The sequence below is a fragment of the Bos taurus genome, chromosome 18, assembly GCF_002263795.3.
Source record: "Bos taurus isolate L1 Dominette 01449 registration number 42190680 breed Hereford chromosome 18, ARS-UCD2.0, whole genome shotgun sequence".
Taxonomy (NCBI): Eukaryota; Metazoa; Chordata; class Mammalia; order Artiodactyla; family Bovidae; genus Bos; species Bos taurus.
The window spans coordinates 61,433,703-61,500,815 of NC_037345.1; the positions used below are offsets into that span (position 1 = coordinate 61,433,703).

Consider the following 67,113-nt stretch of genomic DNA (forward strand, 5'->3'; position numbering starts at 1 on the left):
ATACAACAATCCAAAACCTATGGGACACTGTAAAAGCAGTGCTAAGGGGAAGCTTCATAGCAGTACAGGCTTACCTCAGGAAACAAGGAAACAGTCAAATAAATAACCTAACTCTACACCTAAATCAACTAGAAAAGGAAGAAATGAAAAATCCCAGGGTTAGTAGAAGGAAAGAAATCTTAAAAATTAGGGCAGAAAGAAATGAAAAAAGAAACAAAAGAGACCATAGCAAAAATCAACAAAGCTAAAAGCTGGTTCTTTGAAAAGATAAATAAAATTGACAAACCATTAGCCAGACTCATCAAGAAACAAAGGGAGAAGAATCAAATCAATAAAACTAGAAATGAAAATGGAGAAATCACAACAAACAACACAGAAATACAAAGGATCATAAGAGACTACTATCAGCAACTATATGCAAATAAAATGGACAATTTGGAAGAAATGGACAAAGTCTTAGAAAAGTATAACTTTCCAAAACTGAACCAGGAAGAAATAGAAAATCTTAACAGACCCATCACAAGCATGGAAATTGAAACTGTAATCAGAAATGTTCCAGCAAGCAAAAGCCCAAGACCAGGCAGCTTCACAGCTGAATTCTACCAAAAATTTAAAGAAGAGCTAACACCTACCGTACTCAAACTGTTCCAGAAAATTGCAGAGAAAGGTAAACTTCCAAACTCATTCTGTGAGGCCACCATTACCCTAATACCAAAAGCAGACAAAGATGCCACAAAAGAAAGAAAACTACAGGCCAATATCAATGATGAACATAGATGCAAAAATCCTTAACAAAATTCTAGCAAACAAAATCCAACAACATATTAAAAAGATCATACATCATGACCAAGTGGGCTTTATCCCAGGAAGAAAGGATTCTCTAATATCCACAAATCAATCAATGTAATACACCACTTTAACAAATTGAAAGATAAAAACCATATGATTATCTCAATAGATGCAGAGAAAGCCTTTGACATAATTCAACATCCACTTATGATTATAAAAAAAAACCCTCCGGAAAGCAGGCATAGAAGGAACATACCTCAGCATAATAAAAGCCATATATGATAAACCCACAACAAACATTATCCTCAATGGTGAAAAATTGAAAGCATTTCCCCTAGAGTCAGGAACAAGGCAAGGGTGCCCATTCTCACCACTACAATTCAACATGGTTTTTGAAGTTTTAGCCACAGCAGTCAGAGAAGAAAAAGAAATAAAAGGAATCCAGATTGGAAAAGAAAACTCTCACTGTTTGCAGATGATGTGATCCTCTACATAGAAAACCCTAAAGACTCCACCAGAAAATTACTAGAGCTAATCAGTATAGTAAAGCTGCAGGATATAAAATTAACACACAGAAATCCCTTGTATTCCTATACACTAACAATGAGAAAACAGAAAGTGAAATTAAGGAAACAATCCTGTTCACCATTGCAATGAAAAGAACAAAATACTTAGGAATAAATCTACCTAAAGAAACAAAATACCTATAAACAGAAAACTATAAGACACTGATGAAAGAAATCAAAGAGGATACAAATAGTTGGAGAAATATATCATGTTCATGGATTGGAAGAATCAATATAGTGAAAATGAGTGTACTACCTAAAGCAATCTACAGATTCAATGCAATCCCTATCAAGCTACCAACGGTATTTTTCAGAGAACTAGAACAAATAATTTCACAATTTGTATGGAAATTTAAAAACCCCAAATAGCCAAAGCAATCTTGAGATAGAAGAATGAAACTGGTGGAATCAACCTGCTTGACTTCAGACTATACTACAAAGCTACAGTCATCAAGACAGTATGGTACAGGCACAAAGACAGAAATATAGATCAATGGGACAAAATAGAAAGCCCAGAGATATATCCATGCACCTATGGACACCTTATCTTTAACAAAGGAGGCAAGAACATACAATGGAGAAAAGACAATCTCTTTAACAAGTGGTGCTGGGGAAACTGGTCAACCACTTGTAAAAGAATGAAACTAGAACACTTTCTAACACCATACACAAAACTAAACTCAAAATGGATTAAAGATCTAAATGTAAGACCAGAAACTATAAAACTCCTAGAGTAAAGCATAGGCAAAACACTCACTGACATAATCACAGCAAGATCCTCTATGACCCACCACCCAGAGTAATGGAAATAAAAGCAAAAGTAAACAAAGGGGACCTAATTAAACTGAAAAGCTTTTGCACAATGAAGGAAACTATAAGCAAGATGAAAAGACAGCCTTCAGAATGGTAGAAAGTAATAGCAAATGAAGCAACTGACAAAGAATTAATCTCAAAAATATGCAAGCAGCCCCTGCAGCTCAATTCCAGAAAAATAAATGACCCAATCAAAAAATTGGGCAAAGAACTAAACAGACATTTCTCCAAGGAAGACATACAGATGGCTAACAAACACATCAAAAGATGCTCAGCATCACTCATTATCAGAGAAATGCAAATCAAAACCACAATGAAGTACCATCTCACACTGATCAGAATGGCTGCTATCAAAAAGTCTAAAACAATGGATGCTGGAGAGGGTGCAGAGAAAGGGAACCTTCTTACACTGTTGGTGAGAATGCAAACTAGTACAGCCACTATGGGGAACAGTGTGGAAATTCCTTTAAAGACTTGAAATAGAAATGCCATATGACTCAGCAATCCCACTGCTGGGCACACACACCAAGGAAACCAGAATTGAAAGAGACACGTGTACCCCAATGTTCATTGCAGCACTGTTTATAATAGCCAGGACATGGAAGGAGCCTAGATGTCCATCAGCAGATGAATGGATAAGAAAGCTGTGGTACATATACACAATGGAATATTACTCAGCCATTAAAAAGAATACATTTGAATCAGTTCTAATGAGGTGGATGAAACTGGAGCCTATTATACAGAGTGAAGTAAGCCAGAAAGAAAAACACCAGTACAGTATACTAATGCATAAACATGGAATTTAGAAAGATGGTAACAACAACCCTGTATATGAGACAGCAAAAGAGACACTGATGTATAGAACAGTCTTTTGGACTCTGTGGGAGAGGGAGAGGGTAGGATGATTTGGGAGAATGTCATTGAAATATGTATAATATCATATATGAAACGAGTCACCAGTCCAGGTTCGATGCACGATACTGGATGCTTGGGGCTGGTGCACTGGGACGACCCAGAGGGATGGTATGGGGAGGGAGGAGGGAGGAGGGTTCAGGATGGGGGGCACATGTATACCTGTGGCAGATTCATTTTGATATATGGCAAAACCAATACAATATGGTAAAGTTAAATAAAATAAAATTTTTTCAAAATAAATTTAAAAAAGAATCAAATATAAAAAAAAAAGAAAGAGACATGTGTACCCCAGTGTTCTTGCAGCACTGTTTACAATAGCCAGGACATGGAAGCAACCTAGATGTCCATGGGCAGATGAATGGATAAGAAAGCTGTGGTATATATACACAATGGAATATTACTCAGCTGTTAAAAAGAATGTATTTGAATCTGTTCTAATGAGGTGGATGAAACTGGAGCCTATTATACAGAGTGAAGTAAGCCAGAAGGAAAAACACCAATACAGTATACTAACGCATATATATGGAATTTAGAAAGATGGTAATGATGACCCTATATGCAAGACAGCAAGGGAAACACAGATGTAAAGAACAGACTTTTGGACTCTGTGGACAAGGGCGAGAGTGGGATGATTTGAGAGAATAACATTGAAGCATGTATATTATCATATGTGAAATAGATCGCCAGTCCAGGTTCGATGCATGAGACAGGGTGCTCAGGGCTGGTGCACTGGGATGACCCTGAGGGAGGGGATGGGAAGGGAGGTGGGAAGGGGGTTCAGGATGGGGAACACATGTATACCCATGGCTGATTCATGTGAATGTATGGGAAAAACCACCACAATATTGTAAAGTAATTTGCCTCCAATTAAAATAAATAAAAAAAATTTTTAAAGGAAATATAACATTAGCTACAGTGCAGATGACCTAGTGGACATTGTAGTAAGTAAAAGAAGTGTGACAAGAAATGACAAATACGACATGACTCCACTTAAATGAAGTACCTGGAGTGGTCATGAATAGAGACAAAAAGTAGAGTGGTTTTTGACAGGATCCCATTTGTTGAATGGGTAGAGTTTCATTTTGCCAGATGAAAAAAGTCTTGGAGTTTGGTTACACAAAATGTGAATGTACTTAACATGACCAAACTGCACAGTTAAAGATGGCTGAAATGGTAAATGTAATGCAATATGTATTTTAAGATATAAGAAATTCGGACCCTCCCCTGAGGGTAACCACAGAAGACTCGGGGCTGATACCAACACGGTAGGTGCTCCCTGCCCGCCCAACCCCATCCCCACCCCAACAACCCGGGGGTGAGGGCTATCTTCTGTGCTCAGGACTCCCTGCTTTGGTTTTTAGAGATGTCTCAGCTCCAGCCCCACACAGCTTAACCTCAGCTTCATTGACTGACCCACTGCTCCAGGCTCTGCTCCAAGGATCCAGTAAGTCTTGGGTCACCCTCTTCTTTGGAAGACTGGGTGGTGAGTTCACATCCTCCCAAAGAGACCTCTGCAACTCCAGAGTGCAGGGAGGTCAGCCCGGCTCTGAGGGTAGAGAGACCAGTTTTCCAGATGAAAACAAGAGCTGGGAGCTGTTGTGTTTGTGAGAGAAGGGGTGGGGTGGAGGGTTGGATCAAGTCTGAAAGTTGGGAAACTCTTTTTAGACTGATGTTCAAATGATATGAAAGGATACCTTTAGGATGGGGGGAAGGGAGTTTGGGTTGACAAGCACACACTGCCATATTTAAAATGGAAAACCAACAAGGACCCACTGTATAGCACAGGGAACTCTGCTCAGTGTTATGGGGCAGCCTGGATGGGAGGGAAGTTTGGGAGAGAATGGATACATGTGTGACTGAGTCCCTTTGCTGTCCGTCTGGAACTATCACAACATTATTAATTGGCTATATCACAATACAAAATAAAAAGTTTAAATTGTTGTTTTAAAAAGATTACTTTTATATAGGGTTTCCATCATATGAATCACTGATTTCAGGCTCCTGTATGCTGTTGGCCCTCCAAATTTATGGGTTCCTCCTCTGTGGATATTTGAGCAACTGTACTGATTGGATTTTGGTATGTGCAGAGGACAACTGCATGGTAATTTATATTAACTCACTTTTGGGTTTTCTACACCTGGGAACCCTGTGAAGCTGGCTGTATTATTTATCATTGGCAGCAATTTCTTAAATGGTTGTGAGATACTCATGACATAAATTAACCATCTTAATTATTTTAAGTGTACAGCTGGGGAAGAAGAAGGGGAGACAGGTTGAGGAAGTAACACTGACATGTATACACTGTCATGTGAGAAATAGATAGCTAGTGTGAAGCTGCTGTATAACATGGGGAGCCCAGTCTGACACTCTGTGATGACCTAGAGGGGTGGGATAGGGGGGATGGGAGGGAAGGTCAAGAGGGAGAGGAACAGATATATAGTTATAGCCGATTTGTATTGTTGTACGGCAGAAACCAACACAACATTGTGAAGCAATTATCTTCCAATTTTAAAAAATTTTAGGTATACAGTTCAATAATGTTAAGTATACTTACATTGTCGTGCAGCCAATCTCTAGATCATTTTTCATCCTGTAAAACTAAAACTTTATCCCCATTTTATGATAACTCTCCACTTCCCCCTTCACCCCAGCCCCTGGAAAACCACCATCCTGCTTTCTGTCTCTATAATTTGATAACTCTCGGAAGTTCACAGAAGTGGAATCATGCGGTATTTGTCTTCTTGTTATTGCCTGAGGTTACTTAGCATAGTATCCTCAAGGTTCCTCCATGTTGTAGCACACATCAGAATTTCCTGTCTTTTTAAGGCTGCATAATATTCCACTACATATATAGACCACATGGTGCTTATCCATTCTTTCATGAAAGGACATTTGGGTTGCTTCCAACTTTCAGCTGTTGTGATAATACTCTTTTGAACACAAATATCTCTTTGAGATCCGATTTTCCATTCTATGGGGTACACACCCATAGGGTGAATGGATCATATGGTAAATCAATCCACTTCTAGCTTTTGGAGGAATGACCACAGCAGATGCACACTTAACATGCACAAGGATTCATCAGCAGAATGTAATCAAGAAGAAAATGAAGGTCCAGAGAAGTGAACTTCTTCAAAGGCCCAGAGGCATTGAGGAAGCCAACATTCTAATAATATTCTCCTGGGTTCTTAATCCTTGCTCTTAACCAAAATGCTGAGCTTGGACTTAAGAGTATTGGAAGAGAGAGCCCCCTGAAGGTAACTCGTGGTCACTGGGTTATCCTAGCCCTACAGAGCCATGTAGGGACATTTCAGGCCTCAAATGAGCAGGAAGCAGAGTCCTGTCATTTCTGATTCAAAATGAAGTTTTATCCCCCCTCCCTCCAAGCAGTTGGGAGACCTCTCTGGTTTGACGCTATGACTGAGCTAGTCTAGAATCTGTCCCACCTACAAATTCCATCTCACTCTGCCCCAAAGCAGAGTTCCTATTCCATGTCACTCTGCAAGCAACAAAACAGGAAGCTCTCAGGTTTCAGGATCCTTGGTGAAAAATTATGCAGAGTCTGAGCTCTTTGATTACCAAGCTCCTAAAACAGTCACTTCACATGTATCAAAAAGGGGATGAAATAATGATGATAACAATTTTCCCTGTGTTATACAGGAAAGGAGGGCAAAGATGGTATAGTTTGTGAAAACTCAGAAAAATTAATATGCTCCAGAGCTGGTTGATTTCAATTAAAAAGTCATATTCTTAACTATTCATTTATTAAACTGTTCATTTATTTATTCATGCATGCTCAGTCATGTCTGACTTTTTGTGACCCCATGGACTGCAGCCCACCAGCCTCCTCTGTCCATGGACTTTTCCAGGCAAGAATACTGGAGTGGGTTCCCATTTTGTCTCGTGCATCTCCTGCATTGGTAGGCAGAGTCTTTACCACTGAGCCACCTGGAAGCCCCTCTTATCCACTCAACTTATACCAGTTAAGCAGCTTCTGTGTGTCAACACTGCATTTGAGGCTTTTTCTTCTCAAGAAGCAGAAAGCTTATGCAGAATCTTCGGCTGGTCTAATAATTAAATTGATATGAGACAAATTAACAAATTTAATTTGCTGTGTATGAGAGCCCCATAAAAACTTGAGGCTGAAGAGAGTCAAGCAATGGAAGCTTATATGGTATCATGAGTTTAACAGAACAAGGGAAGAATCTGGAGCTCCAAAGGGGAGGAAGACAGCCCAGAGGAAGATGGAAAGAGCAAACGTTTGGGGAACAAATGTTTGCCACTCCAAGCCAGGAAGACTTTCTGAGATTAAAAAGTTCTCTCTGTTAATAGCTCTCTTCCTGGCATAGGTCCCCTAATCCAATTATTTTGAGCAGTTAAGGGAGAGGCAAGGAGCTTCTCCAGAGTCTGCTGGGTCTTAACCGCCTTCAGTTCAAAGTCTACCCACCAAAGGGGTACATTTGGGGAGAGATAATCCACTCCATCTCACTTCCCTTCAAGCAATGCTGTCAGTAATTTTGAATCATATTAAAAGATGTATTTATGTTTAAGGAACCAAAGCTCAGACACAGAGAGCTGCCCAATGTGTCCATTTACCTGCTCCCCATCACTCCATTGCTCTATAGAATTGGACTCCCAGGGTCAAGGGCAGATGTGACTTTTTTTTAGTGGAAGTAAAGTTGTTTGCATCTTGTATTAATTTCTGCTGGACAGCCAAGTGATTCAGTGATACATATATATATTCTCTTTTTCATTTTCTTTTCCATCATGGTTTATCACAGGATATTGAATAGAGTTCCTTGGGCTACACAGTAGGACCTTGTTGTTTAAGATGGACATTCTTAATAACTTAGTGTCTTGCATTCTCAGCAGATCATAGCCTCCTCAACTCCGTCTAGGATGCTGCGTCAGTATGTTCGCCAACTTGGTCAGAAGCTGCTACACAAGCAGCCACTGGATCCCATAGAGGAGTCTGAGAGTCCTGCAGCTCATCTAAACACACTGGACCTGGTGGGTTTCGGTGTGGCCAGCACCTTGGGAGCAGGTGTATACATCGTGGCTGGTGCAGTGGCCAAATACATAGCTGGACCAGCGACCATCATCTCCTTCTTGGTGGCTGCCCTGTCTTGTGTGATGTGTGGGCTCTGCTATGCAGAGTTATGGGCCAGGATACCATGTTCTGGTTCTGTGTATCTCTACAGCTATGCCACCATGGGACAACTGTGTGCCTTCATCACTGGCTGGAACCTTATCCTGTCCTTAGTTGTTGGTGAGAGGTTCTTGGGGGTGGAGAGGCATGGGGTTTAAGATCAGGAAGTGAGGAGAGAGAAGGATTGGGGTCTTCTCTCATTCACAAACATTTTGTTATCTATCTTGTTGAGGAGGAGGATACCATTGTCAGGAAAACCCCACAACTTCATTGTACTCAGGTCTATCCTGTTTCTTTAAATGATGATCCAGGAAACCAGAAGGAAAGGGAACTGTAGGGAGTGGGTGAGAGGGAAGCATGCCCCACAGGCTCATCCATTCACCATATTGAATCTTTGGTCAGCTGTTGCCTTCATGGGATTTTCCTTTACCCTGTGATTTAAAAATTTCAGCTCTCATCTCCCAGCCTCCCTGGTCCCACTTTCCTGTGTTCTTTTTCTGGCATAACATTGATCTCTTCCTAATTATACCAAATAATGACCTATTTTGTGAGTTATCTGCGTCTGCTCTTCCCATTCCAAGAAGAAAAACTCTTTCAGATTGGGTAGTTTGTCTTTTTTTTTTTAATATATCCCATGGCACATAGACAAAAATCAATTTATGTTTGTTAATGAATATTCCTTCTGCCGCTGCAGCCACTACCTGTTTGTCCAAAGCCTGGAGCATCACCTTTGACAGCTTGATTGGAAACCACATCTCTCAGGCATTAGAGGGGACTTTCCCTCCGTATATGCCCTCTTTTCTGGCCACGTATCCAGACTTTGTCGCTCTGGGCCTGTTGCTGGTAATGATTGGTGAGAAGGGGACAGAGACAGGAAGAGAAGAATTGGATGTGGAGCAGGAGCTGGGGAGGGAAAGGCTTAGGTGCAGAATTAGGGGGGTTAAGACTGGAAGGAAAGGTGACAGGAGGGGAGGACACACACTGTTGTTTTTTATCCTTGGCACCATTGACAAATTGGGTTGGATCATTCTTGGTGTGGGGGGTTGTCCTATGCATTGTAAGGTTTTTAAAAAATCAGTGTTGTGTATAGAGTAGCAAACATTCCAAGCCTTTACTCACTAGACACCAGTGATGCCCTCCCTGCCCCCAAACTCTGACACCCAGAAAGTCTCGACAGTGCCAACTGGTTGTGAGGCAAAATCACAGAGAATCATTGACTTAGACCAATAAGCTTTCTCCTCTGTATTGAGGCCAAAGATTGCTTTGTTTTTCAATTGAAAGGAAGTCCTCATAGCACAAAATTAATAATTTTATTGTTCCCTCCCAGCTTTATTTAGATATATTTGACATACAGCACTGTATAAGTTTAAGTTACACAACCTGATTATTTCACAGATATATATTATGAGATACGAAATCAACCATCTGAAAGTGTACAATTCAGTGGCACTTAGTACAATTACCATGTTGTGCAACCATCATCTCCATCTACTTTCAAACATGTTTACCTCCCCAAAAGGAAAGACTGCTCCCAGTACCCGTTGAGCAGTCATTATCCATCCACCACCTCACCACAGTCTGCAACTTCCCGCCTCTGGCAACCATTAGTCTCCTTTCTCTCTCTATGGATTTATTTATTTTGAGTGTTTCATATTCCATCTATCCCACAGGAGTAATGCTTCTGGGACCTCACGCATCACCGCTGATTATCATAGTGTTCACAGGCATCAACATTTTTGTTCCAATCTTCACGATCTTCTCTGGCTTCATTAAGGGAGACCTGCACAACTGGAAGCTCACAGAACAGGACTACAGACTGAACATATCTGGATCCAGCGATATCTATAGGTTAGGAGGTTATGACCCTTGGCCAGAGTAATGCTTGTGAAGTGGGGGAGGGGGCAGTGCTGAGCTGGGAATATGGTAGGGACTAGAGAGATCTGGGCTGATGAATCCACATGATCAGATGATGGGGGTGCTAGAGCCCAGGACTTGTGGTATGAAGGGAGGAATCCAGTAGAGATGGCTGAGCACACCCAACCCATGTTCTTCCTCATTCCTTCTCTCACCATAGCTTGGGCCCTTTCGGTTATGGAGGGTTTGTACCCTTTGGCTTTGATGGGATTCTCCGAGGAGCAGCTCTGTGCTTCTACTCATTTGTTGGTTTTGATGGCATTGTCATGAAAGGTAACATGGTTATTGTGAGTCCCATAAAGGGTTTGGGCACAGTTTCAGCTGCCCGTTGGGACAGGGGTTGGTAGATGGTTAGCCTGCTTTGGAAGATGCAAGAGGAAAGGGGATTTTTTTTCTCCTGTTTGCTTTCACTCCAGTGTGTTTTCCTGACCCAGTACTTCCACCCACCTACAGGGAGAGAAGCCCGAAATCCTCAGCGTTCCATCACTTTGAGCATGGTGATCTCCATCTTTGTTGGTTTTTTGGCGTACTCTGGTGTCTCGGCATCAATCACCCTCATGGTGCCCTACTACCAGATTCATCCTTTCAGCCCCTTACCGCAGGCTTTTCTCCACGTTGGGTGGGACCCTGCCAGATATGTCATGGCTATTGTCTTCTTGTGTGCTCTTTTATACAGGTCAGTGTCATGGTTTTCTCCCTGTTTGATGTCAAATTCTTAGGCATCTGTCCATTGGTATGAGAGATAAGAGAGCAAGACACCTTACCCCATGTAGACAAGGGAGGAGATGCCCTAGGCTATCCCTTGCCTCCAAGTCCCCACATATGTTTCCATTTTCTCTTCCAGCCTCCTGGGCACCATATTTTACATGTCTCAGTTGGTCTGTGCAATGGCCAAGGATGGGCTCCTTTTCCGGGGCCTTGCTCAGATCCATGCCCTCACAGGTACCCCTGTCATGGCCATAATGTCTTCTGTAAACCTGGCAGGTGAATAAATGAAACACACTCCTTCTCCAATCAATTTCCTTAACTTGGATTTTTCTAGTGGTTTCTCATCCCACTTTTCCACCTTATTCCTGCCCTCATTCTAGTCATTATGGTGTTACTCTTGGACCTCCGTCATATTGTGGAACTCATGTTAACTGGGATCATGCTTGCTTACACTTTGGCGACTTTTTCTGTGCTTGTCCTCAGGTAAGACTCCACTACACCTTGACTGGGAGTCTTGGACCCCTAGGGGTTGATGGGGAGGTAATCGTCTTCTGGTTTCATGCTGCCTTCTATTTCTGGTTAAGGCAGGAAAGAGATGAATAGATTGTCTGATGTTGGGTTAGTAGAGACTGCTGTTATTATTGCCTTGGTACCTCTATTCAGGTACCAACCAGACCTGAAGGAGAAAACAGGAGAGGAAACTGAGATGGAGCCTAAAGCTGAAGAAAGTCCTTTGGACTCTGTACCTGAAGGAGGAAACTCAAATGTTCTAAAGAGTCTGTGGTTCCCTACCAGCACCATCCCCACCCAGAAATCTGGCCAGATTGTCTATGGATGTGCCTTCCTGCTTGGTGAGCAGTGGGATTTCTCTTTTGTTGCATTCTGAAATTAACAGGATGGGGTGGGATTCTGTGTCTTTGAGAGTTGAGGAGTCTTATATCTATGATGGCCTTACCTGATGTGGGCAGCCTGGGGAAGAGTGTGACCTGAGCTCTGACATCTTTGTCTTCTGGGTCCAGCCTGTTGTCCTCCACCTTGACCCTTGCAGTTCTCCTGCTGACCATAATGAGCCTGGTCCTGGCCCAGTGACCCAGCCAGGTGTTCTCTGGAGACCCTGTGCTCATAACAGTAGCTGTGCTGCTGCTGCTGCTCATCACTGGGGTCACAGTCATCATCTGGAGGCAGCCCCAGAGTCCCTCTTCTCTTCACTTCAAGGTAGGTGACCTTATGTGCTCACAGTGTCCACCTTGAGTGAATGACGTCTGCATGCTTTAAGGTCTAAACATCCTTCGCTGGACAAGGAAATGAGGGGAGTTGCTAAAACCAGTGGACCTGTCCCTGATCCACATGCACTGTTTAAAAATCCAGTCTGAGTAGGAATTGAACACAGAGGCTGAGGACTGGTCTTCTTGCCCATTTGGAGTAGTACAGTCTTCCTTTCAGACTTCTTGGCTGTGTTCAGGGATGAACTGACTCTGCCCACAGGCCCCTGCTCTGCCTGTCCTCCCACTGGTCAGCACCTTCGTGAATGTTTACTTGATGATGCAGATAACCTCTGGGGCCTGGGCCCTATTTGGAGTCTGGAATGCCATTGGTAAGTTACTTTCTGGGCTAAAGAGGCCTCTTGGGTGACTGAACCTCTTACTCCATCCACAAAGTGTGTCAGATGCCATAATAGGAGGCCTTTTATGACTTAGTGACTAAACAACAACTGGACATTTGTAAGTGGAAAGAATGCCTACTTCACCTTCTCATTGCCTCCTTTCTCTACTAGGATCTATCATATACTTTGGATATGGGATCCGACACAGCCTGGCAGGGAACAATTATCAACAGCCACCAGCCTCCACCCCCCAGACTTGACAAAAACATCCCTAGTGCTGAGTCATCTTAACCACAGGAAGTAGATGCTGTGTGGAATCCCTCCATGCACTGGAGGATCTGCTGGTTCAAGGGGCACTGTGAACCTCTATGGAGTGTGAACATGGTGTGCATTGATAGCTGTGTATTCACTAACAGAAGACAAAATGACTTTAATGTTGTATAATTTAAAAATATAATACACATACATGGAAAGTCTGTGTTTCAGCAAGATTAAACTTTCTGTAAAAGAATATAAGGTACAAGACTACATATAAGAATGTAAGCAGCAAATGGAGGAAGAAATAAAATACTAATCATCCCAGAAAAAGCTCCTCCTTGTGCTTATTTCCAGCAAAAAGATAGAGATTGCCACATAGGAAGGAAACTCAGGTCCCTGTATTGTGTCATGAGTTGCACTTTATGCAGGAGGAAATAGCAACCAACTCCAGTATTCCTGCCTGGAGAATCCCATGGGTAAAGGAGCCTGGTGGGCTACAGTTCATAGGGTCTCAAAGAGTCAGACATGCCTGAGCAACTAAGGAGCAGCAGCATAATTAATATGCATAAGATATGTATATATAATATACTGATTAAAATATATGTGTTCATTGTTTATCTAAATTCAGTTTATCTGGTTGTTTTGTAACATTATTTGCTAAATCTCTCAGCCCTTGGTCTCTATGTATGTTCTCTGTACTCTAAAATCCTATGGTACAAGGACATTAGTTACATTTCCTTAGGGCTCACCCTTGTGACCTTTTTAACCTTAATTATCTCATTTTAAAATAATTTTCTTCATTTGAAATGTGAAGTGTTAGTCACTTCAGTCATTTCCAACTCTTTGTGACCTCATGTATTGTAGCCCTCCAGGCTCCTCTGTCCATGGGATTCTCCAGGCAAGAATACTGGAGTGAGTTGCCACTCCCTCCTTCAGGAGATCTTCCTGATTCAGGGATGGAATTCATGTCTTTCATGTTGCAGGCAGGTTGTTTACTCTCTGAGCCACCAGGGAAGTCCCTTCTTCATTGAAGTATTAAATTTATTTATTTTTGGCTGTATCAGGTCTTATTTGTGGTGCTCAGGCTCAGTAGTTGCCAGGTGGGCTTAGTCCAGACAAAGGATCAAACCCCCGTCCCCAAAAGTGAAAGGTAGATCTTAACCACCAAACCACCCTTCTACCACATATAGTCACATTCCAAGGTCCTAGAGATTAAGACATCAACCTATGAATTTGAAAGCAGAGTTACCTTCAGACCATGACACTTGACCCCTTTATGCTTCCTGGTACCTGAAACAATGCTTGGAACACAGTAAGTGCTCAACTATATTTGATGAGCCATATAATGAAAAATGCAGACATATCTGTAATATTTTACATGGTAAATCTTTTATTTACCAGGAATTATCAAAGGGAGACCACAGTATTTGCTTTGGAGGGGAAATATTTTGTTAAACTACTTAGAATAGAAAATGAGTCTTTAAAGCCATGTCTCATCTATCAATGCTGCATCCTAGACCATGTTGCAGGAGAAAAGAAACGCAGAGAGAAATTGGGAAGAGGACAGCGAAGAGAATGGGAGGGGAGGCAATGAGGCATTCTGTGAGATGACAACGTCTTCCCTTGATCTGGCCTCACTTTCATATGAAAATCATGAAGTGATGGATGTAGGTGGGCATCTCATGGAAACCTGTGAAGGCTTTTTGAAATGATTATTCTTGGTGTAGATTGATTAGGGAGATAAAACAATTGGCAGAAGCAGGAGACAGAGCGAATCATGGAAGTTTTACTCCACAGAAATTCATTTAAAAATGGGTGGTTCCCACAGGGCAGGGAGTCACTGTGTGGTTGTGAGCAGGGCAAGAAGGTGAGGAAGGAATTTGGGAGATGACTGAGGGTCTGCTGTCTTTCCAGGGATAGGGGTACAAAAAGGCAAAATGGCTGTCTGAGGAGGCCTTACAAATAGCTATGAAAAGAAGAGAAGCGAAAAGTAAAGGAGTAAAGGAGAGATATACCCATTTGAATGCAGAGTTCCAAAGAATAGCAAGGAGAGATAAGAAAGCCTTCCTCAACTGTCAATGCAAAGACATAGAGGAAAACAATAGAATGGGAAAGATAGAGATCTCTTCAAGAAAATTAGAGATACCAAAGGAACATTTCATGATACCGCACAGTATCTATAAAAATACTGAATCACCATGCTATCCACCTGAAACTAGTATGATATTATAAACCAACTACATTTCAATCATCAAACAACAAAGTAGACATCTATTTTCAGTGAGAAGCTGTGAAGGATTTTTAAAATGATTATTCTTGGTGTAGATCAGCTAGGAGGATAAAACAGTTGGCTGAAGCAGGGCAGGAAACAGAGCAAATCATTAACAGGTTATTCCCCTAATATTCATAAAATGGGAGGGTCCCACAGGGAGTCAGTGAGTGGTTGTGAACAAGGCAGCAAGACGAGGAAGGGGTTTGGGAGATGACTGAGGGTCTGCTGTCTTTCCAGGGACAGGGGTACAACGTGGACACCCTCCAAGCTTCACACATTTCTCTCCCCCCACCCCATGCCTCCCCACTTTACTGGCTACGTGAGCCTGGAAAAGTCACCTAACCTTCCCTCTAACCCTCTAAAGGCTTGGCAAAGAAGTGGAGAAATAAGACACAGGATGAGTCCTTACATAACCTATGTAAAATTTCAGAGGTGAGGTGTTTGACTTTGTTGATGAATTTAAATAACAATCAAGGTAATTGAAAAGAGGGACTTCCCTGGCAGTCCAGTGGTTAGGATTCCGCAATTTGAGCCGCAGAAAACTAAAAGCCCATCAGCTATGTGGTGCCGCCAAAAAAAAATAAAATTTTTTTTATTTTTTTAACGTTAAATCAAAAAGCTATTTCTGTAACATCCGGTTTTTTAATATAATAACTAGAATTATGACTGATGACAATTTACCAGGACATATCAGATTTTTAGGAATTTCATATGATTTTTAGAACATACATTAATAACATTTATCCTTCCACTATAACCTTAGAAGGTTTACCGTCACTTGTTTCACAATGACACTCATGTAATTATATGTACCAATATGCCTAATTATAATGAGTTTAATATCTTTATTTGAGATGCTTCAGGGGCTCCCTAAAAAAAATCCTCAAATTAGCTAGAGGTCAAAAAAATACTTCATTTAAAACTTTATTAGAGCCCGTAAATACTTCATCAAAGAGGATCATAGGTCTCTGTGAAACAATAATTATCCATCTACCAAAGTGACAATAAAATATTTCAAAAATAAATACAGACACTTACAACAGAGTATTACTGTTATCAAATATAGGAAACAAAACTCTATATCTGCACAAACTTACTTTTTTTTTTTTATATTGTAAAGTTTAAAAATAAAATAAAATTTACAAACTTACTTTTAATATTAAAATTCACTCGGTTAAAATTTATTCCCATCTTATCCAGTCCTGAAGCCAGAAAAGAAGTGTTTTTAAAGCTCCTTTTCCACAAACTTTCTATAATTTCCTTTCAGTTCAGTTCAGTTCAGTTGCTCAGTCGTGTCCAACCCCTTGCGATCCCATGAATCACAGCATGCCAGGCCTCCCTGTCCATCACCAACTCCCGGAGTTTACTCAAACTCATGTCCATCGAGTCGATGATGCCATCCAGCCATCTCATCCTCTGTCGTCCCCTTCTCCTCCTACCCCCAATCCCTCCCAGCATCAGAGTCTTTTCCAATGAGTCAACTCTTCGCATGAGGTGGCCAAAGTATTGGAGTTTCAGCTTTAGCGTCAGTCCTTCCAACGAACACTCAGGACTGATCTCTTTTAGGATGGACTGGTTGGATCTCCTTGCAGTCCAAGGGACTCTCAAGAGTCTTCTCCAACACCACAGTTCAAAAGCATCAATTCTTCGGTGCTCAGCTTTCTTCACAGTCCAACTTTCACATCCATACATGACCACTGGAAAAACCGTAGCCTTAACTAGATGGACCTTTGTTGGCAAAGTAATATCTCTGCTTTTCAATACACTATCTAGGTTGGTCATAACTTTCCTTCCAAGGAGTAAGCGTCTTTTAATTTCATGGCTGCAGTCACCATCTGCAGTGATTTTGGAGCCCAAAAAAATAGTCAGCCACTGTTTCCACTGTTTCCCCATCTATTTGCCATGAAATGATAGGACCTGTCTGGAACCACGTTAGGCATTATTGACAAAATGGAGGCACGGCCCCAACCCCCTCTCCTCATCTCACAGGCACGGTCCCAGGATGAAGGAGTTAGGCCTTGTGATTCTGACTTGTTCTTTCCTTTCTTCAGTTGAGTTGGCTGGAAAGAATGTTAAGGTGCTTGAGAGAAGAAAGCACAAAGCCTTCTACAGTTGTGCCCAGAAAATAATCTATAAAATAACCATTGACATTTGTTCAAGGATCTTTACAAAGAATGTCCCAGGATGAGCACGTAGGCCGCAGCTTGAGGCCATGGGAAGGATTATTATCTGAGACCTGTTTGTGAGGGGAATGTTTATGGCAAAAGAAGTTTGCTGAGTTTAGGGTTTAGGATTAATTAAGAATAGTTACTCTTGAGAAATTTGTATGCAGGTCAGGAAGCAACAGTTAGAACTGGACATGGAACAACAGACTGGTTCCAAATAGGAAAAGGAATACGTCAAGGCTGTATATTGTCACCCTGCTTATTTAACTTCTATGCAGAGTACATCATGAGAAACGCTGGGCTGGAAGAAGCACAAGCTGGAATCAAGATTGCTGGGAGAAATATCAATAACCTCAGATATGCAGATGACACCACCCTTATGGCAGAAAGTGAAGAGGAACTAAAAAGCCTCTTGATGAAAATGAAAGAGGAGAGTGAAAAAGTTGGCTTAAAACTCAACATTCAAAAAACGAAGATCATGGCATCCAGTCCCATCACTTCATGGGAAATAGATGGGGAAACAGTGGAAACAGTGTCAGACTTTATTTTTCTGGGGTCCAAAATCACTGCAGATGGTGACTGCAGCCATGAAATTAAAAGACACTTACTCCTTGGAAGAAAAGTTATGACCAACCTAGATAGCATTCAAAAGAAGAGACATTACTTTGCCAACAAAGGTCCATCTAGTCAAGGCTATGGTTTTTCCTGTGGTCATGTATGGATGTGAAAGTTGGACTGTGAAGAAGGCTGAGCGCCGAAGAATTAATGTTTTTGAACTGTGGTGTTGGAGAAGACTCTTGAGAGTCCCTTGGACTGCAAGGAGATCCAACCAGTCCATTCTGAAGGAGATCAGCCCTGGGATTTCTTTGGAAGGAATGATGCTAAAGCTGAAACTCCAGTACTTTGGCCACTGCATGCGAAGAGTTGACTCATTGGAAAAGACTCTGATGCTGGGAGGGATTGGGGGCAAGAGGAGAAGGGGATAACAGAGGATAAGATGACTGGATGGCATCACTGACTCACTGATGGACATGAGTCTCAGTGAACTCCGGGAGTTGGTGATGGACAGGGAGGCCTGGCATGCAGTGATTCATGGGGTCGCAAAGAGTCGGACACGACTGAGTGACTGAACTGAACTGAACTGAAGCCTTTTTAGGAGATAATGATCTTAAGATGCTAGGGGCAAACATCCTAGGATTTAGAAAGATAAAAAATAAACTGAGGGATGTAGCATGAGTTACAATGTAATCACAAGTTAAGTACAGTAAATCTGGGTGGGGGAAACTAAAAACCTCAAACCTCTGACCTAATGCTTTTGTCAAAGTATAAAACAGAATTTGAAGCTTGAAATAAACATGTAGTCCCATACTTTGAGTCAGAGACTACATCATCATTGCCGACACCGTCCATCTCTTCAGTTTGAATCCCTGGCTGCTGGAGCTGAAATCCGGCAAGGACCAGATGCCATGATCTTAGTTTTATCAATGTTGAGCTTTAAGCCAACTTTTTCACTCTCCACTTTCACTTTCATCAAGAGGCTTTTGAGTTCCTCTTTACTTTCTGCCATAAGGGTGGCATCATCTGCATATCTGAGGTTATTGATATTTCTCCCAGCAATCTTGATTCCAGCTTGTGCTTCTTCCAGCCCAGCATTTCTCATGATGTACTCTGCATAGAAGTTAAATAAGCAGGGTGACAATATACAGCCTTTTCCTATTTGGAACCAGTCTGTTGTTCCATGTCCAGTTCTAACTTTTGCTTCCTGACCTGCACACAGACTTCTCAGGAGGCAGGTCAGGTGGTCTGGTATTCCCACCTCTTTCAGAATTTTCCACAGTTTATTGTGATCCATACAGTCAAAGGCTTTGGCATAGTCAATAAAGCAGAAATAGATGTGTTTCTGGAACTCTCTTGCTTTTTCAATGATCCAGCAGATGTTGGCCATTTGATCTCTGGTTCCTCTGCCTTTTCTAAAACCAGCTTGAACATCTGAAGTTCACAGTTCACGTATTGCTGAAGCCTGGCTTGGGGGATTTTGAGCATTACTTTATTAATTTCCTTTACTACATTCCAATTTTGTCTCATGTTTCTCTGCTCTCTTTAATGTCACTTTAGGATAAAATTACCTTCTTCCCCCTTAACAAATGCATGTTCATTCCTTATAACTTTTAAAAATTTTCCTTGAACACAAAGACATTTTCCTTATTAATTTTGGAGCTCTCAGTTCACTTCAGTTCAGTCACTCAGTCGTGTCCGACTCTTTGCGACTGCATGAATTGCAGCATGCCAGGCTTCCCTGTCCATCACCAACTCTCGGAGTTCACTCAGACTCACGTCCATCGAGTCAGTGATGCCATCCAGCCATCTCATCCTCTGTTGTCCCATTCTCCTCCTGCCCCCAATCCCTCCCAGCATCAGAGTCTTTTCCAATGAGTCAACTCTTCACATGAGGTGGCCGAAGTACTGGAGTTTCAGCTTCAGCATCATTCCATCCAAAGAAATCCCAGAACTGATCTCCTTCAGAATGGACTGGTTGGATCTCCGTGCAGTCCAAGGGACTCTCAAGAGTCCTCTCCAACACCATAGTTCAAAAGCATCAATTCTTCGGTGCTCAGCCTTCTTCACAGTCCAACTCTCACATCCATACATGACCACAGGAACAACCATAGCCTTGACTAGTCGGACCTTTGTAGGAGCAAGTGTCTTTTAATTTCATGGCTGAAATCACCATCTGCATTGATTCTGGAGCTCAAAAAAATACAGTCAGCTACTATTTCCACTGTTTCTCCATCTATTTGCCATGAAGTGACGGGACCGGATACCATGATCTTAGTTTTCTGAAGTTGAACTTTAAGCCAACTTTTTCACTCTCTTTCACTTTCATCAAGAGGCTCTTTAGTTCTTCTTCACTTTCTGCCATAAGGGTGGTGTTATCTGCATATCTGAGATTATTTACATATTTCCCGACAATCTTGATTCCAGCCTGTGCTTCATCCAGTCCAGCATTTCCCCTGATGTACTCTGCATAAAAGTTAAATAAGCAGGGTGACAATATACAGCCTTGACAAACTCTTTTTTGTATTTGGAGTCAGTCTGTTGTTCCGTGTCCAGTTCTAACTATTGCTTCCTGACCTGCACACAGACTTCTCAGGAGGCAGGTCAGGTGGTCTGGTATTCCCACCTCTTTCAGAATTTTCCACAGTTTATTGTGATCCACACAGTCAAAGGCTTTGGCATAGTCAATAAAGCAGAAATAGATGTTTTTCTGGAACTCTCTTGCTTTTTTGATGATCCATCAGATGTTGGCAATTTGATCTCTGGTTCCTCTCCTTTTCTAAAACCAGCTTGAACATCTGGAAGTTCACGGTTCATGTATTGCTGAAGCCTGGCTTGGAGAATTTTGAGCATTACTTTACTAACATGTGAGATGAGTGCAATTGTGTGGTAGGCTGAGCATTCTTTGGCATTGCCTTTCTTTGGGATTGGAATGCAAACTGACCTTTTCCAGTCCCGTGGTCACTGCTGAGTTTTCCTAATTTGCTGGCATATTGAGTGCAGCACTTTAACAGCATCATCTTTCAGGATTTGAAATAGCTCAGCTGGAATTCCATCACCTCCACTAGCTTTGTTCATAGTGATGCTTCCTAAGGCCCACTTGATTTCACATTCCAGGATATCTGGCTCCAGGTGAGTGATCACACTATTGTGATTATCTGGGTCGTGAGGATCTTTTTTGTAGTTCTTTTGTGTATTCTTGCTACCTCTTCTTAATATCTTCTGCTTCTGTTAGGTCCATATCATTTCTCTAGAGTGGCGAATGGCCAAGAGGAAATACCCCACATCCAAAGTAAGGAGAAGCTGCTGTACTCTGCTGGAGCAGCTGTGAAGAGATACCCCATGTCCAAGGTAAGACAAACCCCAGTAAGATGGTAGACACAGAGGGGGCACACAAACTGAAACCACAATCACAGAAAACTAACCAATCTAACCATGTGGACCACAGCCTTGTCTAGCTCAATGAAACTAAACCATGCCATATGGGGCCACCCACGACAAAGTGTGGCCCACTGGAGAAGGGAATGGCAAACCACTTCAGTATTCTTGCCTTAAGAACCCCATGAACATGGTGGGGATGCAAACTAGTATAACCATTATGGAGAACAGTGTGAAGATTCCTTAAAATCTGGAAATAGAACTGCCATATGACCCAGCAATCCCACTACTTGGCATACACACCGAGGAAAACAGAATTTAAAGAGATATTACACAATGTTCCCCAATGTTCATTGCAGCACTGGTTATAATAGCCAGGACATGGAAGCAACCTAGATGTCCAACAGCAGATGAATTGATAAGAAAGCTGTGGTACATATACACAATGGAGTATTACTCAACCATTAAAAAGAATACATTTGAATCAGTTCTAATGAGGTGAATGAAACTGGAGCCTATTATACAGAGTGAAGTAAGCCATAAAGAAAAACACCAATACAGTATACTAACACATATATATGGAATTTAGAAAGATGATAATGATAACCCTATATGTGAGACAGCAAAAGAGACACAGATGTATAGAAGAGTCTTTTGGACTCTGTGAGAGAAGGCAAGGGTGGGATGATCTGAGAGAATAGCATTGAAACATATATATTATCATATGTGAAACAGATCACCAGTCCAAGTTTGAGGCATGAGACGGGGTGCTCCAGGCTGGTGCACTGGGATGACCCAGAGGGACGGGATGGGGAGGGAGTGAGGAGGGGAGTTCAGGATAGGGAACACATGTAAACCCATGGCTGATTCATATCAGTGTATGGAAAAAACCACTGCAATATTATAATGTAATTACCCTCCAACTAAACTAAATAATTTTTTAAAAAAGATCCATAAACAGTATGAAAAGGCAAAAAGATAGGACACTGAAAGATGAACTCTCCAGGTCAGGAGATCAGTGGATAAATAAATCCAGAAAGAATGAAGGGACAGAGCCAAAGCAAAAACAACACCCAGTTGTGGATGTGACTGGTGATAGAAGCAAGATCCGATGCTGTAAACAGCAATATTGCATAGGAACCTGGAATGTTAGGTCCATGAATCAAGGCAAATTGGAAGTCGTCAAACAGGAGATGGCAAGAGTGAATGTCAACATTTTAGGAACCAGCGAACTAAAATGGACTGGAATGGGTGAATTTAACTCAGGTAACCATTATATCTACTACTGTGGGCAAGAATCCCTTAGAAGAAATGAAGTAGCCATTATAGTCAACAAGAGTCCTAAATGCAGTACTTGGGTGAAATCTCAAAAATGACAGAATGATCTCTGCTCATTTCCAAGGCAAACCATTCCATATCACAGTAATCCAACTCTGTGCCCTGACCAGTAATGCTGAAAAAGCTGAAGTCGAAAGGTTCTATGAAGACCTACAGGCCTTTTAGAAATAACACCCAAAAAAGATGTCCTTTTCATTATAGGGGACTGGAATGCAAAAGTAGGAAGTCAAGAAACACCTGGAGTAACAGGTAAATTTGGTCTTGGAATACAGAATGAAGCAGGGCAAAGTCTAATAGAGTTTTGCCAAGAGAACGCACTGCTGGTCATAGCAAACACCATTTTCCAACAACACAAGTGAAGACTCCACATGGACATCACCAGGTAACCAACACCAAAATCAGATTGATTATATTCTTTGCAGCCAAAGATGGAGAAGCTCTATACAGTCAGCAAAAGCAAGACTGGGAACTGAATGTGGCTCAGATCATGAACTCCTTATTGCCAAATTCAGACTGAAATTGAAGAAAGTAGGGAAAAACCATAGACCATTCAGGTATGACCTAAATTAATCCCTTACAATCATACAGTGGAAGTGAGAAATAGATTCAAGGTATTAGAACTGATAGACAGAGTGCCTGATGAACTATGGATGAAGGTTCATGACATTGTACAGGAGACAGGGATCAAGACCATCCCCAAGAAAAAGAAATGCAAAAAGGCAAAATGGCTGTCTGAGGAGGCCTTACAAATAGCTATGAAAAGAAGAGAAGCGAAAAGCAAAGGAGAAAAGGAGAGATATACCCATTTGAATGCAGAGTTCCAAAGAATAGCAAGGAGAGATAAGAAAGCCTTCCTCAGCTGTCAATGCAAAGACATAGAGGAAAACAATAGAATGGGAAAGATAGAGATCTCTTCAAGAAAATTAGAGATACCAAAGGAACATTTCATGATACCGCACAGTATCTATAAAAATACTAAATCACCATGCTGTCCACCTGAAACTAGTATATTATAAACCAACTACATTTCAATCATCAAACAACAAACTAGGCATCTATTTTCAGTGAGAAGCTCGTGAACTGCAACTAGAGAGTAGCCCCCGCTCACAGCAGCTAGAGAAAGCCTTCATGCAGCAAGGAAGATCCAATAGAGCCAACAATTAGTTAAACATTTAAGAAGAATTCTCCCACAAGAGGGAGCAGGAAGAGTGGAAAGTGTGTACTGATGCAAAGAGAGAAAACCCCAGATTATACCACCACCATGGAACAGAATGCCCCGGCTGAAAGGAAGCACCAAAGGTTTGAGGAGGTGTCTACTACTTCAACTGGGGCTTTCATGATGGCTCAGCAGTAAAGAATCTGCCTGCAATGCAGGAGACCTGGATTCAATCCCTGGGTTGTGAAGATCCTCTGGAGAAGGAAATGGCCACCCACTCCAGTATTCTTGCCTGGGAAATCCTATGAACCAAGGAGCCTGGTGGGCTGCAGTCCATGAGGTCTCAAAACATCAAACACAACTGAATGACTTACACTCACTAGTAACATGCCACAGAGTATAAAATTTGTCACCTGAAAATTTTTTGTGTGCCCAGTTCAGTAATGTGGCACGTTTTTATGCAGCATGTTTTGCTTCCCTCAATCCTCTTAAACTTCCATTAACTTTGAAACATATTAAAAGTCTTCCTTGTGTTTCAGAAACTAAAGCTCAGAGATGGAGAACCTGCCCAATGTGTCACTTTGCCTCCTCCTCCCCATCACTCCATTGCTGGGTGAAATTGGACTCCCAGGGCCAAGGGGAGGTGACACTCTTCTTGGCTTTGTGTCTTGTTTCTTCTGCAGAACGTAAACTCCTCAACTGTGTCCTGGATGCTGCATCAGTATGTTCACCAATTTGGTCAGAAACTGGTCAGCAGGCGGATGCAGGACACAAGGGCAGAGGTTGAGAGACCTAGAGCTGATCTGAACGCCTTTGATCTGGTGGTCTTGGGTGTGGGCAGAACCCTGGGAGCTGGCATGTACATCCTGGTTGGTGCAATGGCCAGAGTGAGAGCTGGACCAACGACTGTCATCTCCTTCTTGGCGGCCAGCCTGTCCTGTGTATTGTCTGGGATCTCTACTATGCAGAGTTTGGGGCCCTGGTACCAGGCTCTGTTTATGCGTATCTCTACAGCTACATCAACTATGGGACAACTCTGTGCCTTTATCACTGGCTGTAACCTTATATTGTCCTTAGTCATCAGTGAGATGATGGGGTGGGGAAAGGTGTAGGGCTTAAGAACAAGTTCTAGGAGGTGGGGTTTAGGTCTTCACTCATTCCTGAGCACTTTGTCATTGATCTTGTGGGGTTAAGTAGATAATAGTGGCAGGAAAACCCCACCAATTTATTGTTCTCAGGTCTATCTTGCTTTCCTTAAATGATGGATGGAGAACCCAGAGGAAAGGGAGCTGTAGGGAGTGGGAAAGATGGAGGCATGACCCACAGGCTCATCCCCTCACTATACTGAAGTCTTTGTTCAGCTGTTACCTTCATGGAATTTTCCTTTACATCTGGTCTTAAAATTTCAGTCCTCACTTTCCAGCCCTCCTGGTCCCAACTTCCCATTATATTTTCTTGCATAACATTGATCCCTTCCTAGAATATTAAATAGTTGACCTATTTTGTGAATCATCTGAGTCTTCCCACCCTAACCCTAATGAGAGTATTCTGTTTGGGTTCCCCTCTCCCCAAAATATATTCCACATTGGAAATCAATTTATGTTTATCAGTGAATGTTCCTTCTTCTGCCGCTGCAGGTATTGCCTGTATAGCCAGGGCCTGGAGCTACAACTTTGACAGCCTGATTGGGAAACAACTCTCTCAGGCGTTACATGGAACTTTCTCTCCACATACGCCCTCTTTTTTGGCCACGTACCCAGACTATTTTGCCCTAGGCCTGGTGCTGCTCTTCACAGGTGAGACAGTGATAGGATGGGAAGAGTGGGGTGTGGAGGGGCAGATGGGGTGGGAAAGGCTTGAGGGGACAGAGCGGTGGATGATTAAGACTGGAAAGAAGGATCTGTGATATTAGAGACAGGAAGACAAGAGAGAGACCATTATTTCCCTTTCTTGGCATTACTGACAATTTGGGCTGGATCGTCCATAGGTGTAGAGATGTGCATTTCAGGTTTTAAAAAAATCATTGTTGGATGTTGAGTAGCATCTCTGACATTTACTCACTAGATACCAGTGACACCCACCCAAACTGTGAAAATCAGAATGCCTCAAGACATTGCGAAATATCCCTTGGGGGAACGAAATCATTTCATTTACTTAGATCTATTGGTTTCTTCTCAGTATTGAGACCAAAGATGTGTTTTCAATTGAGAGGAATTGGTTGGATGGCATCACCAACTCAATGAACATGAGTTTGGGTAGGCTTCAGAAGTTGGTGATGGACAAGGAGGCCTGGTGTGCTGCAGTTCATGGGGTCGCAAAGAGTCGGACATGACTGAGCGACTGAACTGAACTGAACATTGCATAAAATTAAACATTATTTTTCCCAGCTTTACTGAGATACAAAAACAACACTGTCCAAATTTAAGGAGTACTCATGATGATTTAGTTGATGCATATGTTGTGAGATGATTGTCACAGTAAGACATTAACTATCTTACAGTGTGTGACTCAGTGGGACTTAGTACATTCACAATGGAGTGTAACCATCACCTCTGTCTAGTTTCAAACATGGTCATCACCCCAAAAGGAAACCCTGCACCCACTGAGCAGACACTGTCTGTCCATTGGCCATACCACCACAACCCTCAGCCCCTGGCAACCACTGGTCTGCCTTCTGTGTCTATGGATTTAGTTATTTTGGGTGTCTCATATTCCATCTTTCCCATAGGAGTACTGGTTCTGAGAGCTTGTGAGTCGACCCTGCTTTACAAAGGGTTCACAGACATCAACATTTTGCTTCTCAGTTTCCTCATCCTATCTGGCTTCATTAAGGGAGACCTGCATAACTGAAAGCTCACAGAACAGGACTACAAACTGAACACATCTGAATCCACTGACACCTCTAGGCTAGGAGAGTTCTCTTGGCCATTGTAATGCCTGCGTAGTATGGTACAGAGCTGGGAACATGGTGGGGACTAAAGAGATCTGGGCTGATGGATCCTGGTGTCAGAGGACCTGGAGCCCAGGACTTGTGGTATTAAGGGAGGAGTCCAGTAGAGATGGCTACACTCACCTCAGCCACATTCTTCTTCATTCCTTCTCTCACGATAGGTTGGATGATCTGGGTTCTGAAGGGTTTGTGCCCTTTGGCTTTGATGGGATTATCCATGGAGCAACAATGCCATTCTATGCATTTCTTGGTTTTGATTCCATTGCCATTAGAGGTAACATGGTCACGATGTGTCTTATCAGGGATTTGGGCACAGTTTGGGCTGCCCTTGGGCTTAGGGGTTAGGAGAAGGTTAGCTAGCTTTTAGACATAGAGGAGGGAATTTGACTTCAGCGTTCCATCCCCTTCAGCATCATAACGATCTTCATCTGCTTTTTGGTATATTTTGGTGTCTGGGCAGCACTCACCCTCATCGTGCTCTACTACTAGATTCATCCTGACAGCCCCTTGTTGCAGGCTTTTCTCCATGTTGGGGGGGCCCTGCCAGATATTTCATGGCTGTTGGCACCCTCTGTGCCCTTACATCCAGGTCAGTGTCATGGTTTTCTCTCCATCAACTGTCAGATGCTGAGGTATCCCAGCCCTTGGGATTGAGAGACAAGAAGGAAGGACACTTTACCCCATGTAGACGAGGGAGCAGAAGACCCAGTTGCTCCTGTTTCTGCACGTCCTCACACATGTCCCCATTTTCTCTTCTTCCAGCCTCCTGGGTACTATGTTCACCACACCTTGGTTGATCTATGCAATGGCAGATGATGGGCTCCTTTTCCATGGACTTGCCTGATCATACAGGCACCCCCATCATGGCCATCTTGGCTTCTGGAAATCTTGCAGGTGAACAGACAAAAATCCACTCTTTCTTTGATCAACTTCCTTAACATGCATGTTTCCAAATATTTTTCACTCTCTCCCCACCTTGTTTTGCCCTCCTTCTAAGGGTCATGGCATTACTCTTCAAGCTCACTGACTTTGTGGACCTCATGTTAATTGGAACTCTGCTTGCTTACTCCCTGGTGCCTTTTTCTGTTCTTATCCTCAGGTGAGACTCCACTACACCTTGACCTCGGGTTTTGGGCTTGTGGGGATTGATGGGGATTAATTCTCTTCTGCCTTCTGAATGTCCTGCTCTGCTTAACTGAGGAAAAGGATAGGTTATATTGTCTGATGTTGGATGAATAGAGACTACTGTTAATATTATCATAATGGCACTAATTCAGGTACCAGCCAGGTGAGAATTCAAGCAAGAAGGAGAAAACAGAGGAGGAAGTTGAGATGAGGACTGAAGTTGAAGAATGTTCTATGGACTCTGTACCTGAGGCAGGAACTTCAAACATCCTAAAGACTGTGTGACCCCATCAGCACCACCCCCACTCTGAAATCTGGGCAGATTGTCTATGGATATGCCTCCCTACTTGGTGACCAGTGAAATTTCTCTTTGGTCATATTCTTAAATTGACAAGATAATGTGGGAGTGTGTGTCTTTTTCAGTAGAGGAGACTTGTAGCTCTGATGGCCCTTCCTGATGGGGGCAGGCTGGGAAGGTGTGTGACCCAAGATCCTGACATCTTTGTCTTCCGGGTCCAGCCTGTTCTCCTCCTCCTTGACCCTTGCAGTTCTCCTGCTGACCATGATGAGCCTGGTCCTGGCCCAGTGGCCCAGCCAGGTGTTCTCTGGAGACCCTGTGCTCACAACAGTGGCTGTGCTGCTGCTGCTGCTCATCACTGGAGTCACAGTCATCATCTGGAGGCAGCCCCAGAGCCCCAGTCCTCTTCACTTCAAGGTATGTGACCTTCTGTGCCCAAAGTGTCCACCTTGAGTGAAAGGGGTCTGTGTACTTTAGGTCTAAACATACTTGCAGGACCAGGGAAGAAGAGAAGTTACTGAAACCAGTGAACACATCCCTGATCCACACTCAGTGCTTTATATACCCAACCTCAGTAGGCACTGAAGGCAGAGCCTGAACAGAATGAAAGTCTTCCCACCCACATGAGGTAAGGTCTCCCTCTCAGACATCTGGGTGTGTTCAGGGATGAACTGACTTTGCCCACAGGTCCCTGCTCTGCCTGTCCTCCCACTGGTGAGCAACTTTGTGAATATTTACTTGATGATGCTGATGACTCCTAGGACCTGGACCCTATTTGGCATCTGGACAGCCATTGGTAAGAGGCTTCCTTGGAAAATAAGACTCCTTGAATGACTGAAAACAACCATCATACTACTACCTCTCCCCTAAACTGTGTCAGATGCCATAATAGGAGCCCTATTGGGCATTTGTAAGTGAGGAGAGTGCCTACTCTTCCTTCTCACTGTCTCATTTCCCTACTAGGATCTGTCATATACTTTGGATATGGAATCCAACACAGCCTGGAGGAGAACAATGAGCAAGAGCCACCAGCCTCCACCTCCCAGACTTGACAAAAACAACCCTGCTACTGAGTCATCTTAACCACAGGATGGTTAAGATGGATGCTGTGTGACATTCCCCCATGCACTGGAGGGTCTGCTGGCTCACGGACACTCTGAACTTCTATGGAGTGTGAATGTGGGATGCATTTACAGTCATTAATTTTTTGCCAGTGGACAAAGTGACTTTGAAAGTGAAAGTCGCTCAGTCATGCCCAACTCTTTGTGACCCCATGGACTATGTCAGTTCAGTTCAGTCATTCACTCGTGTCCGACTCTTTGCAACCCCATGGCATAGACTATATAGTCCATGGAATTCTCCAGGCCAGAATACTGGAGTTGGTAGCCTTTCTCTTCTCCAAGAGATCTTCCCAAGCCAGGGATCAAATGCAGGTCTCCTGCATTGCAGGCAGATTGACCAAGAAGTCTCCTCTTGGTAATTTTCTAATCACTCACTCACCTTTACTCTGCTGTTAGCTATGACTCCCTGATTTTGAGCCCAATCTCAATCCTGATAGGGCTTCCATTGTGGCTCAGCTGGTAAAGAATCTGCCTGCAATGCAGGAGACCTGGGGTCATTCCCTGGATTGGGAAGATCTCCTGGAGAAGAGAAAGGCTACCCATTCCAGTATTCTGGCCTGGAGAATTCCATGGACTGACTTTAATATTGTACTTTTTTTTTTTTTTGCCACAGTAAATGGCTTTTAGGAACTTAGTTCACCCACCAGAGAATGAACCCTGGGGCTACAGCAGTGAAATCTCCAAGTTCTAACCACTGGACCTCTAGGGAACTCCAAATGTTGTCCAGTTTTTATGTAAACTTTCTTTTTTTTTCTTTTTTTTTAATTTTATTTTATTTTTAAACTTTACAATATTGTATGTAAACTTTAAAAATTATAGTATGTATACAGAAAAGTGCATGCTTCATAAGTGTGCAGCAAGATAAATTTTCACCGAGAAAGTACCACAATGTAATCAGGAACCAAAGAAAGAAATAAAGATATCAACCTGCACACAGGAAACAACTGCTCAGCCATAAAAAAGAACTAAACTCTCCACAACAGCATAAGCCACTTCATTACATCTTCTGTGGTTGGCTTTTTTAAAGATTTAGAGTATTTTAAATCAATTATACTTCAGTTTTTTATAAGTTAATGTAAGAGTCAACTGGAATTTTCCAGGCAGCTTGTTGGTAAAGAATTCGCCTGCCAAGCAGGAGACACAGATTCAATCTCTGGGCCAGGAAGATCCCCTGGAGAGGGAAATGGCAACTCACTCCAGTATTCTTGCCTGGAGAATCCCACAGACAGAGGAGCCTGGCAGGCTGCAGTCCATGGGGTTGCAAAGAGTCAGACACGGCTGAGTAACAACAAAGTAACAACAAAGAGTCAGCTACTACATTTAAGTCCCATTTGGAAGGTCTGTGTCCAATGTTTTCACATGTGGGTCTCTTGAGGCAGGTCAGAATCTAGTCAGCTCTTCACCCCACTATGCACCACTCCACTTCCTGCTCCCAGGTTTTCCTTCACCAAAGAGTAGAGCTCCTGACCTCTTACAGCAAGTGTCACTTCTCTGTCTCTGTGCTCAGGTCTCCCAGCCAACAGAGCTCCTGGAAGAAGACCAAGGCACCCTCCCCTTTATCCTCTTCCATCCCTCTGTGCAAGGCTGGACACCAGGCACGATGCTTGTTCCTTGCTTGTGTTGCCTGAATTCACATTGGAGATGTTAAGCTGTCCTTCTCCTGCTTGGGGTCCAGCTGGGCTTCGGGATCCCCCACCCTGGAGCAAGTCAAGTGATGTGCAGACTGTGGGAAGTTGAGTCGTGTAAAAGGGCTGGGAGGGAGAAGGCAGTAAGCAGGGTTCCCAGATTTACAGTCCTTCCTTCACAAGGTCCTTGATGATCACGTGAATTCAAGTGTGCATGAAAATAATCAATAAACAACCTGTAATGGGAATAGGGAAGAGTTTTCTCTGAGCCAAAATGAGTATTGTATTCTGGAAGACAGAGTCAGACAGCTCTGAGCAACTGCTCTGTTGAAGCATGGTGTCCAGCACAGTCTTACACCTCATCCAAGCAAAGAACACACATTACACACAACAGGGTGTATTCCTTCAAGGTTTCAAAAGAGACAGACTTAGTACATAGATACTGAGACAGCAGCTCCCTAGTGTCTGGGAAGGGAACCTTATCTTTCAGGGAGTGTTAATATGGACACCATGAGAAGGGAGTTTCTTTTTATCTTCAAAACAGGTGCTCATTACCTCAATGGTTAGAGCAGATGACCTGTGAAGGTTGGACAAGCTGTCTTAATTCACACAAAATTCAGGCTGAACCATGGATAAGCAAAAATGATTTCCCCATACCTCAGTATGTGAACATCTTCTCCATCACAAGCAGGTAAAAATCTTAGAACCATATGATCCAGCAATACTACCTCTGAGGATATACCCAGAAGAATTGAAAGCACACTCTGGAAGAGATGTTTTTACACTCAGTGTTCACAGCACCATTATTCACAGTAGCTAAAACATGAAAGCAACCCAAGCACCCATTGACCATCAAATGGATAAGCCAGTGTGGTACATACAAAGAAGACTATTATTCAGCACTAAAAAAGGAAGGGAATTCTGACACATGCTACAACATGAATGAAACTAGTGTACACAGTACTAAGTAAAATAATCTGATGTAAAGGACAAATATTGTTTGATTCCACTGAAATTAAGTAACTAGAGTGCTCAGATTCATAGAGACAAAAAGCAGAATGATGACTGCCAGGAATTAGAAAAAGAGAAAGGGAGAGTTTTTGCTTAATGAGAATAGAATTTCAGCTTTGCAAGATGAAAAAAGTTCTGGAGTTTTCACAAAACATGAATGTATTAACACTACTGAACTGCATGCTTAAAATTATAGAATGGTAAATTGCTTGTTATGTACAGTTCAGTTCACTTCAGTTCAGTTGCTCAGTCATGTCCGACTCTTTGCGACCCCATGAATCGCAGCACGCCAGGCCTCCCTCTCCATCACCAACTCCCGGAGTTCACTCAGACTCACGTCCAGCGAGTCAGTGATGCCATCCAGCGATCTCATCCTCTGTCGTCCCCTTCTCCTCCTGCCCACAATCCCTCCCAGCATCAGACTCTTTTCCAATGAGTCAACTCTTCACATGAGGTAGCCAAAGTACTGGAGTTTCAGCTTTAGCATCATTCCTTCCAAAGAAATCCCCGGGGCTGATCTCCTTCAGAATGGACTGGTTGGATCTCTGTGCAGTCCAAGGGACTCTCAAGAGTCTTCTCTAACATCGCAGTTTAAAAGCTTCAATTCTTCGGCACTCAACTTTCTTCACAGTCCAACTCTCACATCCATACATGAACACTGGAAAAACCATAGCCTTGACTAAACGGACCTTTGTTGGCAAAGTAATCTCTGCTTTTGAATATGCTGTCTAGGTTGGTCATAACTTTCCTTCCAGGAGTAAGTGTCTTTTAATTTCATGGCTGCAGTCACCATCTGCGGTGATTTTGGAGCCCAAAAAAATAAAGTCTAATACTGTTTCCACTGTTTCCCCATCTATTTCCAATGAAGTGATGGGACCGGATGCCATGATCTTCATTTTCTGAATGTTGAGCTTTAAGCCAACTTTTTCACTCTCCACTTTCACTTTCATCAAGAGGCTTTTTAGTTGCTCTTCACTTTCTGCCATAAGGGTGGTGTCTTCTGCATATCTGAGGTTATTGATATTTCTCCTGGCAATCTTGATTCCAGCTTGTGCTTCTTCCAGCCCAGCGTTTCTCATGATGTACTCTGCATATAAGTTAAATAAGCAGGGTGACGATATACAGCCTTGATGTACTCCTTTTCCTATTTGGAACCCATCTGTTGTTCCATGTCCAGTTCTAACTGTTGCTTCCTGACCTGCATATAGGTTTCTCAAAAGGCAGGTCAGGTGGTCTGGTATTCCCATCTCTTTCAGAATTTTCCACAGTCTATTGTGATTCACACAGTCAAAGGCTTTGGCATAGTCAATAAAGCAGAAATAGATGTTTTTCTGAAACTCTCTTGCTTTTTCCATGATCCAGCAGATGTTGGCAATTTGATCTCTGGTTCCTCTGCCTTTTCTAAAACCAGCTTGAACAACTGGAAGTTCACGGTTCACATATTGCTGAAGCCTGGCTTGGAGAATTTTGAGCATTACTTTACTAGTGTGTGAGATGAGTGCAATTATGTGGTAGTATGAGCATTCTTTGGCATTGCCTTTCTTTGGGATTGGAATGAAAACTGACCTTTTCCAGTCCTGTGGCCACTGCTGAGTTTTCCAAATTTACTGGCATATTGAGTGCAGCACTTTCACAGCATCATCTTTCAGGATTTGAAATACCTCAACTGGAATGCCATCACCTCCACTAGCTTTGTTCACAGTAATGCTTTCTAAGGCTCACTTGACTTCACATTCCAGGATGTCTGGCTGTAGGTCAATGATCACACCATCGTGATTATCTTGGTTGTGAACATCTTTTTTGCACAGTTCTTCTGTGTATTCTTGCCACCTCTTCTTAATATCTTCTGCTTCTGTTAGGTCCATACTATTTCTGTCCTTTATCGAGCCCATCTTTGCATGAAATGTTCCCTTGGTATCTCTAATTTTCGTGAAGAGATCTTTAGTCTTTCCCATTCTGTTATTTTCCTCTCTTTCTTTGCATTGATCGCTGAGGAAGGCTTTCTTATCTCTTCTTGCTATTCTTTGGAATTCTGCATCCAGATGCTTATATCTTTCCTTTTCTCCTTTGCTTTTCACTTCTCTTCTTTTCACAGCTATTTGTAAGGCCTCCTCAGACAGCCATTTTGCTTTTTTGCATTTCTTTTCCATGGGGATAGTCTAGATCCCTCTCTCCTGTACAATGTCACAAACATCTGTCCATAGTTCATCAGGCACTATATCTATCAAATGTAGTCCCTTAAATCTATTTCTCACTTCCACTGTATAATCATAAGGGATTTGATATAGGTCATACCTGAATGGTCTAGTGGTTTTCCCTACTTTCTTCAATTTCAGTCTGAATTTGGCAATAAACAGTTCATGATCTGAGCCACAGTCAGCTCCTGGTCTTGTTTTTGTTGACTGTATAGAGCTTCTCCATCCTTGGCTGCAAAGAATATAATCAATCTGATTTTGGTGTTAACCATCTGGTGATGTCCATGTGTACAGTCTTCTCTTGTGTTGTTGAAAGAGGGTGTTTGTTATGACCAGTGCATTTTATTGGCAAAACTCTATTAGTCTTTGCCCTGCTTCATTCCATATTCCAAGGCCAAATTTGCCTGTTACTCCAGGTGTTTCTCGACTTCCTACTTTTGCATTCCAGTCCCCTATAATGAAAAGGACATCTTTTTGGGGTGTTAGTTCTAAAAGGTCTTGTAGGTCTTCATAGAACCGTTCAACTTCAGCTTCTTCAGCGTTACTGGTTGGGGCATAGACTTGGATTACTGTGATATTGAATGGTTTGCCTTGGAAATGAACAGAGATCATTCTGTCGTTTTTGAGATTGCATCCAAGTACTGCATTTCGGACTCTTTTGTTGACCATGATGGCTACTCCATTTCTTCTGAGGGATTCCTGCCCACAGTAGTAGATATAATGGTCATCTGAGTTAAATTCACCCATTCCAGTCCATTTCAGTTTGCTGATTCTTAGAAGGTCGACGTTCACTCTTGCCATCTCCTGTTTGACCACTTCCAATTTGCCTTGATTCATGGACCTGACATTCCAGGTTCCTATGCAACATTGCTCTTTACAGCATCGGACCTTTCTTCTATCACCAGTCACATCCACATCTGGGTATTGTTTTTGCTTTGGCTCCATCCCTTCATTCTTTCTGGAGTTACTTCTCCACTGATCTCCAGTAGCATATTGGGCACCTACTGACCTGGGGAGTTCCTCTTTCAGTATCCTATCATTTTGCCTTTTCATACTGTTCATGGGGTTCTCAAGGCAAGAATACTGAAGTGGTTTGCCATTCCCTTCTCCAGTGGACCACATTCTGTCAGACCTCTCCACCATGACCCACCCATCTTGGGTGGCCCCACAGGCATGGCTTAGTTTCATTGAGTTAGACAGGGCTGTGATCCTAGTGTGATTAGATTGACTAGTTTCTGTGATTATGGTTTCAATGTGTCTGCCCTCTGATGCCCTCTTGAAACACCTACCATCTTACTTGGGTTTCTCTAAAAGACCTCTCAGGACCTACCCCGAGGGCAACCACAGAAGAGTCAGGGCTGATAGCAACACTTCAGATGCTCCCCGCCCACCCAGCCCCATCCCCACCCCAACAACCCAGGGGTAAGGACTATCTTCTGTGCTCAGGACTCCCCACTTCAGTTCTTGTAGATATCTCAGCTCCAGCCCTGCATGGCTTAACCTCAGCCTCCCTGACTGACCCAGTGCACCAGGCTCTGCTCCAAGGATCCAGTAAGTCTCGGGTCACCCTTTCCTGTAGAAGACTGGGCGCTGAGTTCACATCCTCCCAAATAGACCTCTGCAACCCCAGAGTGCAGGGGGCTCAGCCCGGCTCCTGCCTGAGGGCGCAGAGACCCATTTTCCAGATGAAAACAGGAGTTGGGGACTGCACGTATGAGGAGAGTTAGGGTTTGAGGGATTGGATCAAGTGTGGATACTTTAAGACTCTTTTTAGACTCTTTAATATTCAAGCAATAATAAAGATTCCCCTTATGCAAAGTTTATGGTAGGAATGCTGATGTCAGTCTCCTGTATACTGTTGGCCTCCATATCTGAGAGTTCCTCCTCTGTGGATATGGGGACAATTTAAGGGACTTGAGAATCCTCCAATTTTGGTAACTGCAGAGATGACTGTATGGTGATTTATATTAAATTGTCATGGGATTTGCTGCACCCAAAAACTCTGTGAAGCTGGCTCTATTGCATATCATTGGCAGCATTTTTTAAATGGTGATAAAATATATATGGGCTTCCCTGGTGGCTCAGTGGTAAAGAATTCACCTGAAATTCAGGAGATGCAAGAGATGTGGGTTCAATCCTGGGGCTAGAAAGATCCCCTCGAGTAGGAAATGGCAACCCACTCCAGTATTCTTACCTGGGAAATCTCATGGGCAGAAATCTCATGTAGCCTGGCAAGCTACAGTCCATGGGATAACAGAGTCAGACACATGAGTGACTGAGCACACACACACACACAAAATACACATAGCAAAAGTTTGCCATCTGAAACATTTTTAAGTGTCCAGTTGAATAGTGGGGCACATTTTGATGCAACATATTTTGCTTCCCTCAATTCTCATACACTTCCAGTAACTTCAAAAGACATTAAAAGTTTTATTCATGATTGTAGAAACCATAGCTCAGAGATGAAGAATTTGTCTGATGTGTTATTTTGCCCCCTGCACCCCTTAACTCCATTGTTCCAAGCAATTATACTCTTGGGGTCAAGGGCCAATGGACATTCTTAATGGCTTTGTGTCTTGTTTTCTCTGCAGATCGGAGCCCCCTCGATTATGTCTAGGATGCTGCATCATTATGTTCGCCAATTTGGTCAGAAACTTATCCACAAGCAGCCGCTGGAGCCCAGACAGGAGTCTGAGAAACCCAGAGCTTATCTGAACACCCTCGACCTGGTGGCCGTGGGTGTGGGCAGCACCCTGGGAGCTGGTGTGTACATCCTGACTGGTGAATTAGCCAAAGTGAGAGCTGGACCAGCAACCGTCATCTGCTTCCTGGTGGCTGCCTTGTCTTGTGTGATGTCTAGTCTCTGCTTTGCTGAGTTTGGGGCCCAGGTACCATGCTCTGGTACTACGTATCTCTACAGCTACATCGCCATGGGTCAACTGTGTGCCTTCATCACTGGCTGGAACCTCATACTGTCCTATGTCATTGGTGAGATGATGGATTGAGGGGAGAGTGTTGGGGCTTCAGATCAGGAAATTACTAAGTGGGTTTCAGGTCTTCACTCATTCATGAGAACATTGTTTTTGACCTTGTGAAGTGGATAATAGTGGCAAGAAAACCCCACAACTTCATTGTACTTAAGTCTATCCTGTTTTTCTTAAATAATTGGACCAAGAACCCAGAGGAAAGGGAACTGTAGGGAGCGGGTGAGAGGGAGGCATGGTCCACAGGCTCATCCCCTCCCCTTAGTGAAGTCTTTGCTCAGCTGTTGCCTTCGTGGGATTTTATTTACACCTGAACTTAAAATTTCAACCCACATCTTCCAGCTCTCCTGATCCCAACTTTGTTATATTTTCTTGTATAAAATTGATCTCCTCATAGCATATTAAACAGCTGACCTATTTTGTGAATCATCTGGGTCTTCCTTCTCCAACCCATGAAAAGAAACTCTTTGAGATTAAATATTTTGTTTGAGCTCCCCCCCAACCAAAATATACCATATCAAGAATTGGTTTATGTTTGTCAATGAATATTCCTTCTTCTGTTGCTGCAGCCATAGCCAGCATGGCCAGGGCATGGAGCTACATCTTTGACAACCTGAAAGAACAATTATTGAAGGATTCCACTTAAATGAGGTGCTTAGAGTGGTCAAATTCATTGAGATAGACAGTAGAATGGTGATTGCCAGGAATTAAGAGGAGGAGAAAGGGAAATTGTTTAACGAGTATATGATTTCAGTTTTGCACGATGAAAAGGTCCTGGACAAAATGTGAATGTACTTAACACAAATGAACTGGACACATAAAATGATTAAAGTGGTAAATTTCAAGTTATGGGTATTTTACCACCAAAAAAAAAAAAAACCCTCTCAGGATCTCCCCTGAGGGTAACCACAGAAGAGTCAGGGCTGATAGTAACACTGCAGATGCTCCCTGCCCACACAGCCCCATCTCCACCCCAACAATCCAGGGCTGAGGACTGTCTTCTGTGCTCAGGACTCCCCACTTCTATTCTTGGAGATGTCTCAGCTCCAGCCCCACATGGCTTAACCTCAGCCTCCCTGACTGACCCAGTGCTCCAGGCTCTGCTCCAAGGATCCAGTAAGTCTCAGGTCACCCCTATCTGTAGGAGACTGGGTGCTGAGTTCACATCCTCCCAAAAAGGCTTCTGCAACCCCAGAGTGCAGGAGGTTCAGTCTGGCTCCAGCCTGAGGGCGGAGAGACCTGTTTTCCAGCTGAAAACAGGAACTGGGGACTGTATGTGTGAGAAGAGGTAGGGTCTAGGGGGCTTGGATCAAGTCAGGACATTTTGAGACTCTTTAATATTCAAACAATATTAAAGATTTCCCTTATACAAGGTTTATGGTGTGAATAGTGATGACAGCCCCTGTACACTGTTGTCCTCTGTATCTGAGAGTTCCTCCTCTGTAGATATGGGAATGATATAAGGGACTTGAGAATCCTCCAATTTTGGTAACTGCAGAGATGACTATATGGTGATTTATATTAAATTATCATGGGATTTGCTATACCCAAAAACTCTGTGATGCTGGCTCTATTGTATATCATTGGCAGCGTTTTTAAAATGATGATAAAATATGAATGGGCTTCCCTGGTGACTCAGTGGTAAAGAATTCACCTGCAATGCAGGAGATGCAAGAGATGTGGGTTCAGTCCTGGGATTGAGAAGATGCCCTCGAGTAAGAAATGGCAACCTACTCCAGTATTCTTGCCTTGGAAATCTCAAGGGCAGAGGAGCCTGGCAAGCTACAGTATGTGGGATCGCAAAGAGTCGGACACACGAGTGACTGAGCACACACACACACGCAAAATACACATAGCACAAAATTTGCCATCTGAAACATTTTTAAGTGTCCAGTTCAACAGTGTGGCACATTTTGATGCAACATATTTTGCTTCCCTCAATTCTCATACACTTCCAGTAACTTCAAAAGACATTAAAAGTTTTATTCATGATTGTAGAAACCATAGCTCAGAGATGAAGAATTTGCCTGATGTGTTATTTTGCCCCCTGCACCCCTTAACTCCATTGTTCCAAGGAATTATACTCTCAGGGTCAAGGGCCAATGGACATTCTTGATGGCTTTGTGTCTTGTTTTCTCTGCAGATCGGAGCCACCTCAATTATGTCTAGGATGCTGCATCAGTATGTTCATCAATTTGGTCAGAAACTTATCCACAAGTGGCCCCTGGAGCCCAGACAGGAGTCTGAGAGAACCACAGCTTATCTGAACACCCTCGACCTGGTGGCCGTGGGTGTGGGCAGCACCCTGGGAGCTGGTGTGTACATCCTGACTGGTGAATTAGCCAAAATGAGAGCTGGACCAGCACCTGTCATCTGCTTCCTGGTGGCCGCCTTGTCTTGTGTGATGTCTAGTCTCTGCTTTACTGAATTTGGGGCCCGGGTACCGCGCTCTGGTACTGCGTATCTCTACAGCTATGTCACCAGGGGTCAACTGTGTGCCTTCATCACTGGCTGGAACCTCATACTGTCCTATGTCATTGGTGAGGTGATGGATTGAGGGGAGAGTGTGGGGCTTCAGATCAGGAAATTAGGAGGTAGGTTTCAGGTCTTCACTCATTCATGAGAGCATTGTTTTTGACCTTGTGGAGTGAAATGGATAATAGTGGCAAGAAAACCCCACAACTTCATTGTACTTAAGTCTATCCTGTTTTTCTTAAATAATTGGACCAAGAACCCAGAGGAAAGGGAACTGTAGGGAGCGGGTGAGAGGGAGGCATGGCCCACAGGCTCATCCCCTCCCCTTAGTGAAGTCTTTGCTCAGCTGTTGCCTTCGTGGGATTTTATTTACACCTGGACTTAAAATTTCAACCCACATCTTCCAGCTCTCCTGATCCCAACTTTCTGTTATATTTTCTTGTATAAAATTGATCTCCTCAAAGCATATTAAACAGCTGACCTATTTTGTGAATCATCTGGGTCTGCCCTCTCCAACCCATGAAAAGAAACTCTTTGAGATTAAATATTTTGTTTGAGCCACCCCCCCCCAAATATACCATATCAAGAATAGATTTATGCTTGTCAATGAATATTCCTTCTTCTGTTGCTGCAGCCATGGCCAGTGTGGCCAGGACGTGGAGCTACATCTTTGACAACCTGATTGGGAACCACATCTCTCAGGTGTTACAAGAATCTTTCTCTCTGAATATGCCTTACTTCCTGGCCAGGTATCCAGATTTTTTTGCCCTGGGCCTGGTGCTGCTGGTCACAGGTGAGACAGGGGTCAGTGATAGGAAGCAGGGAGTAAGGTGTGGAAGGGGGAAGTGGGGAGGGAAAGGCTTGGGATTGAAGAATGCTAGGGGATTAGGACTGGAAAGGAGGATGTGTGACACAAAAGACTGGAAGGCAAGACATAGACCATTGTTTCCCACACTTGGCATTATTGACAGTCTGGGCTGGATCATTCAAAGGTGTGGAAGTGTGCACTTCAGGTTTAAACAAAAAAAAAAAAGATTCTTGTTGGATGTTGAGTAGCATCTCTGAGAAAATCAGAATGTCTCCAGACATTTCCAAAAGTCAACAGGTGGACAAATCACCCCAACTGAGGCTCAATTACTTAGACCTATAAGTTTCTTCTCTATATTAAGACCAAATATGGGTTATCATTTTATAAAAAATATCTTTTAAATTTTTGTTTATGTATTTGGCCGTGATGGAAATTAGATATGGTGCACAGACTCTCTACTTGTGCCACTCGGGCTCCAGGGTGCAAGGGCACAGGCCTGCTTGCTCTGCAGCATGTGGGATCTTAGCTCCCTGACTAGGGATCAAACGCACATCCCCTGCATTGCAAGGCAGATTCTTAAACACTGGGCCATCAGGGAAGTCCCCAAAGATGTGTTTTAATTGAGAGGAAATTAATATAGCATAAAATTAAACATTTCATTATTTTTCCCAGCTGTATTGAAATATAAATACAACACTGTATAAATTTAAGGTTTACATGAGATGATTTGGTAGATGTATATATTGTGAGGTGATTGTCACCATAAGAATTTAACCATCTTAAAGTGTACATTCAGTGGGACTTAGCTGTTGGGCAACCATCACCTCTATATAGTCCCAAACATGTTCATCACGCTAAAAGAAAACCCTGTACCACTGAACAGTCACTTCCATCTGTCCACTACCACCAACCGCCAGCCCCGGGCAACCACTAGTCTGCTTTCTGTTTCTATGGATTTGGCTACCTTGGATGTCTCATACGCCATCTTGCCCACAGGACTACAGGTTCTGGGAGTTCGTGAGTTGACCCTGGTTAACAAAGTGTTCACAGGCATCAGCATTTTGGTTCTCAGCTTCATCATCCTCTCTGGCTTCATTAAGGGAGACCTGCACAACTGGAAGCTCACAGAACAGGACTACATATTGAACACATCTGGATCCACTGATACCTCTAGGTTAGAAGGGTTCTCTTGGCCATTGTAATGCATGTGAGGGTGCAGAACTGGGAATATGGTGGGGACTAAAGAGATCTTGGCTGATGGATCCAGATAACAGGGTCCTGGAGCCAGGACTTGTGATATGAAGGGAGAAGCCCAGTGGAGGTGGCTGAACTCACTTTACCCAACTTCTTCCTTATCCCTTCTCTCATCATAGCTTTGCCCCTCTGGGTTGTGGAGGGTTTGTGCCCTTTGACTTTGAAGGAATTCTCCATGGAGGAGCTACATGTTTCTACGCATTTCTTGGCTTTGATTTCATTGCCACTAGAGGTAACATGGTTATTGTGTGTTCCATCAGGGGTTTGGGGCCAATTTGGCTGCCCTTGGCATTAGGAGTTGGGAGAAGGTGATCCTGGTTTTGAACATTGAGAAGGGAATGTAATTTTGTGATTTCACTCCAGTGTTTACCTGACCCAGTACTTCCCCCATCCTGCAGGGGGAGAAGCCCTAAATCCTCAGTGGTCCATCCCCATCAGCATCATGATCACGCTCTTCATCTGCTTTTTGGCATATTTTGGGGTCTCAGTGGCACTCACCCTCATGGTCCCCTACTACCAGATTCATCATGACAGCCCCGTCCCACAGGCTTTTCTCCACGTTGGCTGGGACCCTGCCAGATATGTCGTGGCTGTTGGCACCCTCTGTGCTCTTACATCCAGGTCAGTATCATGGCTTTCTCCCCATCTACTGTCAGATGCTCAGGTATCCCAGGCCTCAGCATTGAGAGACAAGAGGGAAGGACACCTTGCCCCATGTAGACTAGGGAACAGATGCCCTGGTCTCTCCTGCTTCTCCACATCCCCAACATGCTCCCATTTCCTCTTCCAGCTGCCTTGGTACCATGTTCACCACCCCTCCTGTGATCTGTGCAATGGCAGAAGACAGGCTCCTTTTCTGGGGCCTTGCGCAGATCCATGCCCGCACCTGTACTCCCATCATGGCCATCATGTCTGCTGGAAACCTTGCAGGTGGATAAACAAAACCCTCTACTTCATTGTTTGACTTCCCTCCCTTGCATGTTTCCAGTGGTTTCTCACGCTCTCTCCCCACCTTGTTCATGCCCTCTTTCTAGGGGTCATGGCATTACTCTTTGAGTTCAGGGATCTTGTGGACTTCCTGTCAATTGGGACTCTGTTTTACTCCCTGGTGGCTTTTTCTGTGCTTGTCCTCAGGTGAGACTCCACTACACCTTGACTGGGGACCTTGGACTTGTGGGGATTAATGGGGTTGTAATCATCTTCTGCCTTCATGCTACCTTCTAAATGTGTTTCTCTGCTTAATGCAGAACAGATGTAGAATAAGCTGTGTGATGTTGGATGAGCAGGGGCTGCTGTTAATACTGCCATAATGCCTCTAATTCAGGTACCAGTGAGATTAGAATTTAAGCAAGAAGGAGAAAACTGAGGTGAAGCCCAAAGTTGAAGGAAGTTCTTTCGACTCTGTACCTGAAGCAGGAAACTCAAATATTCTAAAGAGCCTGGGGTTTTCTACCAGCACCAACCCCACCCAGAAATCTGGCCAGATTGTCTATGGATGTGCCTCCCTGCTTGGTGAGCACTGGGGTTTCTCTTTGGTCATACTCTGAAACTGACAAGATGGGTGGGATTCTGTGTCTTTGGCAGTTAAGGAGGAGTCATGGAGATATGATGGCCCTTTCTGATGTAAGCAGTTTCATGGGTGGACTCAAGATCCTGACATCTTTGTCTTCTGGGTCCAGCCTGTTCTCCTCCTCCTTGACCCTTGCAGTTCTCCTGCTGACCATCCTGAGCCTGCTCCTGGCCCAGTGGCCCAGACGTGTATTCTCTGGAGACCCCATACTCACAACAGTGGCTGTGCTGCTGCTGCTGCTCATCACTGGGGTCACGGTCATCATCTGGAGGCAGCCCCAGGACCCCACTGCTCTTTACTTCAAGGTAAGTGACCTTACATGTCCAAACTGTCCACCTTGAGTGAATGAAGTCTGCATGCTTTGAGGTCTAAACATCTTTGCTGGACAAAGGAAGAAGGAAATTTGCTAAAACAAATGGACCCTTCCCTGGCCCACACTCAGCACTTTACATATACAATCTCAGTAGGCACTGAACATACAGCCTGAATTGGACTGAATGTAGGGTAGGGTAGGGTCTCCCTTTCAGATGTCTGGGCTACGTTGAGAGATTAACTGACTCTACCCACAGGCCCCTGCTCTGCCTGTCCTCCCACTGGTGAGCATCTTTGTGAATGTTTACCTGATGATGCAGATGACCTCTGGGACCTGGGCCCAGTTTGGTATCTGGAATGTGATTGGTAAGTGGTTTTCTGGGATAAAGACTCCACTTGAGTGACTGAACCCAAGCTGAAATCCCCCAAACTGTCTTAATAGGAGACTTCTTGGGCCTCTGTAAATGAGGAGAGCACCTACTTTTCCTTCTCACTGTCTCATTTTCCTATTAGGATTTCTCATATACTTTGGATATGGGATCCGACACAGCCTGGCAGAGAACAACCATCAATAGCCACCAGCCTCCACCTCCAAGACTTGACAAAAACATATCAGGTCCTGAAGCATCTTAACCACAGGAAAGAGATGCTATGTGGAACCACTCCATACAATGGAGGATCTGCTGGTTCAAGAGACACTTTGAGCCTCGATGGAGTATGAAGGTGGAAGGCATTTACAGCTGCGTATTTTTGCCAGTGGACAAAATGACTTTGATGTTTTACAATTTGTAAGCAAATTTTTTAAAGCATAATATTCATATAGATTCCTATGCTGGGAAGATCCACTGGAGAAGGGATAGGCTACCCATTCCAGTATTCTTGGGATTCCACAGTATTCTTGTGGCTCAGCTGGTAAAGAATCTGCCTGCAATGTGGGAGACCTGGGTTCAACCCCTGGGTTGGGAAGATTCCCTAGAGAAGAGAAAGGCTATCCACTCCAGTATTCTAGCCTGGAGAATTCTATGGACAGTCCATGGGTTTACAAAGAGTTGGACATGACTGAGTCATTCCCTTTATTCATATAGAATAGTTCATGCATCAGAAGTGAGCAACAACATGATTTTTCACAAAGAAAGTACAACAACATAACCAGCAACTAGAGGAAGAAATAAAATATTAACATGCACATAAGAAGCACCTTCTTGTACCTAATTCCAGCAAAAACACAGAGATTGAAATTTCAAAAGGAAACACACATAACTACATATTTTGTCTAGAGTTACACTTTACATTCAGTTCAGTTCAGCTGCTCAGTTGTGTCCGACTCTTTGAGACCCCATGAATCGCAGCACACCAGGCCTTCCTGTCCATCACCAACTCCTGGAGTTCACCCAGACTCACGTCCATCGAGTCAGTGATGCCATCCAGCCATCTCATCTTCTGTCGTCCCCTTCTCCTCCTGCCCCCAATCCCTCCCAGCATCAGACTCTTTTCCAATGAGTCAGCTCTTTGCATGAGGTGGCCAAAGTACTGGAGTTTCAGCTTTAGCATCATTCCTTCCAAAGAAATCCCAGGACTGATCTCCTTCAGAATGGACTGGTTGGATCTCCTTGCAGTTCAAGGGACTCTCAAGAGTCTTCTCCAACACCATAGTTCAAAAGCATCAATTCTTTGGCGCTCAGCCTTCTTCACAGTCCAACTCTCACATCCATACATGACCACAGGAAAAACCATAGCCTTGACCAGACAAACCTATGTTGGCAAAGTAATGTCTCTGCTTTTCAATATGCTATCTAGGTTGGTCATAACTTTCCTTCCAAGGAGTAAGCGTCTTTTAATTTCATGGCTGCAGTCACCATCTGCAGTCATTTTGGAGCCCAAAAAAATAAAGTCTGACACTGTTTCCACTGTTTCCCCATCTATTTCCCATGAAGTGATGGGACCGGATGCCATGATCTTCGTTTTCTGAATGTTGAGCTTTAAGCCAATTTTTCACTCTCCACTTTCACTTTCATCAAGAGGCTTTTTAGTTCCTCTTCACTTTCTGCCATAAGGGTGGTGTCATCTGCATATCTGAGGTTATTGATATTTCTCCCAGCAATCTTGATTCCAGCTTGTGCTTCTTCCAGTCCAGCGTTTCTCATGATGTACTCTGCATAGAAGTTAAATACAGCCTTGACGTATTCCTTTTCCTATTTGGAACCAGTCTGTTGTTCCATGTCCAGTTCTAACTGTTGCTTCCTGACCTGCATACAAATTTCTCAAGAGGCAGATCAGGTGGTCTGGTATTCCCATCTCTTTCTGAATTTTCCACAGTTTATTGTGATCCGCACAAAGGCTTTGGCATAGTCAATAAAGCAGAAATAGATGTTTTTCTGGAACTCTTTTGCTTTTTCGATGATCCAGCGGAAGTTGGCCATTTGATCTCTGGTTCCTCTGCCTTTTCTAAAACCGGCTTGAACATCAGGAAGTTCATGGTTCACATATTGCTGAAGCCTGGCTTGGAGAATTTTGAGCATTACTTTACTAGCGTGTGAGATGAGTGCAATTGTGCGGTAGTTTGAGCATTCTTTGGCATTGCCTTTCTTTGGGATTGGAATGAAAACTGACCTTTTCCAGTCCTGCTGAGTTTTCCAAATTTGCTAGCATACAAATAGGTTGGAAGTAACAGTAAGGGACTTCCCTGGTGGCTCAGACAGTAAAGCGTCTGCCTACAATGCGGAAGACCCAGTTTCAATCCCTGGGTGGGGAAGATCCCCTGGAGAAGGAAATGGCAATCCACTCCAGTATTCTTGCCTGGTAAATCCCATGGATGGAGGAGCTTGGTAGACTACAGTCCGTGGAGTCGCAAAGAGTCGGACATAATTGAAAGACTTCACTTTCAACAGTAAGGGAACAGATATAATGTGCAAATGTAATAGTAGAAAGCCAAGGCAGCTATATTAATATCAAACAAAGTAGACTTTAAGAAAAAGAGAATACTCACTGATAAATTGGATCATTTCATAATGATAAAGCAAAACAGTCATTTTTATCCCTCCCCAACTTTATTGAGTTATAGTGTAGTGGTGGTGGTTTGGTCCCTAAGTTGTGTCCAACTCCTTGTGACTCCATGGACTGTAGCCCTCCAGGCTCCTCTGTCCACGGGATTTTCCAGGCAAGAATACTGGAGTGGGTTGCCATCTCCTTCTCCAAGGAATCTTCCCCGATCCAGGGATCGAACTCATGTCTCCTGCATTGCAGGTGGATTCTTAACTGACTGAGCCACCAGGGAAGCCAGTCACATAATCTTAGAGTTACACAACAGAGTTGATGGGGGAAAGTTCTTTATTGAAAAAATACTTTGCCAGAGGAGAGGGAAGTGGATGGGAAGTAACGGTTGGTTGATAAAGGGTGACAGTTGCATAGAACTAAAAGGAACTGAAATTGGAGAGACAAGATTAAAAGGTGCTGCTGCAGAATTAATGTTTAAATTGGGCTTACGGACATTGAGGACATTGGTAATAATGAAGTACAGGACTGTTGGTGGGATGAATAGCTGATGTAGAGTGAACGAGGGATGGAGGTCAAGATATTGAGTACAAGTTATTGGGGCTTCCCTGGTGGCTTAGAGGTTAAAAGCGTCTGACTGCAATGCAGGAGACCTGAGTTCGATCCCTGGGTTGGGAAGATCCCGTGGAGAAGGAAATGGCAACCCACTCCAGTACTCTTGCCTGGAGAATCCCATGGATGGAGGAGCCTGGTGGGCTACAGTCCACGGGGTCGCAAAGAGTCAGACACGACTGAGCGACTTCACTCAACAAGTTATTAGGTTAATTTAAAAACAGATGAGGGTTCACAGAATTAGTACTGCAGTATCTTACAAGTTCTGAGATAACAGGCTTAGAAAGCAGTTCATGGAGACTGATTCTTTTGAGTAAAGCTTTGATGGAAGAGGCTGACATCACCTGATTGCTGTTCTTCCCTTACTGCTGGGGGACAACCAGATATCCCGTGCTACCCAATGTGCTGTAACAGGCAACACAGAATACTGTCCATGAAAGAGTCTTGATGAGAAGTTGAATCAGAATGTATTCAAGCTTCTAGTTCAACTGCTAGTTCGTAGAAGACCTTAAGAGTTTCATCCAAAAACATTATTAGCCAAAACCAGAATGTGGACAATTCTCTAGCAAGGAAAAATGATGCACTTTCTGTAACAATTAAATGATATGACCCAAAGTGGAGAGTTAATGTAGACATACCTTGGAGATTTGGTTCCAAACCACTGCAATAAGGAGAATTGGCAATAAAGAGAGTCACACAATTCTTTGTTTTTCCAGTGCATATAAGCTATTTTATACTACACTGTAGTCTGTTCAGTGTGCTATAGCACTGTCTAATTAAACAATGTATAGACCTTATTTTTAAAGATGTTATCGCTAAGAAATGCTTACCATCATCTGATGACTCAAGGTTGCCACAAAGCTTCAATTGTAAAAAAGTAAAAAATACAGTATTTGCAAAACACAACAAAGAAACTTATATCTGTAAATACGTATGTATCTTTATATTCAATTTATATGTAATTAATACATATAAGTATTAATATTCATAAAATGTGTATCTATGTAAAGTATTTGTATTAAAACAGTACATAATGTATAGAACTTTATAATTGGGTAAATTAATTAAAATGCAGTAAACGTGTACACTGATGGAGAAATGTTTTATAGATGTGTGTGGGTGTGGGTGTGGGTACATTCACTAAGTTTTGTCTGACTCTTTGAAACATGGACTGTAGCCCGCCAGGTTCCTCTGTCCATGGGATTCTCCAGGCAAGAACACTGGAGTGGGTTGCCATTCCCTTCTCCAGGGGATATTCCCAACCCAGCGATCAAACACACATCTCCTGGACTGGCGAGCGGATTCTTTACCACAGACCCACATGGGAAGCCATTTTATAGATTATACATTTGATCCATCATCTCAGTTTCCTGTACAATCATTTGTATGTGTGGTTTGGGCAGCAGACTTTAAGCAGATGGGGATATATGTCATGAGTAACTTGATAGCTAGGGAAAGGATAATAATATTAAAACAATAATCATCTATAAAGCAGTGTGGAAAATTTGCCTAGTCCCAAGGGGAACCAACTAATCAGGTCATTGAAAGGGTCAGTCTGTGTTACATTTTGCAACCATTTTGCCCCTTGGAAAATTTTTTCTGTGTGTGTCTCAATGTCTTCTGAGGTAGTAATGTAAGTCAAAGAAGTCATGTGAGTAATAGTATAATGTCTTCTTGTTTCGCCAGTAGAAAATCTAGGGCAATTCTATTCTCTAAAACCTACTTTGGCTGAGGGTTTTAGGTATATCTGTTGTGCTACAATTCTTTCTGTGGTTTCTTCAGTTATTTGAGCAATGGTGGCTTATAGATTTCTAAGTATATTTCTGTTTACACATACCCTTGGGCTAGGAACCAAGATTCCCAAAGACTTTGCCACCAGCTATCTCGGTATCCTGCTAACATGGATCTCTTGACTCTGTAATGGGGAGGTAACATAATGACCCAATACCATAAACCTACTTGCCAGTTATTGAGACATACCTTGGTTAGATGGATTAGTTCCAGAACCACATATGAAGCCAAAACCCAGGAGAGCAGAAGGCAGATTTGGACAAATGGGGACCCTCATACACTCTTGTTGGGAATGTAAATTTGTGCAAACACTATAAAACACAATATGGAGGTTTCTCAAAAAACTAAAAATAGAACTACCATCTGACCCAGCAAGTCCACTCCTGGGTATATATCCAATAAAAACAAAAACACTAATTTGAAAAGATGCATGCCCTTCTATGTTCATAGCAGCATCATTCACAATTGCCAACAAATGGAAGCAACCTAAGTATCCATCAACAGATGAATGGATAGGCCTTCCCTGGTGGTCCATTCACTTCCAATGCAGGGTACACAGATATATGATGCCTAGTCCAGGGAAGATCCTACATGCCATGGGGAAACTAAGCCTGTGAACCACAGCTACTGAACCCACATCCTGCAAATACTGAGGCCCTTGCAGCTAGAAACCATGCTCTGCAACAAGAAAAACCCCTGCAATGAGAAGCTTGCTCACTGCAACTAGAGAGTAGTCCCCACTTGTTAAAACTAGAAAAAGCCCACGTGCAACAAGGAAGACCCAGCGCAGCCAAAAGTAATATAAGTAAATAATTTTTAAAAAAGAAATCAGATGAATGGATAAAGAAGATGTCATATAAATATTTATATATGTGTGTGTGTATATATACATATAATGATATACTACGCAGCTGGAAAAAGAACTAAAACTCTCCACAATAGCTTAATCTACTTCACTCCGTCTTGTGTGGTTGGCTTTATTTTTTTTGTTTGTTTGTTTCAACTGTCACTTTATTGTTAAGATGGCTGAATTAATTACAAATTTAAACTAAAATTTTGACTATTTTTAGCCAGGTACCAAATTTTATTCAAGCAAGATGAATTAGAGAAAGATCTTACTGGCCAATAGATTGTTTCAATTCTCTCATTGTATCAGACTCAAAACTTTTCATTTATAGGAAAGGTAAACTGTAACTTCAGTAGATAGCAATACAGAAAGATTTTATCACATTGACTGGTTTCCATTTAGTCAGTCAACTGTTTCTAGCTGTCTTAATAGGGATAGATGTGTTTACATAACTGGCTGAGCTTGAGCCTTCTTTGCGAGCAGCTTTAGATCTGCAATGCACTTGGCGACTGTTTCCTTCTCCTGCTGTGCAGAGATGCTCTGCACCACATGCTTCTCCACCCAGTTTATCATGTGCTCTTGTTCCTTCTGACGCATCATAATTCTGCACAGAGATGTGATAGTCCAGGCGATTCTTTACCTCCCTGTATACTCTATGCAGCTGTTCCCGGTAAGTAACCTCCAAGGCCATAGCAATGTTATTCCTTTGAACATCAAAAAGGTAATGGCGCTTTTGAACCAGTGCCTGCTGTGACTTCTCCATATCAATAGCATCCTGGATTTGTTTGATGGACGCCTGTTTCACCTCTTCCAGTTGGGCAATTTTTTGCTCATTGAGTTTATCAGCAAATTCCCCAACAGACGCACCATGTTTTTTAACTATATAGACAAGGAACCCTATTGTTGATATGACAGAGAAGGTCTCTGGAGTTATCGCGTATATTTCTTTGGAGAGTAAACGTAAGATAAGCCCAGTTCCAAGCACATAGGGTCCTGTTACACCAGTTTTAGGATAAAGGAACTGAAAGAATTCCTCAGGGAGCAGCCCAAAACGAACTTTTCCTCCATGTTCAGGAAGAGGTGGTACAGGGGCAAGATTTGGCTGCCCTGTGTGAAAGATCCTTGTTGCCTGCAATACCCCTGGGCGGAGGAGGGCTGCGTTCTTCAGAGATGGGGCTGCTGCGGCGGCGGCATAAAGTACCACCCGGGACAGCATTGTCAGGTGGCGTTCACCCAGCAGTCTTCCCGCCCCAGTGACCCTGACAGAAGAATCTGTCAGGGACAGACGCAAGATGGACTCTCACAAGTCTCGCGAGAAGAGCGTGGGGTTGGCTTTAAAAAACAAAATGACAATAATGTAAATCAACTATACCTCAATTTTTAAAGAAGTTAATGTAATAGTCAACCACTTATATTTAAGACCCATGTTGCTGGTTTGTGCTCAGTGTTTTAGCATGTGGGTCATCTCATGGAGGTCAGAATCTAGTCAACGCTTTACCAGTACCACCATCACCCCCTCACCACTCCACTTCCTGCTCCCGGCTTTTCCTTCTTGAGGAGCAGAGCTCCTGACCTCTCACATCAAGTATCACTTCTCTGTCTCTGTGCTTGGCTCTCCCAGCAACAGAACTCCTTCAGGAAGACCAAGTCACATCCCCTTTATCCTCTCCCATTAACTGTTCAAGACTCAACAAAGCGCAGTGCTTGTCAATGTTTGTGTTGCTTGAATTCACATCAGACATGTTAAGCTGGGGCATAGCTGAGCTTGAAGGTCCCCACACTGGGGTGTCTCAGGTCAGGTGCAGACTGTGGGGAGTCGAGTCATGTAAGAGGACTGGGAGGGAGCAGGGTTGAGTGGGATCTCAAGTCTTACAGCTTGTATTTCTCAAGGTCCTTGATCTCAAGTGTCCACAGAAATGATCAATGAAAAGTACATAGCTGAAATAGGAAAGAGTTTTCTTTGAGCCAAACTGTGGCCCTCAAGGGAGACAGTGTCCCTAGAGCTCTGAGGAAATGCTCTGCTGAAGTGTGGTGTCCAGCACAGTCTTCTACTTCATCCAAGCAAAGGACATACATCAACATGACAGGGTGTATTCCTTCAAGGTTTCAGAAGAGACAGACTTCATACACAGCAAGACGGTAGCTCCCTGGTGACTGGGAAGGGAGCCTTATCTCCCAGAGAGTGCTAACACTCATGCCATGAGGAGGGAGTTACTCATCCTTATCTTCAAAACAGTTGCTGTTTACCTGACTTGTTAAAGAAGACATTCTGTGAGGGTTTCATTCACACAGAGTTTAGGCTGAACCATGTATTATAAGTCAAAACGATGTCCCTATACCTCAATATGTGAACATCTTCTCCATCACAAGCAGATAAAAATCTTAGAACTGTTTGATTCAGTGATTCTACTTTTGATGATGTAAGCAGAAGGATTGAATGCACACTCTGGAAGAGATAAGTGCAAATTCCTGTTCACAGCATGTTTCACAATAACTAAAGCATGAGAGCAACACAAGTTTTCCATTGATCAAGAATGTATAAGCCAATATGGTAGGTACCCTCAATAGACTATTGTTCACCATTAAAAAGAAAGGGAATTCTAACACAAGATACAATAGGGATGACCTTGTGGACATTTAACTAGGTAAAATAAACCTGACAGGAAAGGAGAGATATGGAATGACTCCACTTACAATGAAGTACCTGGAGTGGTCAGATTCATAGAGACAGAATGTAGAAGGGTAATTGCCAGGAAATGTGAACGGGAAATGGGAATTACTATTGAATGGAACAGAACTGATGTTTTTGCAAGATGAAAAACTTCTGAAGTTTGCACAAAATTTGGAGGTACTTAACACAACTGACCTACAGACTTAAAAATGGCTAAAATGGTCAATTTTGTGTTATGGGTATTTTACCACATGTAAAAAAACCTCTCAGAACCACCCCGCCGACCGCAGAAGAGTCAGGGCTGATAGTAACACTGCTCCCCGCCCACCCAGCCCCATCTCCACCCCAACAGCCCAGGGGTGAGGACTGTTTTCTGTGCTCAGGACTCCCTGCTTCAGTTCTTGGAGATGTCTCAGCTCCAGCCCTGCCTGGCTTAACCTCAGCCTCCCTGACTGATCCAGTGCTCCAGGCTCTGCTCCAAGGATCCAGTAAGTCTCGGGTCACCCTCTTCTGTGGGAGACTGGGCGTTGAGTTCACATCCTTCCAAAGAGACCCCTGCAATCCCAGAGCGCAGGAGGGTCAGCCTGGCTCCAGCCTGAGGGTGAAGAGACCCATTTTCCAGATGAAAGCAGAAGAAACTGAGAGCTGTTGTGTTTGTGTGAGAAGAGGTGGGGAGAGGGGAATTGGATCAAGTCTAGAGGTTGTGAGACTCTTCTTAGACTCTTTAATATAGAAATAATAGACTGAGGACCTGAAGGAAAACTTGCCACCCAGAAAGGACATTTTGGAGGTTTTGCTGCCTGGAAGAGGGGTCTCTGGAGTCCCACTCCTAGATCTTAATCAAAGATTTGAAAAGAATTAAATTAGGGCCATGGGGACCGCAAAGGTCACCGCACCTCTGATCTTCACCATCTCAGTTGCTACCATAGGCTCTTTCCAGTTTGGCTACAACACTGGAGTCATCAATGCTCCTGAGGAGATCATAAAGGACTTTCTCAATTATGCTTTGGAAAAGTGGTCAGGAACCCCCCCGTCCAGCATGCTCCTCACATTCCTGTGGTCCTTGTCCGTGGCCATCTTCTCCGTGGGTGGTATGATCGGTTCCTTCTCCATCGGACTCTTTGTCAACCGATTTGGCAGGCGCAATTCAATGTTTATTGTCAACCTGTTGGCCATAGCTGGTGGCTGCCTTATGGGATTCTGCAAAATGGCAGAGTCGGTTGAAATGCTGATCGTGGGCCGACTGGTTATCGGCCTCTTCTGCGGACTCTGCACAGGATTCGTGCCCATGTACATTGAAGAGATCTCACCTACTGCCCTGCGGGGCGCCTTTGGTACTCTCAACCAGCTGGGCATCGTTATTGGAATTCTGGTGGCCCAGATCTTTGGTCTAAACGTCATCTTGGGGACTAAAGATCTCTGGCCTCTGCTCCTGGTCTTCACCATCATACCAGCCATCATCCAGTGCGCTGCCCTTCCATTTTGCCCTGAAAGTCCTAGATTCTTGCTCATTAACAGAAAGCAGGAGGAGAAGGCAAAGGAGGTCCTCCAGAGATTATGGGGCACCGAGGATGTGGCTCAGGACATCCAGGAGATGAAGGATGAGAGTGTGCGGATGTCGCGGGAGAAGCAAGTCACAGTGCCAGAGCTCTTCCGTGCCCCCAACTACCGGAAACCCATCATTGTCTCCATCATGCTCCAGCTCTCCCAGCAGCTCTCTGGGATCAATGCAGTGATCTACTACTCGACAGGAATCTTCAAAGATGCAGGTGTCCAGGAGCCAGTCTATGCCACTGTCGGCACAGGTGTGGTCAACACCATCTTCACCGTGCTGTCTTTGTTCTTGGTGGAAAGGGCTGGGAGGAGGACTCTACACCTGATTGGCCTTGGAGGGATGGCTTTTTGTTCCATCTTCATTATGATTTCTTTGTTACTAAAGAATGATTATAGCTTGATGAACTGTATCTGTATTGGGGCCATCCTGGTCTTCATAGCCTTCTTTGAAATTGGCCCAGGCCCCATTCCCTGGTTTATTGTGGCTGAACTCTTCAGCCAGGGACCCCGCCCGGCTGCCATGGCAGTGGCTGGTTGTTCCAACTGGACCTCCAACTTTTTGGTTGGACTGACCTTCCCCTTGGCCTCATTCTACTTAGGCGCCCACGTTTTCATCTTCTTCACCATCTTCCTCATTATCTTCTGGGTCTTCACCTTCTTCAAAGTTCCTGAGACCCGTGGCAGGACTTTTGAGGAAATTACACAAGCCTTTGAAGGGTAAGTGCAGACAGGAACCCGTGGTGAGAAAGGCCCCATCATGGAGCATCCAGCCCACGAGGGACACCAATGCCTAAGACGTGCCTCCTACCCACCTCCCTCCCGTCACAAAAAGCAGCCTTGACCTCATCAGGTTGTAACCCAGGACCATTTCTGAATGCTGCTACTCCATTCCTTTCTCATCCACACACTCGATGGGCGCTCAGAGGATCCCAAGGCTGGGGTTAGTCGTTGTCATCAATGGCTTTTGAAAATTTCATTTCTTGGACATTCTCTTCAGCTCAGGAGAGACCAAGTAAACCTACCTTCATTTCAGGAGGGATTGGCCACTTGGTATGTGACAACCTGGCCAGCTCCTGCTCCCTTAGGTTCTAAAATTGCCTCAGGGCATTTTGGGGAGTGGGCTAGAAGGTACCATTCCTCCAACCTCAGACTCATCAGGAAGCAGGTACACTCAAGATTAGGGGGCAGAGAGGGGTTTCATAAGAGCTCCTTCTTCTCTTCCACATAGCTCTACTGAGCAAATTAACTTGAGTTTTATTTATCTTCTGGTTTGATTTGCATAAATATTTATTTTTTTAATATAAAGTAATTTTACCAAATAATGAAAGCACAAGGAAATTGAAGTTAGAGGGAGGTGCTTCAGGAGAGGTTACAGGGTGGAAGATTTTATACTGAAGAGGTTAAGGTGCAATAAGAAAGGAAGGATTTAGGGAGAAAGGTCATGCAAAATTGGAGGATGCATGATGGGGTGTGTGAAGTTTGCACGTTGCCTCTTAACAATTTCTATCCTCCTGATAAAAACTCTCAACTTTCTCAGAAAAGTCATGTGCCTGTATAAAGAAGCTATTGGTTTCCTTTGGAACTTTTTTCTTCATTTAAGATTATATGTAGTATTACTTGAAATCTAGGATTATTGCTAGGGTGGGCATTGTAGTTAATAGGGGTTTATGGGTTCTAATTTTGGATGGAGTCCAGAGAAGGGATGGTTATTTCTACAAAGCCTCTCTCCCCTCACTGGACCAAGCAGCTTCCTTCTCTGTAGTGAACTCACTTTTTAAAAAAAATATTCCTATCATCCATCTGGTGGGAGAGCCTCCCAAGTGAGCAACCAAAAATCTTGGTTCTTGGTAGAGGTTCATTATTTCTTCAGTTTGTTGTTTAGAGGATTTTAGATGTTGATTTTTATTTTGCTTTAAGCCATAGCTTTGAAAGAACTTAGAGATGTTTATAGCTAACTTGGAATTTGTAACCTCAGCGCCGGAAGACGATTTTTTTTCCTGAACAATTATTATCCGGTTGACGTGTGTTATTACATGAGGGTCATCTCATGCTTGTTTATGTCAGCTTACCATGTGAAGTTACCCTTGTTACCACGTTACATGGTGTTACGTCAGGTGCCCCCTGAGGGACTTGAACTTTCCTGTAGACCACACGTGACAGTCTGTGTGGATGTGCGGCAAGGCCCACACATGAGCGTGAACATTTGTACACCGTCACGAAGCAGTTGCTGGTTATCTTGTTAGGTTCCTAAGGCCCCTATTGGGTATAATGTGTTCAGACTCATCCGTGTATATGTAAACAACACTGCCTCTGCTGGGTGGAATCTGCATCAACGGTTTTCTTTGAAACTTCAGAGTTCCATCCCATCTGGCTGCCTTTCCTTGTTGGAGAGGACAGAGAGAACTCCCTAAATGTTGAGACTGAGAGTGGAGGACTCACTCTCCACTCAGACAGCAGGAGAAGACAGGAAAGAGTGTTAGACCAGGACATGATGCCTCCTGGGTAGGCTGGAAGGGCGTCATGGGGGAGAGGGGGGCATTCTTAAGGGGACAATAAGCTTCTAGATCTGGGGTGGCCAGAGGGTTTGCTGAGATGGAGGGATTACATTTACCACAGCCCACGGCCACTTCCAGGATCATCCAGTATTTTTAGAGGTGGAGACTGGGCTCTTCATCCCTCCTTCATATGTTGTTTGATCTCCCTTAGCTTCTTTGGTGCTTACATATTTCAAGCCCTTCAGTCAAACCCTCGCCTATGACAGTATTTGGGTTCTAAGTTCTCGCTATTCCCTCTGGTTGCTGAGGCTTTGGGTACAAAACTCGCAGTGCCTTGGGACAGGGCTTTGCCATGGCCGGGGACTGTCCTCCAGCCGCACCTCTGCTCCGACTCCTCAGACCAGCAGGTTGGCAGTGGTGCAGCATGGAATGTTTCCCAGTTCTCAGTGACCAGGTTGTGAATAATTTCCAAATGGATTTTTTCTATTATTGTTGCTACAGTTCTTTGTTTTGAAATAAAATTCTGAATGTACATATATAACATCACAGGCTTAGCTTTGTGTGGGGGGGTGGGGTTGGGGGGAACCTTCCTCTGTAACAATAAATCAGCTTTAAACACCGTGTGGCTGCTCAGTTCTTGTTGTAACCTAAGTAAGTTTCTTATATGAGAGTTTTGTACAAATGAAAATAGCCATACTCGTTTATTATGCACAGATGAAATGGAAAAGCCTTAGTGCGTTGTCTTGCATACTTAATAAATTATGTTGCTTGCTTTCAAAAAAAGAAAGAAAGAAAAATAGTAACGATTCCCCTTATCCAGGGTTTGTGATGTAAATACTGATGTCAGTCTCCTGTATACTGTTGACCCTCTGTATCTGCGGACTCCTTCTCTGTGGACACGGGGATGATGTAAGGGACTTGAGGACCCCCAGATTGTTATACCTCAGAGATGACTGTATGGTGATTTATACTAAATTACGATCAGATGTGCTCCAACCCACAACTCTGTGAAGCTGGCTGTATTGTTTACTATGGCAGCAATTTAGGAAATGATAGTAACAGACCACAGAGCATAAAGTTTGCCCTCTTAAAAATGTTTGTGTCCATTTCAGTAATGTTGCACTCTTTGATGCAACATGTTTTGCCCCCCTCAATCCTCTTACACTTCCAATAACTTTGAAATGTATTAAAAGTTTCATTTGTGTTTGTAGAAACCAAAGCTCGGAGATGGAGAGCTTGCCCTGTATGTCCTTTTATCACCTGCCCCTCACAACTCCATTGCGCTATGGACTTGGACTCCAGGGCTGAGGGCAGATGATGTTCTTGATGGCTTTGTGCCTTTGTGATGGTGTACCCTCTGCAGAGCGTAACCTCCTCATCTATGTCTGCTGCTGCTACTGCTGCTAAGTCACTTCAGTCATGTCCGACTCTGTGCGACCCCATAGACCGCAGCCCGCCAGGCTCCCCCGTCCCTGGGATTCTCCAGGCAAGAACACTGGAGTGGGTTGCCATTTCCTTCTCCAATGCATGAAAGTGAAAAGTGAAAGTGAAGTTGCTCAGTCGTGTCTGACTCTTAGCAACCCCATGGACTGCAGCCTACCAGGCTCCTCTGTCCATGGGATTTTCCAGGGAAGAGTACCAGAGTGGGGTGCCATTGCTTTCTCCGCATCTATGTCTAGGATGCTGCATTAGTATGTTTGACAGTTTGCTCAGAAGCTGGTCGGCAGGCGGCCACTGGAACCCATAGAGGAGTCTGAGAGTCCCGAAGCTCATCTGAACACCCTTGACCTGGTGGCCTTGGGTGTGAGCAGAACCCCAGGAGCCGGCGTGTACACCCTCACTGGTGCAGTGGCCCTGCCTGTCGCTGGACCAGCGACTGTCATCTCCTTCTTGGTGGCTGGCCTGTCTTGTGTGATGTCTGGGCTCTGCTATGCTGAGTTTGGGGCCCGGGTACCATGCTTTGGTACTGTGTATCTCTACAGCTATGTCACCGTGGGACAACTGTGTGCCTTCATCACTGGCTGGAACCTCATACTGTCCTTAGCCATAGGTGAAATGATGGATCAGGGGAAGTTGTGGGTTTAAGATCAGAAAACAAGGAGGCGGGATTTAGTTCTTCACTCTTCACATATTCATGAGAACCTTGTTATCCACCTTGTGGGGTAAAGAGGATAACAGTGGCAGGAAACTCCCACAATGTCATTCTATTCATCTCTATCCTGCTTTCTTTAAATGATGGACCAAGAACCCAGGGGTCAGGGAACTGTAGGGAGTGTGTGAGAAGGAAGCATGTCCCATGGGCTCATCCCTTCACCATTTCGAAGTCTTTGCTCGACTGCTGCCTTCATAGAATTTTCCCTTATATCTTGTTTTAAAATTTCTAGTCTCACTTTCCAGTTCTCCTGGTCCCAATTTCCTGTGATACTTTCTTGCATAACATTGATCTCCTAGCATATTAAATAGCTGACCTATTTTGTGAAGGCTTTCCAGGTGGTGCAGTGGTAAAGAATCTGCCTGCCAATGCAGAAGACGAGACATGGGTTCCATCCCTGGGTGGGAAGATTCCCTGGATTAGCAAATGGCAACCCACTCCAGTATTCTTGCCTGGGAAATCCCATGGACAGAGAAGCCTGGAGGGCTACAGTCCATGGGGTTGCAATGAATCAGACAAGACTGAGTGCGCACGCACTCACACACACACACAATTTTGTGAATCATCTGGGTTTTCCCATCCCAACCCTTGAAAAGAATCTCTTTGCAATTAGGTATTTTGTTTGGGTTCCCTTCCCCAAAAAAATATAGCCCATGGCCGTGTTAGGAATCTACTTATGTTTGTCAATGAATATTCCTTCTGCCACTGCAGGCACCACCAGTGTAGCCAGGCCTGGAGCTACACCTTTGACAGCCTCATCAGGAACCACATCTCTCAGGCGTTACAGGAAACTTTCTCTCCATATATGCCCTCTTTCCTGGCCACATACACAGACTTTTTTACCCTGGGCCTGGTGCTGCTGATCACCAGTGAGTCAGGGGTCAGAGAAGAATGGGAAGAGCAGAGTGTGGAGGGGGAGCTGGGGTGGGAAAGGCATGGGTGGCAGAATGGTGGGGGATTAGGGCTGGAATGGTCTCTGATGTGAGAGCAAGAGAGGCAAGACATAGACCATTGTTTCCCATTCTTGGCATCATTGCCAGTTTGGGTTGGATCATTCATAGGTATAGGGGTGTGCGTTTCAACTTTTTTAGAAAATCATTGTTGGATGTTGAGTAGCATTTCTGACATTTACCCACTAGATACCAGTGATACCCACCCCCTAAACTGTGAAAATCATAATATCTGGAGACATTGTCAAATGTTCCTTAGAGGACAAAATCATTCCCATGCTGAGATTCATTTACTTAGACCTATTAGTATCTCTTCTGTATTGAGACCAAATTGTGGTTTTAATTGAGGAGAAATTAGCATAGCACAAAATTAAACATTTTATTATTTTTCCCAGGTTTATTGAGATATGAATACAACACTGTACAAATTTAAAGTATACAGGTAATGATTTGGTAGATGTATATATTGTGAGATGATTGTCATGTAAGAAATTAACCATCTGAAAGTGTACAATTCAGTGGTACTTAGTATATTCACAATGTTGGGCAACCACCTCCATTGAGTTCCAAATATATTTTTAAATAAAAACATTTGATTTCAAGGCCAAGCATGTTTCAAATCTGTAAGCAAGATCACCCAACTCAAAATAGCAAAAGAGTACCCCTATCAAGTGAGTTTCCAAACATTTTTATCACCTTAAAAGGAAATCCCATACCCACTGAGCAGACATTTTCATCTGTCCAGCACCAATCCCTCAGCTCTTGGCAACTGTCTATGGATTTAGTTACCTTGGATGTCTCATATTACATCTTTCCCACAGGTGTACTGGCTCTGGGAACTGGTGAGTCAGCCTGGGTTTACAAAGTGTTCACGGGCATCAACATTTTGGTTCTCAGCTTCATCATCATCTCTGGCTTCATTAAGCGAGACCTGCACAACTGGAAGCTCACAGAACAGGACTATAAGCTAAATACATCTAGATCCAGAGGGACTAACCACCCACGTGTGCTGCTCTGGTGGCTCAGACAGTAAAGAATCTGTCTGCAATGCAGGAGACCCAAGTTCAATAGAGAAGATCTACAGAAGGGAATGGCAATCCACTCCAGTACTCTTGCTTGGAGAATCCCATGAAAAGAGGTTACAGTCCAGAGAGTCCCAAAAGTCAGACACGACTAAGTGACTAATACTTCCCACCCACGTGGGTCTCCCTTTCAGACGTCAGGAGTATGTTCAAGGATGAACTGACTTTGCCCACAGGTTCCTGCTTTGCCTGTCCTCACACTGGTGAGCACCTTTGTGAACATTTACTTGATGATGCAGAAGACCTCTTGGATCTGGATCCTGTTTGGCATCTGGATGGTGATTGGTAAGTGGCTTCCTTGGATAATGAGACAGTTTGAGTGACAAAACCCAACCATCTTCCTACAACCTCTCCCCTAAACTGGTTCAGATGCCATGATAGGAGGCCTATTGGGTGTTTGTAAACAAGGAGAGTGCCTACTTTTCCTTCTTATTGTCTCATCTCCCTACTAGGATCTGTCATATACTTTGGATATGGGATCCGACACAGCTTGGAGGAGAACAATGATCAATAGCCACAAGCCTCCACCTTCCAGACTCTTGACAAAAGCATTCCTGCTGCTGAGTCATCTTAACCACAGGACATAGATGCTGTGTGGCATTCCTCCATGCACTGAAGGGTCTGCTGGCTCAAAGATACTCTGAGCCTCTATGGAGTGTGAATGTGGGATGCATTTACAGCCATAAATATTTTGCCAGCGGACAAAACAACTTTGACCTTGTACTTTTTTTTGGCATAACTTTTGGGAACTTAGTTCCCAGATGAGAGAATGAACCCCCGGACCATAGCAAGGAAACTGCTAAGTCCTAACCCCTGGGCCTCTAGGGAATTCCCAATGCTGAACAATTTCTATGTAAACTTTTAAAAATAAAATATGCATAGAGGAAAGTGCATGCTTCGGAAGTGTGCAGCGAGATCAATTTTCACCAGAAAGTACCATAGTGTAATCAACAACCAGAGGAAGAAAGAAAATTATTAGCTTGCTCATTGCAAACAGTTACTCAGCCACAAAAAAAGAACCAAACTCTGCACACAGCTTCAGCCACTCCTTTACATGTTGTGTGGTTGAATTTTTTTTTAATTTAGACTATTTTAAACGGATTATACTTCCATTTTTTTGTCAGTTAGTGTAAAAGTCAAGTGGAACATCCCAGGTAGCTCAGTGGTAAAGAGTTCACCTGCCAATGCAGGAGACGTTGATTCAATCCCTGGGCCAGGAAGATCCCCTAGAGAAGGAAATGGCAACCCATTTCGGTATTCCTGCCTGGAAAATTCCATGAACAGAGGAGCCTGGTGGGCTACAGTCCATTGGGTCACCAAGAGTCGGACACGACATAGCTACTAAACACCAACAACAAAGAGCCAACTACTACATTTAAGCCCCATTTTGAAGGTCTGTGCCCAGTGTTTTAGCACGTTTGATGCACGCCAGAATCTAGTAAACCCTTCAGCAGTACCCCCATCCGCCCTTCACCCCTCCACTTCCTGCTCCAGGTTTTCCTTCGTGAGAAGCAGAGCTCCTGACCTCTGACATCACGTATCACTTCCCTCCCTGCGAGCTCAGCTCTCCCGGCAAACAAGCAGCTCTCCAAGAGCTCCTTGGAGAAAGGACCACATCACATCCTTTTTATCCTCTTCCATTCGTTTGCGCAAGACTGGACACAGGCACCTTACTTATCCAATGCTTGTGTAGCTTGATTTAACATCAGAGATTTTAAGCCCCTCTTCTCCTGCTTGGGGTCCTGCTGGGTTGGGGGCCCCAACACTGGAGAGTGTGTGTGTGCTCAGTTGCTTCAGTTGTGCTCAGCTCTCAGTGACCCCATGAACTGTAGCCCGCCAGGCTCCTCTGTCCATGAGATTCTCCAGGCAAGAACACTGGAGTAGGCTGCCATGTCCTCTGTAGTTTCAGTTTCAGTTCAGTCGCTCAGTCATGTCCGACTCTCTGAGACCCCATGAACCACAGCACGCCAGGCCTCCCTGTCCATCACCAACTCCCAGAGTTTACCCAAACTCATGTCCATTGAGTCTGTGATGCCATCCAACTATCTCATCCTCTGTCGTCCCCTTCTCCTCCCACCTTCAATCTTTCCCAGCATCAGGGTCTTTTCAAATGAGTCAGCTCTTCGCATCAGGTGGCCAAAGTATTGGAGTTTCAGCTTCAACATCAGTCCTTCCAATGAACACCCAGGACTGATCTCCTTTAGGATGGACTGTTTGGATCTCCTTGCAGTCCAAGGGACTCTCAAGAGTCTTCTCCAACACCACAGTTCAAAAGCATCAATTCTTCTGTGCTCAGTTTTCTTTGTAGTCCAACTCTTACATCCATACACGACCACGGGAAAAACCATAGCCTTGACTAGACAGACCTTTGTTGGCAAAGTAATGTCTCTGCTTTTGAATATGCTGTCTAGGTTGGTCATAATTTTCCTTCCAAGGAGTAAGCATCTTTTAATTTCATGGCTGCAATCACCATCTGCAGTGATTTCATCATGTGAAATGCCAGGCTGGATGAAGCACAAGCTGGACTCAAGATTGCCAGGAAAAAATATCAATAACCTCAAATATGCAGATGACACCACTCTTATGGCAGAAAGTGAAGAGGAACTAAAGAGCCTCTTGATAAAAGTGAAAAAGTAGAGTGAAAAAGTTGGCTTCAAATTCAACATTCAAAAAACTAAGATCGTGGCATTCTGTCCCATCACTTCATGGCAAATAAATGGGGAAACAATGGAAACAGTGACAGACTTTATTTTCTTGGGCTTCAAAATCTTGGCAGATGGTGACTGCAGCCATGAAATTAAAAGACGCTTGCTCCTTGGAAGAGAAGCTATGACCAACCTAGACAGCATATTAAAAAGCAAAGACATTACTTTGCCAACAAAGGTCTGTCTAGTCAAAGCTACGGTTTTTCCAGTAGTCATGTATAGATGTGAGAGCTGGGCCACAAAGAAAGCTCAGCAGCGAAGAATTGGTGCTTTTGAACTGTGGTGTTAGAGAAGACTCTTGAGAGTCCCTTGGACTGCAAGGAGATCCAACCAGCTCATCCTAAAGGATATCAGTCCTGAATATTCATTAGAAGAACTGCTGCTGAAGCTGAAGCTCCAATACTTTGGCCACCTCATGCGAAGAACTGACTCATTGGAAAAGACTCTGATGCTGGGAAAAATTGAAGGCAGGAGTAGACGGTTACAACAGAGGATGAGATGGTTGGACAGCATCACTGACTCAATGGACATGAGCTTGAGTAAACTCTGGGAGTTGGTGATGGACAGGGAGGCCTGGTGTGCTGCGGTTCATGGGGTCGCAAAGAGTTGGACACAACTGAGTGACTGAACTGAACAGCTGAGATCACTTAAAGTACTTATATGCATCATGACATACTCAGCTGGTCATAGGCACCCGTAAGAGCTTCACCATGAAAGCCCTGGTTGCTTCTTCATGAGGACCACATTGCAGCAACATCATGGTCATGTTATATGAGGTTATGTTATGGCTCCATTTTACCACATTATGGTTATAGCTGCTGCATCAGCCAGGAGAGAGGCTGTGTTATGGCTGCCATGCCAGCCAGGAAAGAATAAATGTGTCTGCAGTTTCTATGACTCCTCGCATCTCCTTCCAGCTTCTTAGCTCATGCCTTGCCTACCCTGGGTTTAGTGAACAGTGTGAACAGTGAGACAACTGATGTCATGAATAGGATCAGCAAGACACCCTCCTCCAGGCGATCTTGCCAACCCAGGAAACAAACCCGAGTCTCTTGCTTCTCCTGCATTGCAGGCAGATTCTTTACCACTGAGCCACCAGGGAAGACCCCACACACACACTGGAGTGTTCTCAGGTCATGTGCAGATAATGGGAAGCTGAGTGGTGTAAGAGGACTGGGACGGAGCATGGTTTGAGTGGCATATCCCCAGATTTATAGTCCTTTATTCCTAATGTCTATAATGATCAAAAGAATTCAAGTATGCATGAAAATAAACAATCTCTAATGAGAATAGGAATGTTTTACTTGAACCAAAATAAGTATTAGAGTCTGGGGGACAGACTCGGAAATAGCTCTGACTAACTGCTCCATTAAAGCATGGATTTCAGCACATTCTTATCCTCATCCAAACAAAGAACATACATCAATATAACAGGGCACATTCCTTCAAGGTTTCAAGAGACAGACTTAGTACATAGGGAGACTATAGGACCCTGGTGTCTGGGCAGGGAATCTTAGCTTTCAGGAGGCGTTAACATGAATGCCATAAGAAGGGAATTATTATCCTTGTCTTCAAAACAGATGCTCTCTACTTCAGTGGTTAAAGAAGATGTGCTGTGAGGGACTGACAGGCTGTCTTAGTTCACACACAGTTCAGACTGAGCCATGTATAAGACAAATTGAATTCCCCATACCTCAATATGTGAACATTTTCTCTATCACAAGCAGATAAAAATCCTAGAACTATGTGATCCAGCAATTCTACTCCTGAGGCTATATCCAAGAGAATTGAAGACACACTCTGGAAGAGATATTTTTACACTCCTGTTCATAGCAGCATTTTTCACAATAAATAAAGCATGAAAGCAACCCAAGTGCTCATTGATCAAAAAAAAAAATGGAAAAGCCAATGTGGTATGTGTCCACAATAGAGTATTCTTCAGCATTAAAAAAAGAAGAGGATTCTAATACATGCTACAACATGCATGAACCTAGTAAACATTCTACCAAGTAAAATAAACCTTCCAGGAAAGGACAAATATTGATTGATTCTACTGAAATGAAGTCCCTAGAGTGGTCAGAATCATAAAGACAGAAAGTAGAATGGTAATTACCAGGAACTGGGAAAGGAGAAAGGGGGGTTGTTGTTGAATGGGTAGAATTTCAGTTTTGCCAGAAGAAAAAGTCCTGGTTTGTTTGCACAAAAAGTGAATGTATTTAACTTGACTGAAAAGTGAAAGTCTCTCAGTCATGTCTGACTCTCTGCTATCCCATGGACTGTATAGTCCATGGAATTCTCCAGGCCAGAATACTGGAGTGGGTAGCTATTCCCTTCCCAGGGAATCTTCCCAACCCAGGGATTGAACCCAGGTCTCCTGCATTGAAGGCATATTCTTTACCAGCTGAGCCATCAGGGAAGCCCTACGTGATTGATCCACACACTTAAAATGATTAAACTAGTCAATTTTATATTATGTGTCTTTTAACACACACACACACACACACACACACATCATCATCATCATCATCACATCATCATTTTGGAACCACCCCCTGAGGATAACCACAGAAGAGTCAGGGCTGATAGCCACACAGCAGATGCTCCCCGCCCACCCAGCCCCATCTCCACCCCAACAACCCAGGGGTAAGGACTGTCTTCTGTGCTCAGGACTCCCTGCTTCGGTTCTTGGAGATGTCTCAGCTCCAGCCCTGCATGGCTTAACCTCAGGATCGCTGACTGACCCAGTGCTCCAGGCTCTGCTTCAAGGATCCAGTAAGTCTCAGATCACCCTCTTCTGTAGGAGACTGGGCGCTGAGTTCACATTCTCCCAAAGAGACCTCTGCAACCCCAGAGTGCAGGGGTCAGCCCGGTTCCAGCCTGAGGGTGGAGAGCCCCATTTTCTCGATGAAAACAAGAGCTGGGACCTGTCTGTGTTTGTGTGAGAAGAGGTAGGATTTGGGAGGTTAGATCAAATCTGCAGGCTGTGACTCTTTTTTGACTGGTGCTCAAACAATAGTGAAGATTCCCCTTATACATGGTTTGTGATGTGAATACTGATGTTAGTCTCCTGTATACTGTTGACCCTCCATATCTGTGGGTTCCTCCTCTGTGGATACAGGGACGACATAAATGACTTGACAATCCTCAGGTTTTGGTGACTGTAGAGATGACTGTATGGTGATTTATACTAAGTTACCATGAGGTTTGCTACAACCCTCTGTGAAGCAACTCTGTGAGGTTGGCTTTATTATTTACCATGGCAGCAATTTAGGAAAACAGAAGTAAATACCACAGAGCATAAAATTTGCCATCTTAAAATATTTTAAGCATCCAGTTCAGTACTGTGGCACATTTTGATGCAACATGTTTTCTTCTCCTAAATCCTGTTACACTTCCAGTAACTTTGAAACATATTAAAAGTCTTCCCTGAGTTTAACAATCCAAAGCTCAGACACGGAAGACTTGCTCAATGTGTCTTTTGACCAACTGCTGCTAATCACTCCATTGCTCTGTGGAATTGGACTCCCAGGCCCAGTGGCGGATGGATCTTCTTGATGGCTTTGTGTCTTATTGCCGAGGACCAGCCCCGGCTGATCCAGGGTATTCGAAGGGGAGACGGAGTCGGCGACCTATTCAAATGGTAATTAGAGATATAAAGAGTAATAGAATGAGGATAGCTCAGTAGGAAAATTCAGTGGAGAAAAGAGGCTGAGTAGCTTGGTTTACGCGGAAAATCAATATAACCCATGACACCAGGTTAGCTCTGACCACGGAGGCCGCAGGCGCCCTCTCGAATAGCGGAAGGTGCCCCACCTTAGACACCTTCTCGAGTGGGTCTTAGAAGCCCAGGCAAATATGGGGTCGCAGAGGATATCCACGCTCCAGATGGAGACTTCAGCCGGAAGTTAAAGGAAAGAATGACATGGGGAGACCAAGCATTGGTGAGCAAGGCC

General features: G+C 43.7%; 3 protein-coding genes and 2 pseudogenes across 3 annotated transcripts; 4 read left to right on the forward strand and 1 right to left on the reverse strand.

The window, feature by feature from the left end:
* Positions 1–7,982: 7,982 nt before the first annotated feature.
* On the forward strand, positions 7,983–12,889 carry LOC100300449 (cationic amino acid transporter 3-like). Its single transcript, XM_024979482.2, is given in 12 exon segments — positions 7,983–8,352; positions 8,927–9,085; positions 9,903–10,080; positions 10,307–10,419; positions 10,600–10,822; positions 10,991–11,130; positions 11,235–11,337; positions 11,518–11,705; positions 11,903–12,069; positions 12,340–12,448; positions 12,629–12,710; positions 12,712–12,889. Coding segments are annotated over 12 exon segments (1,869 nt in total). The 3' UTR covers positions 12,749–12,889.
* Positions 12,890–20,969: 8,080 nt separating this feature from the next.
* On the forward strand, positions 20,970–29,004 carry LOC100848932 (cationic amino acid transporter 3-like; annotated as a pseudogene).
* Positions 29,005–39,061: 10,057 nt separating this feature from the next.
* LOC100300531 (cationic amino acid transporter 3-like) lies at positions 39,062–43,912 on the forward strand (annotated as a pseudogene).
* A 5,912-nt stretch (positions 43,913–49,824) lies between these two features.
* On the reverse strand, positions 49,825–50,813 carry LOC788745 (ATP synthase F(0) complex subunit B1, mitochondrial-like). The gene is given in 2 exon segments (XM_059877610.1): positions 49,825–50,151; positions 50,153–50,813. Coding segments are annotated over 2 exon segments (771 nt in total). The 5' UTR covers positions 50,768–50,813; the 3' UTR covers positions 49,825–49,995.
* Positions 50,814–52,830: 2,017 nt separating this feature from the next.
* Positions 52,831–54,935, forward strand: LOC538810 (solute carrier family 2, facilitated glucose transporter member 3-like). The gene has a single exon (XM_059877611.1). It carries the CDS (start codon positions 53,094–53,096, stop codon positions 54,495–54,497), a length of 1,404 nt encoding a protein of 467 aa, XP_059733594.1. The 5' UTR covers positions 52,831–53,093; the 3' UTR covers positions 54,498–54,935.
* Positions 54,936–67,113: the final 12,178 nt, after the last annotated feature.

Bases quoted from the DNA above. Each gene is read 5' to 3' on its own strand.
- LOC538810 (XM_059877611.1), top strand. From the start codon at position 53,094: ATGGGGACCGCAAAGGTCACCGCACCTCTGATCTTCACCATCTCAGTT.